This window comes from Sorghum bicolor, chromosome 7 (genome assembly GCF_000003195.3).
Source record: "Sorghum bicolor cultivar BTx623 chromosome 7, Sorghum_bicolor_NCBIv3, whole genome shotgun sequence".
Classification (NCBI taxonomy): Eukaryota; Viridiplantae; Streptophyta; class Magnoliopsida; order Poales; family Poaceae; genus Sorghum; species Sorghum bicolor.
The window spans coordinates 58,799,641-58,871,729 of NC_012876.2; the positions used below are offsets into that span (position 1 = coordinate 58,799,641).

General features: G+C 44.9%; 3 protein-coding genes and 1 pseudogene across 3 annotated transcripts; all 4 read right to left on the bottom strand.

Moving 5' to 3' along the window:
• On the bottom strand, window positions 39,155-40,658 carry LOC8083530 (alpha carbonic anhydrase 7). The gene is made up of 4 exons (XM_002445577.2): window positions 40,496-40,658; window positions 39,750-40,348; window positions 39,568-39,621; window positions 39,155-39,425 (listed from the first exon to the last, which is right to left on the bottom strand). Exons 1-4 carry the CDS (start codon window positions 40,593-40,595, stop codon window positions 39,336-39,338), a joined length of 843 nt encoding a protein of 280 aa, XP_002445622.1. The 5' UTR covers window positions 40,596-40,658; the 3' UTR covers window positions 39,155-39,335.
• Window positions 44,405-46,675, bottom strand: LOC8080664 (annotated as a pseudogene).
• LOC8080665 (alpha carbonic anhydrase 7) lies at window positions 50,684-52,685 on the bottom strand. Its single transcript, XM_002445579.2, has 5 exons — window positions 52,299-52,685; window positions 52,061-52,167; window positions 51,638-51,908; window positions 51,333-51,386; window positions 50,684-51,082 (listed from the first exon to the last, which is right to left on the bottom strand). Exons 1-5 carry the CDS (start codon window positions 52,620-52,622, stop codon window positions 50,996-50,998), a joined length of 843 nt encoding a protein of 280 aa, XP_002445624.1. The 5' UTR covers window positions 52,623-52,685; the 3' UTR covers window positions 50,684-50,995.
• LOC8083531 (alpha carbonic anhydrase 7) lies at window positions 63,124-64,781 on the bottom strand. The gene is made up of 3 exons (XM_002445580.2): window positions 64,007-64,781; window positions 63,657-63,710; window positions 63,124-63,341 (listed from the first exon to the last, which is right to left on the bottom strand). The coding sequence occupies exons 1-3, from the start codon at window positions 64,709-64,711 to the stop codon at window positions 63,255-63,257; spliced, it is 846 nt and encodes a 281-aa protein (XP_002445625.1). The 5' UTR covers window positions 64,712-64,781; the 3' UTR covers window positions 63,124-63,254.

The window sequence follows — 72,089 nt, forward strand, 5'->3', positions numbered from 1 at the left end:
TCACAATAGATAGAGAAACTCTTACTCAGATCTGGCAATACCAACACAGGTGCAGTAGTCAATCTCTTCTTAAACTCCTCAAAACTAGCTTGACACTTATCAGACCATACAAACTTAGCATTCTTCTCCAACAAAGCAGTCATAGGCTTTGCAAGTTTTGAGAACCCTTCAATGAATCTACGATAGTAACCAGCTAGACCAAGAAAACTGCGAATTTCGCTTACATCTGTAGGTGGTTTCCAATTCAACACATCTTTCACCTTACTAGGATCCACTGCAATACCACCATTAGAGACAACATGACCAAGAAAAGAAACTTCCTCCAACCAAAACTCGCATTTACTACGCTTAGCATACAACTTATGTTCTCTAAGTTTTTGTAAGACCAATCTCAGATGTTCAGCATGTTCTTCCTTGGTTTTAGAGAATACCAGAATGTCATCAATAAAGACCACCACAAACTTATCAAGATACTCCATAAATACTTTATTCATCATGTACATAAAGTAAGCTGGTGCATTGGTCAAACCAAAAGACATAACCGTATACTCATATAACCCATACCTTGTTGTGAAAGCTGTCTTTGGTATATCTGAATTCCGAATCTTCAATTGATGATAACCAGAACGCAAATCAATCTTAGAGAACACACAAGCACCTCTTAGTTGATCAAACAAGTCATCAATCCTAGGCAATGGGTATTTGTTCTTGATAGTAACCTCATTAAGTGACCGATAATCAACACACATCCGCTGACTACCATCCTTCTTATCAACAAAGATAACTGGTGCACCCCATGGTGATGAACTAGGACGAATGAACCCTTTATCTTGCAATTCCTTAATTTGTTTCTTAAGTTCTTCTAGTTCATTAACCCCCATTCTATATGGTCTTTTAGCTATGGGTGCAGTACCAGGTAGTAATTCAATAATAAATTCAATGTCTCGGTCAGGTGGCATACCTGGCAATTCATCTGGAAAGACATCCGGAAACTCATCCACTACCAAATTCTGAGGATCAACATCTACATTCAGTTGGTTCACCTTGGCTGTGAGTGGTGCTTGCACTGTTACATAAACACTGATTCGTTCTCCCTTTGGTGTTGTCAGAGCCACTACTCTCTCTTTGCAATTAATATTTGTTTCATGTTGCTTCATCCAATCCAAACCCAAGATCACATCTATGCCTGAAGTTCTCATAACCATGGGACTGATAGAAAAATCTACCCCCCTTAAAGAAAGACTTGCTGAGGGGCAACATAAAGAAACTAGTATAGTCCCACCCGGTGAATTAACTAGCATAGGAGTTTTCATTGCAACTAGTGGAAGGCTATGAACTCTAACAAATGCTTGTGATATGAATGTATGCGAAGCTCCAGAATCAAATAAAACTGTAGCAGGGATAGAGTTGATGCTGAACGTACCCATCATGATCTCTGGTCCCTCCTGAACTGTCTCTGTAGCCACATTATTTACTGTTGCCGCATAAGCAGCAGACTTCTGGTTGTTGTTCGGCTTGTTGAGCTTCTCCGGGCAATCATATGACATGTGTCCCTCTTTCCCACAACGGAAACACCTGGTAGAAGTGTTAGAAGCACTTCTTTTTGTGGAGTTGGCATTTGAGTTCCCTGAGCGAAGTGTCTGCTGACCATGCTGCTGTTGATTGTAGTTACGTTGTGGGAATGGAGGACGTTGGTTCCCACTCTGTGACTGATTCTGGAAACGCTGTGGTTGCTGGTTGCGGTTCCACCGACTAACTGATCCCTGGAACCTCTGCCGATGGCCTTGATGAGCACTGAAACGCTGACGGTTGTTGATCCCAGATCCTTGTGCCAACATCCTTCTCTTCTTATCCTGACTCTTACGCATATTATCAAGCACAATGGCACGATTCACAAGTGCCTGGAAGGTAGGATAGGTGTTTCCAGCCAGCTGCAACCTGAGTTCATAGTACAAGCCTTTCATGAACAAGCGCTGCTTATCAGCATCTTCCCTGACTTCATTCGGGGCATAGCGAGCCAACTGTTCAAACGTTTCATGATATTCTGCCACTGTCATGGAGCCCATCCGGAGTGATCTGAATTCTTCCTGTTTGAGCTCCATCATTCCCTCATTTATGTGTCGAGCTCTAAAGTCCCTACAGAATTCCAGCCATGTGACAGGAGGAGCATTGTTGGGACGAGCAGCTTGATACGACTCCCACCATGTCTGAGCTGCACCTTGAAGCTGTCCAGAAGCATACAACACCTTCTCCAAGTCATTGCACTGTGCTATGTTTAGCTGCCTCTCCACAGCACGTAACCAATCATCTGCCTCCATGGGATCAGCTGAGTGTGTAAATACCGGAGGTCTTCCCTTCATAAACTCTCCACGCTTGTCCCTCACATGAACAGGTGGTGGTGTTGGTGGAGGTTGTTGCTGCAGGTGCTGCATGAAAACGTGCATCATCTGATTTTGGGTTTGCATGAGTTCCTCCACGGTGATTGGGGCATTGCCACCATTGCCATTGCCACGGCCTCTGCCTCTGCCTCTTCCCCTTGCTGCCATCTGCATTCCAAGGTATATAAACACATCTTAGTAATGTCCAACATGACAATTACAAGAGTTAACCGAATCTGAAATTTTCTGGGTAATATCCAACATCAGCAGGTCAGAAAATCAGTAATATCTCGAGTTCCAGAATTCAAAAGGATACATGCTGTACACCGTTGGAAAGATAAAGAAATTGTCTACAACTTTCATTTAGATCATATTACCAGATTCCAACGTGAGGTTAACCAAAAACTGGGTACAACCGAAACTGTTCCAGAATTCCAGACTGCGCAGAAACCTCAACTTTAAACAGTCATAACTCACAGCTCATAATAGATAATATGGTCATTCTTGCGGCATTGGAAATATATGAAAGTCTACTTTTTCCCAGAAAAATTTGATGAACATTGCACGAGCAGAATTTGATTTATTCCAGAATCATTGCAGACTGCTCCAGAAAACAGCAAAAGACAGAAACAGGATATGACCCCAACCCACTATTTATTCATGTTCTTACTTAAGGTTCTTAACTAGGGAACTTGTGGACATGCCCACAAAGTCCCAGCACTCATTACAAAAATCCAAATCACACATATTCATAATAACAAATCAGCAAGCACACCAAGTTCACGCCACAATAGCAAAAGACTCGTAAACTACTAACGTTCCTATTACATATGGGTTCTTTTCTATTCCTCGGGTGCAGCATCCTTCAAGATGGGTTCAACATGCAGCCTCTTATGAAGTTTGGAGCGGCCTAACTCCGCTCGAAGGTCATCCGCTTCCCTTTGCTCTTTCTCCAACAGCTTCCTCTCACGGTGTAGTTCATTCTCCAACTCTATCACCTTGAGTGTCAGCTCATAAGTCAACTCCACTTGTGCTTGAAGCTTTGGTTGTGAAGCATCTGCAACTTCTATGGCCCAAGTCATCTTCTCTGGTACAAAGCGAGGATAGTGGTATGTTGCATTATACTGAACATCCTCAAAACGTCTACCACGGTAAAAGACCAAGGCCTGGTAAGCTGCATCTGCCATGCTCTCTCTCATCGTGTCCCGGCTGATTCGAGCGATGTGTTTTGATTCCACCTTTCGAATCCCCTTGGTGGCATCCAGTGTCTTGACTATCAGCTCTGCAACCCAAAGTGATCTCCTCAGCGGGTGTTTGTGCTCAGTGCAGTTATACTCCAGTGTGGCTTGCAAATCCGGGTAATGGTGTTTCAATGTTAACACCAAATTCTCATGGAAGAAGGCCTTGGCATCTGCTTCTGGAATCCACAGCTCAGTAGTCCATCCCATCCTTGCATTAGCAGACTGTGGTGGAGGTAGATCTTGCATCTCCTCATCCTCAGGCCCTTCCTCCTGAGCTTCCACCCTTGATTCCTCATCTTCCAGCTCAGGAACTCCATCCACACGTTGTCCTCCTAGGTTGAACATGGCACGGTACTCCTCAGCAGCCATGCGTGCAGCACTGCGGGTACGAGGCGGCATCTACAAAAAGTTTTTAGACATAGATCAGATGGATGCAATAATTTCACAATAGAGCAAGATAGAGAAGCATAAACTTTTAGCAAATAACAAGACCATAGTGGGAAGCATGAAGTAAGTAAAATAAGGACCTAAATTTTTGACCCTTTGCTAACTAGGTTTGCGTCCTACAGTCAACAAAGCTTTGATATCAATTTGTCACACCCATATTTTAAGAACAAAATAGGATGCATAAAAGACTCACATGTGCCCCAGAAATAGTCGCACACATAAGTAGACAAATCTCAAATGTACCATTGCAGTGTTTATTACATAGCGAAACATAATAATTCACATAGTCTCATACAAAAATGATAGCAATAAGAAAACAACGCTCTCGACGGAAGCTTCACACAGGGACACTGTTGACTGGTTGACTCCAGACCTAGTACTCATAGCGATAATCCTCATTCCAGTCATCTTCATTATCATATCCTGAGGTGTTGGGAAGTTGCAAGAGTGAGCACATATCGTACTCAACAAGTATAACCAGGGGTTCATGAGGCTCAAATAGCTGACACTGGTTTGACTGCATTTAGCTTTTATATGTAGATAGCATATTTAATCATTGGCTAGCAAATATCAAGGTAGCATAATTAATCCCATAACCACATGATCAATGTATACAAGAATTAAGAATAACACATGTAAACAACATAATAAACCATCATTTATTATCATTAGTCATATTCATTAGTGTCCATCTATTCCGTCAGTTTTCCGGGCCGCCCGTATCCGTGGGCACGGCTAGTATACCAGATTTAACACTCTGCAGAGGTTGTACATCTTTACCCATGAGTCGTGATTTACCCTTTCGCCCGAGGCCCGTCGACCTCTTAGCTCACTTCCAAGGAAAACCGGCAGGGTTCACTATGAAGTCTTTCAAAGGTTCGTCTAACAAGTTAGGGCCGCAAGGTTTCCTTTGCGCGCAGATATAGATACCCCCCTTCCGAATGGCACAATGACGCGCAGCCTATACACATAAGGACAGGGGCTCGCACTATACCCAAAACGGTTCAGCCCCTCCGCCCTTTCGGGTAACCTCTAACAAGCTAGAAAAGCTTACTCATACTTGACTAAAGCCAGAGCCATATAGCCCTCATGGTTGTACGAGTTGTCCCAGCTTTTGCCAAGGGATAAGTCCTTATGGAGGGTCAAGATCAATCTAGCAAAAGCCAGAGTTCTTTCCACCCTTTATATTCAAGTTGCTAGAAAGCTTATTTTATTGTTTATTGTATATTCAAATATTCATGTTACAAGATCATGGATTAATAATCAAGCACTAGCAAGAACTACCCAAATGCATATCCAAATAGGTAACAAGGAATTCAAGATAACAATCATCTATGATTTTGCTAAGGTCATCAAGGTGGACACATGCATATGATAAATATTGTATTAATTGTATATAGGTAACAAGGATAGTCCCAAGTTATACTTGCCTTGCTCAAAGCTCTCCTGAGCTTGCTGGTCCTCAAAAGCTTGGTCTTGGTCACCAACGTACGGCTCACCGTCTAATCCTAATCATCAATCAACAACACGCATTCCAATGTAGACAATCATACACGAAGCAAACAAGATATAATTAGAGCAATACACCAAACAATAGTAAAACAAATGTAAAAGTTTATCAAAATATTCTACGCAGCGCTACGATCACACAAACGTAAAGTTCACGAAAATCGGATACCAGCCGTCCGTTTGCGAATCGACGATCGTGATTACGGTTTTGGCTCGGGAAGGAAGCTTCCCCTGCTCGCGACACGGCTGGGAAGAAGAAGGAAGGTGGGATAGGGGAGACTGACGCGCGGGGCCCGGTTGGCGGTGAGAGAGGAGAGGGAGCGCACCTGCCTGGGCCGTTTGGGCCGCTGCGGTGCGGTGGGGGGAAAGGGAAGCGGGCCGGGGGAAAGGGATTAGGCCCAGGGGGTTGGCTGGGTTTTCTTTTTTTTATTTTTTTTTTATTTTATTTTCCAAAGCATTTTCACAAGTGAATTTGAATCAAATACATTCAAACCAAAAAGCCAAAAGCACAGAATTAAATATGCTCCAGCATGAATGCATAACATGTTTCTGAACTTATGATGAGTTTTAATTTTCACAAAATTATTTGTTTGCTAGATTCAAATGCCCACAAAAACACTTAATTAAATTGAATTAAATCCCATAAACTGAAAATCAGTATTTCGGGTGTTACAACTATGGCGGTGCCCTTTGCGGCGGAGCCCGAGGAAATTTTTTATTTCTAATCCTTTTTTTGAACAAATTCTAAATTTGACAGTGAAAATATATTTTAAAAAAATCTAACCCTTTTGGCTGCGCCACAAGCCAAGGCGCGACATATGTACACTGTCGCGCCATGCATGCTGGCGCGGCATGCAGGGGTGATGACATGGCTTCCCGGCCGGTCAGCCCGCCACAGGTCAAGGCGCGGCACTGCCGCGCCACGACATATGGCGCGTCAAGGGCAGACCAAGCAGACAACGTCACTTTCAAAGCCCAAAGGACTGCATGAACGAGAGAGATGGACTGTTGGCTTTGGTTTTTGTTTCTGACGAGTCAATTTTTAAAAAAATTTTGACTAAATATATACAAAAGTATAGTAATATTTATCATTTGTAATATGTATCATTAAATTGAGCATGAAATATACTTTTATAATATACTTATTCATAAATATGAATATTAATATTAATTTATATATTTTTAGTCACTTGTCAGAAAACAAGATGTAAATTTATTTGTGGTCCGAGGGTGTACCTATTAAGGCTTTGTTTATTTCCAAAATATTTTGCAAAATACATATTGTACCACTTTTGTTTGTATTTGACGAATTGTCCAATTATAGATTAACTAGGCTCAAAAAGATTCGTCTTGCAAATTACAGGTGAACTGTGTAGTTAGTTTTTATTTTCGTCTATATTTAATGCTTCATGCATGCGTCTAAAGATTCGATGGGAAATCCAAAAAATTTGAAAAAGTTTTTAGTTCTAAAAAAATTTGTAAAATTTTTCAAATTTTCTATCACACTTGCGTCACATACATAGAGTATTAAATATAGATAAGAAATAACTAATTGCACAATACATCTGTAATCGAGACGAATATTTTGAGTCTAGTTAGTTCATGATTGGACAATATTTATCAAATACAAACAAAAATGTTACAGTAGCTAAATCCAAAAATTTTCACAAACTAAACAAGGTCGAATCTATGTCAGCACGTAAATTGAACCAGACATTGGCTCACGAACTAAACAAGGCCTAGTTAAAATAGATGATCCTGCCCGAGCGCGTCGTGCGCTATGGCGCGGCACTGCCGCGCCAGCATGCATGGCGCGACAGTACCTGCCACGTCAACCGAGCTGGCCTGGTAGAGAGCCACGTCATCATCCCTGTCGCACCAGCATGCATGGCGCGGTACTATACATATACTGCGCCATAGCTTGTGGCGTGGTTAAAAGAGTTAGATTTAAAAAATATATATTTTTAGTGTTAAATTTAGAATTTGTTTGAAAAAAAGGTTAGAAATAAAAAATCGCTCGAGGGGAAGCAGCACGATGGCGAAGCCTCCCCACGCCGGTGGCTCTAGGCTCCTTCCCGCACGGAGGTGGTGATGACGGCGAGAAGAGCCCCTAGTTAGTACTTCTCCATCATGACTGTCCTTTCTTTCTTTAGGGTTAGGGTTTCGATCTGATTGGATCGGGTCCCTCTCTTCTGTGTTCTTTAGAATTTGGATTTGAGGATTTCTTTCAAATCAAATTCGTTCATTTCTATTCAATTTCTTTCCCAGCCTATATCATTTGGATTGTCTAGGGTGTAATTAGTGGTGTTTTGTTTCTCTATTTGATATAAAGGACATAGAAGATGTTACCGATGACCGTAGACGATGGAGGGTGCTGGCGGCGGAGTTCCCGTCGCTGGCAGTGTCTTCCTTTCAATTGGATTAGGGTTAGGTGCGGACTGGTGGCACTATAGTGGTCAACCTCATCACTTGTGCCCCAGCCCTCACCACTTTTTATTTGGCACTGTGCAGTGAGGCCCACCGACCAGGAGTTGGTTGAGCGTCCCTGATTAGGACGCTAACTGCAAAGTATACGGTGACTACATGTCATTCAACACAACATTCAATACCAATTTGTATGGCATGCCATTCTTGCCGAGTAGCACCAGTAGACCTGGGTTTGACTCCCTATGGGAGCGAATTTAAATCGTTCTGCATTATCAAAAAATGAAAAAATAGGCTGGGGTTTCCCTTGCTAACTTCGGTCTAAAAAATCGGTGTCAATAAACATGCCAAGACAATACTCTTTGGTTGTGTGCTTCTAAAGGATCAAACTATTGGCACATTTGAGTAGCTATTCTATACATTGTTAACAACATGATAACACAATACTCTTTGGTTGTGCACTTTTAAAGGATCAAACTATTGGCACATTTGACTAACTATTCGATACATTGTTGACTGCAAATGATGAAAAGATGCTAAGTACAATAATAACCGACCAAGATCAGTCCATTGCGAGCACCATCCGGTGGTTGGCTACAGAGGTACAAAAACGGTAATAATCCCTTTCAACTTTCCACACTCCCACATTTATTATCATCATTTTATACCTAGGTTATGGAAAATAAACTTAAAAAGGTGACTACCTAAACACTGGATGAGTTTTGAGTAAACTTGCATATTCTTTTTATTTTGCTTTAGCGTTTTGATAATCCTTCTTTTCATTATAATGTTGTATATATTTAATAACCTTTATTATTTGTCGATGAACTGTGCATGTTTTATCGTAAATGCAGGTGGTACAACATATTAAAACTTGGGTTTCGAATACAGAGAGTAGATTGGAGAGAGCTTGATAGTAGAGAGGAGACATTATAGTTTTGAAACAAGCAAATGAATTGGGGGTGTTGAGAGAGTCCGTTGCAGTCATGCCCTTGTGCACTTATATATAGGAAATGACTACCTAGAAGTGGCCCCTTGGAGGTGTTGGATTTTACATGATACTACTCTAGCCAATAGTTAGACCTATTTCAAGGGGTCTTGGCCCATACACACGAGACTAAACTAGCACCTATTTTGGCCCATATATATGGGCTCCCCAAACATAGCCCCTTAGTTATTAGGTCACAATCGTTATAACAAGATCTAATAGATGCTCAAACTAGAAGAGGCACAAATACAACTCTAAACCAGTTATGAGGATCACCCTTCACAACTAACATGTGTGCCTCACTAAAAACTCTATCCCAAAATCCAATGAAAAAATAGGCATGGAGAAAAGAGCATGCACACTACTCTAGTCTATACATGTGCTAACTCTTGAAGCTTATAACTCCAAGTGCCTTGATGTATTTCCTCAATATCTTTGTCTTCAGGTTTTGGTTCCTTTGGAAGCTTCTATGATATGTTTTGTTGGCTTCACTCACTGTCCAAGTCTTCACGTCCAAGACCTTGTTAGAGCATAGGTCTTCATCTTTAGGACCTTCTGAGCGTGCAACACTACTAAACAAACTTAACTGAGGCAGACCTTTTGGATTAACCGAGGCAGGTTTTGCAACCGCCTCGGACAGAAGGTCATGGTTAATCGTGGCTTAACTGAGGTGGTTGTCCTAACTGCCTCGATTAATCGATTAACTGTGGCGGGCGACATAAGACAATCGCCTTAGTTAATACATATTAACCAAGGTGGTTGGATAAACACGCCCGCCTCAGTTAAACTTTTAATTGAGATAGTTGTAATAATGTACTCGCCTTGTTTAATGTTTTCTAGATTAAAAAAAATGTTTTTTAAATTTGAATCTAAATCTGAATTTCACAAATGAAAATACACGTAAAGCAGATATTAGATGACAAACATATATTACATTCATTGTTCAATGAACCAACATTAAGTTATTACATTAGTGATGTCTTCACATCATTGTCTCACTAGCACTTCATTACATGAAAATCTTCATCTCTAGGACCTTCTTGCATGAGTACTCTCTTCAGGAACAGGTGTAGTCATCATAGTTGAAGTAGTAGTAGTCATGGTCAAAAGGTTGCCATAAAGCCTGTAGATCTGCCCTCATGAGCGCCTAGTAAAAGGCTTCATCCCCCGATTGGGTGGTCCTCATATAGCTCCTCATGGCTGACACTCGTGATCGTACCCTCTGCTGCGCTTGGTGTAGTTAATGTATAGTCATAGTAGTAGAAGTAGATGTCAAGACCGAAGTTGTCAGTGAACCCCTTGAGTCAAAGTGGTTGACAATGGTGTAGTAGACCTCGGTGCTGAAGGAGTTAACTAGCCCCTCAAGCTCTGTGATGGAGGCAAGTCATTGTAGTGACCCTTGAAGCTGTTGACAAAGGCTCTCGAGACGCTATACTGGTCGAAAGTCAACACCGTTAAATCACAAACGTTCATTGAAAATAAAATGGCCGATCAATTTCCGACCATCATTTCTTTCTCTTTTTTGGATAGCACATGCATTCCTTTCTCTTTTTGGACAACGCAGATATTTCTTATTTTTGAGTCATTCACTTCACTTTCTCTTTTGGGACATTTCATTCTCCTTTCACTTATCTTGCTACATCACACGCGCTGCAGTATTTTTTTTTCTTTTTTTTAAAGAACCATGCGCACATAAATTAGAAAACTGAATTAGAAAGCAAAACTTCCACAAATAACTTAAAAGTGGTAACTTAGTAGTTCTTTGAAATTCTATTTTAGATTTCATCATCCTTAACTTAGATAACTGAATTAGATAATGTAATTTCAACAAATAACTTAACATTGCTAACTTATTAGTCCCACACATTCTCTTTTAGGGTTCAAGTATTTTTTTTTTCTCTTTTCCAAAAATTAATTATTCAGGACATGAGAAGAGGGTTTATAAAGGGTGGGGGATGAAATAAAAATAACTTTTACAACTTACACTACAGAGTAAATTCAATAATATGATGATGAAACCTTGCAAAACCAAGATAAATAATAGCTTTTATAACTTCTGCAACGATAATCTCAACATCTCTGTAACTATGACATTAAGCATATCTATTTCTTCAATTGAAAGATCTGCAAAATATTTATATTGTAATATTTAAAAATAATAAATATGAAACATAAGTTAGATGCACTACTGTTAATAGTAAATTAGATGTATAAGTTATATTTAAACTTATAAGTTATACAACTTGACAAATGACTTAGATGTAAAGCTAAGTTATATTCAAAACTTAAAAACAGAAATTAGTATCACAACATATTAGTAAAAATATGCTATAAGTTATTCTTATAAGTTATAACCTATAAATTATAAATGATACCATAATACACATAAAATACTAATAAAATACTTTTTTTGAAATATATGCAAATGGAGTCTAGTTTTGTTCATATCTTATCACACAAAACACAACGGTACAGATGGAAAGAAAAATAGATACACCATTTAGAAGTCGTTATAACATTTTGAAATAAATATTTTACTTTTTAATCCTGACATCGGCGCTGATGTTAGCGCAAGGGAGGGAGTGAACTCTATGATTCGCATGCACGATGTGAAAGTGAAAAGCATGAGATCATTTGCTCGAAACGAAAACAGTAAATCACCGTAGAAGTGGATTCGGGTGGTCCGCACGCATAGGAAAGAAAAGGCTGCACAGGAACAAGGGCTTGGTGCCCACGGCCCACTTCTCCTAGATGAGTTAATTAACTAATATTAATTAAGAGTAAAGTCCATCTCCGATCCTTAAACTTTCTAGGCTGTGTCATCCCGGTCCATATACTTTTAAAGTATGTCATTACTATGCCTAAACACAGTTTGGGTCTCAAATTAGCCCATTACGGGTCCATTACGGGCATCTAACCCGCGAGGCTGACGAAGGCGCTGGCTAATGCGGCCTCGCAGTTATGCAAATAGGCCCCCATCTCCCTTCATCGTTTCAGTTCTCCTCCTTCCCCTTCTTGTGAGTCTTCTCGTCTTCCTCGCGACGTTCGCCGTCTTTCTCGCGACGTTCGTCTCGCGGTGGTTGGCGATTGCCTGGGATCAGAGTTTAGCCCGCAAAACGCGAAGAGGCCCACGACTCCCAGTCGACGGAGGCAGACAAGTTGGGCAGGGTGGCGGTTTACCATGGCTGCGCAATTGCGGCACAAAGGGCAACCTGCGCCGGTTTACTGTGAGTTCCTCATCTCTAATCCCATCTCCCCCTGCAATATTATCCATGTTTGAGGAGTGCGTGCATCAGTAGGGTGTGCTTTATTGGGGTTTTTTGGCCAGGTAATTTTAGTTAGGGTTTTGATCGATTATTTCTGTGTTCAATTTTTCTCGGCAATGTAGGTGACAGTGCGGATCAGTTCAGTGTAGAGGTTCACCATGGGGGCCTTTTTATTGGTCATGGTACTCTCAAAACATACTTCGATGAGAAGGTGGACTTTTTGATTATTTAGAGGCAGATACTTGGTCCCTTCTTTGGTTTGATGACTCTGTGGAGCAATTAGGCTACAAAAAGGATGAAAGATTGAAGTTTTACTGGTTGTTACCTGGGCTGCCCTTCCCAAATGGCCTTAGAATCCTCCTAGAAGACCAAGACACCAATGCCATGGCTGATGTTGTGAGCAAGGTCAAGAACTTTGTAGTGTATTTCGACCATGATGGTATTGCTGATGGGGTTGATTGGGATGATATTGTAGCTAATCTAGTAGCTAAACTTCCTAAAGTGCTGAGCCCACATAAAGTGCAGTATGTGCCTAAGGAGGTTGGTGAGAAGCTCCCAGTTTTCTATACTGATTTGGAGAAGACGAAAGTGCATCAATTCAAAACCACTAAAGGTGAATCAAGTGGTCCTGGAGACAGCAGTGAAGAATCTGATGGTTTCATTGACAGCGATAATGAAATGGAAGATGGGGACGAAGACATTTTGGAGACATTGGCTGATGCTGATGAGGATGAACCCCATGTAGGAGAGGTAATTGTGAAGGACAGTAGGAAAGCTAAAGGCAGCAGGTTAAAGCCTTATGCTGTGGTTAGGCCAGATTTAATGTCAGAAGAGGAAGACACTGATGATGAGGGCCTTGATTTACCAGACTCTGATGCTGAGGGAGAAGGTGGTCATAGGTTCAAGTCATTCACAGATGAGGACATGACAAATCCTACATTTTCAGTTGGACTTGTGTTCCCTTCGGTTGAGAAGCTTAGAGAAGCTATCAATGAGTATAGTGTCAGGCACAGAGTGGAGATAAAGATGCCAAGGAATGACAGGATTAGGGTCAAATCTCACTGTGCTAAAGGATGTCCATGGAACCTTTATGCTTCATTTGATAGTAGGATGAAATCATTTGTAGTCAAAACCTACTATGGAGGTCACACATGTCAAAAAGAGTGGAAAGTCACGAAGTGTACTGCCAGATGGATTGCTGGTAAGTACTTGGAATCATTTAGGGCTAATGACAAGATGAGCATCACCAGCCTAAGCAGAACAATTCAGAAAGATTGGAACCTAAGTCCTTCTAGAAGTAAGGTGGCCAGAGCAAGAAGGGTGATTATGAGGCAGATTCATGGAGATGTAGTTCAATTCTTAGTGGGATTATGGTCAAGAGTTGAGGAGGAGCAACCCTGGGTCATCTTTTTTCTTGAACTTGGTTGATAGTAGGTTCAGCACATGTTATATGAGTATTGATGCTTGCAAAAGGGGATTCATTTCAGGTTGTAGGCCCATAATTTGCTTAGATGGTTGCTTCATCAAGACCAAATATGGGGGGGGCAACTCCTTACTGCAGTGGGCATGGATCCCAATGACTGCATTTTCCCTATAGCAATGGCTGTGGTGGAAGTTGAGTCACTTGCCACGTGGAAGTGGTTCTTGGAGACTCTCAAGTCTGATCTGAACATTGACAACACCTATCCCTGGACAATAATGACAGACAAGCAAAAAGTAAGTGTGGTCTAATGTTTTCTTATATTTTAAAATGCATTTTTGGTTGCTGAATACCGTGTGGTTTCTAATATTTGTGCCTTTTTTGTTCAGGGCTTAATACCAGCTGTGAAGCAGGTGTTCCCAGTGTCTGAACACAGATTCTGTGTAAGGCATCTGTACTCAAATTTCCAAGAGAAGTTCAAAGGTGAAGTCTTGAAGAACCAACTGTGGACATGTGCAAGGTCTTCCTCAGAGGATTCGTGGAAAAGAAATATGGAGAAGATGAAGGCCTTGGATGCTGATGCTTATGACTGGTTATCAAAGATGGCACCCAACACTTGGGTAAGAGCCTACTTCTCCACTTTTCCCAAATGTGACATCTTATTGAACAACAACTGTGAGGTGTTCAATAACTATATATTGGAAGCTAGAGAGTTACCAATTTTGTCTATGTTTGAGAAGATCATGTGCCAGTTGATGACAAGGCATTATAGCAAGAGAAAGGAACTAGAAAAATGAGATGACAAGTTATTTTTTCCCAAAAATCAGAAAGAAGTTGGCCAGAAATACTCAGATTGCTAATGTATGCTATGCAATGCCATCTAGGGTTGGAGTGTTTCAGGTGTTTGTAACATCCCAGATTTTTACGTAAACCAAAAATACGAGATTTTTTAAATTTTTTCCTGTGATCGTGTGAAGCATATAGTTTTTAGGTCTAATTCGATCCTAACCCGCTAACAAATCGTGGCATACATGTAGATTTGTTTGTAGGCGAGTGTTTTTGTTCGTGAGTCGAAGTGGAGTTGAGTCTTATTTAGGGTTGGAGTGCGCAAATTCGTAGCAACTTCTTTTAGTCCTTCGTGATCTCTCTCATCTCCTTGGCTCCTCTTTTAAAACCTTTAAATCTCTTGTTCAATCTCTCTCGTATTACTCCGAATTTGTTTCAATATCTAACAGGATAAATCCCAAATCCTTTGACATATTTGGGAAAGCATTCTCTCTCTTGGGCTGAATCTCTCTCCGTTTCTTCACGCGGCCCAGCTAGCTCTCCTCCTCCCTCTCCTTGCTCTGGCCCATTCTTTCTCCCTCTCATTCTGGCCCGCGCAGCAGCCAAGGCCCAGTCTGCTCCCCAGCCAGGTCGGCCCGCCTCGCTCCCCCTGTCCACCCGGCCTGGCCTCTTGGCCCATCCGCCTCGCTCGGCCCAAGGCCCAGCAGAGCCGCGCCCCTCCCCTGCCCTAAGCCGCGCGCGCTCCCGACCCCAGGCCACCGCCGCCACCGCCAGGATGGGGAGCACCCCTGCGCCCGCGCCCTCCTGCTCCCTGCCGCGCCCGCGCCTGCCCATCCACCTCAGCGTTCGTGCCGATGCGCGCCACGTGTCCCAACGTGGGCACGGACGCCCTACCCCGAAGCCCTAGCGCCCACGCTATAAGAGCCCGAGCCGCCACCCTCCTCTTCTTCCTCCAAGCCGCCGCCACTGTTGCTCTCCTCCCTCACCGCTGCGGCAGCTCGCCTCGCCCTGGTGCGCTCCGTCGAGCCCCACCGTCGCCACGCCGACCTCGCCCTCGCCTCGGCCTCGACCCGACGCTCCGTCCCGCGCCACCGAGCCCCGGCCAAACCCCGCCCGAGATCACGACCTCGACGCCGAGCAGCAGCAGGACCGCGGCCACGACCTCGCCCCGTGCACCCGTCGCTGTCGAGCCGGCCATGGAGAGCCACGGCGTCGTCCTCGCGCCGGAGCCCTCAACCGCATCCGCGGCGGTGTCGACCGCGAGCTCCCGTGCCGCCGTGGAGCTTACCTCGTCGAGCCGTCACGCCGTGCTCGAGCCCCATCGCCCCCACGTCGTCCTCGCCAAGTCGAGCAGCCGCGCCACCGCCAAGCTCGCCGTGGTCACCACGTCAGCGCCGGCCATGGTGATCGCGACCCCGACCACGACGTCGTGCTCAGTGTACCACGGTGACCGCGAACTTCTCCTTTTGCTAGCCACCGTTCATCTCTGCACGTGCAGCACAGCCTCAGCAACAGCAGCACCCCATCTTCGGCAACTTCCACTGCCGCTGGTGAGATAACAGTAGGCAAGCTTTGTTCTTCTCCTCATTGTGGTTGACCTTGTCGCTGTCCTTGCTGAGACCGGCCTTCGTGCCGTGTTTTACTGCTGTCACAGGGAGACCACGGACCCGCTGCGCCTTCCACAGAGCCGCAACACCGAGCATACCTCGTTGCCGACCAAGACCGTGCCTTTTCCATTGCTGCAGCACCAACCGAACACGATAGATGCACCCCGGCCAATGACGAAGCCGCGCGACCAAGCATGACCACCACTTCGCTGCATCCGAAGAACAACAGCTGCTACCGAAGCCCGTCAACTGCAAGGTCGAACCTTTTGAATCTCTGTCGACAAAAACCTTTACCTTGTTATCATCTATCCTTGTGCATACTTGTCGATCCATGATTTATCTATATCCATGCCTGTGCCGTGCCTTTGCGCCGGTCTAATTATTTATTTATCTATCTCTGCCTATCTCTCGTGCTATGGAAATGTGCTACTCCGAGTTGTCGTTGTGTCTTTGTGTTGTTAGTGGACGAGTCGTGGTTCCTTGTGTGATTGTCGTCGTCTGTGGACCGTGCCTTCGAGCCGGTTGAGAGAGTGATACGTTTGAGTGTTGCGATCGCGAGTTCGTCTCGCCATGGTCATAGTGCCAAGCATGTCCCTTCTCTCGTGTTGTCGCTGTTCTTTCTTTTGTTATTTGCCTGAGAACCGAGCCTTCGAGCCGGTCGGGGAAATGGTAGTGTGTTTGATCATCTCGATCGTGGGTTTGTCCCGCCGTGATCTTGATGCCGAACATAAGCTGTTTCCCCGTGTTTAATTGACTCTCTAGTGCCATGATCGTTAGCGACCCTATTCGACCCACAGGCGTGGTCACCATGAACTTGTCGTCGGTGCACCTCCTACCCGCACCTGGCGAGCCACTCGTGACCTAGTTTAGTGGGAGACTAGCGGACGAAAATCGTGGGACTTATGAAAGCCAACTCGTTAGGGGGAGCTCATGGCTGCGAGTCGCCTCGCCATAGCCATCGGGTCTTACCTTGTTTTTCGCGTGTTTATCCTAACCACCTTGTATGATTGCACCACCTAGACCATAGCATTCCCTCGGACCTAGCCGTGACAACCGCATTGCTACGGGCCTTAGGAATAGCCTTGTGCTGAATTTGTTACACAGTCGCGGTGCCCTACAAGTGGGTTCGGATCGTGGGGTCGTATCTCTTTCATCCAACCGTCGTTCATTCCATGATGAGTTGGTCGAGACTGTGGACTCCATTCCTCTTCTCTCTTGTTCTGAATCCCCGTAGATCCAGTAATATGTGGATTGAGCCCTTTTGTTTGTTTGGTGTTTTGATTCCATTTCTACGATTCCCAGTGTTGCTATGGCGAGTGGATCAAAGGAAGATGAATCCCGTGTCCTTTCCCGCCTTTTTGGTTCTTCGTGTTTAAACTCTTGTACGCTTGTACCTATTCGACCGTAGCATTCCTTGGTTCTCGTGGTGATAACCGCACCGCTAAGAACCCTGGTGATGTCTTAGTGCATTTAGTGCACCTAGGTTGTGGTACCCTACAAGTAGTTTGAGCACTCGTGTTCTTGCGTGTCACTCTTTCAGATTCCCCGTCTCTTACCATGGCGAGTGGATTGGAAGGAGTAGACCACTTTCCCTTTCTTCTCTCTTTGTTCCACCCTCTCTTGGCTCTCGCCAACTACCATGGTGTATGGGTTAAGAGAGACCAGAACTTCTCGTGCTCGTAGTCTTTTCGATTCCCGTCGATCTCTATGACACTCGGATCGAAAGACCGTAAGCTGTGGTGTTTGCTTAGGATGAGTTAGAGTCTAAGCAATTTATTAAAGCCGTACAGGTTGACTCAGTTGACCCGGGAAGTACCGGATATGCTAAGACTCTGACTTGTACTTAGTGAACAGCCATTCCTATTTCTTTTAGCCCATGGATCGGACATCCGCCGAGAGAGCTAAGCCGTTATCCTTTCGGTGCTCTTTTAGTGTAGTTGTTCTTCAGTGTTTTGTCATCTCTTTTCGTAGTCTTTCGAGGTCTAGTGGTTTGATTGTTTCGCCTTGTTTGTCGCTTTTGAGGTAGTTTCTTCGGTTAGCGTTGATCCGATCAGGACCCGTTGGAGGGAGTACATGCAGAAAGGAGGATCTCGGATGAGAACAACTACAAGTGCACTGTGGATCTTGGAAATGACATTCAACAGGTGCCACGTCCCACCCAACCTCATAGAATCCTATTAGACATGCAATATTATAGATGCTAGTGCTTTACTTTTATGCAAATGAACTATGATAGGTTGCATGGTAGAAATGCTTGTGAGCCATTGCCTTGTTGCAACCTATAACCCTCGCACACCCGCTGTTAGGTTAGACGCTTGCATACTACTTGCTACTGCTTCTACTACGCATTATATCTGTGATGTGATGCATTGTGGAGGATTGGATGTGAGTGGATAAGGCACGTGGTGCCGATAACTGGATAAGAAATGGATAATGGATTTGGGGAGATCTTGGCGTGCGTCTTGGGTGTGTGGTGAGGGTCGAGTCAACCGAGCAGGATCTACGACGAGTCTTGGGACAAGTCTTGCCGGGGAAACGCTACCTGGGCGTTCTCCACGAGAGATACCTATGGCGGGTACATGTGACAGGGAGAGGTCCTGGAGTGGAGTGTCTTCGTGGGACGAAGCACCGGGATGGGAGGTGCTGTATAGCACGGGGTAGCCGGATGTCCCGTCGAGCGGGGCATCGGTTGGCCCCTCGTGAAGATGTCCTGTTCGGTTACCCTAAGGACTGACAGGTTCTGAGAACCAGTTCGTAGGAAGCCTTACACGCCACTCGCCTTATTATGGTGCGGGACGGATGTACGACCAGCTAGTGCGGTGCCACTACTACTAGGTTGATAGCGGATAGTGTAGGGAGGTACGGGCATGAGGACCCACACCCTCCTAAGACAGCGTAGTGACCTTTGGGGGCCCGGTACTACGCCTCACAGTCTCAGCATGCCGGTGGTACTCCGGTGTGGCCCCAGTCCTGAGTGGTAGGGTGGCATCGCATTTAGTTGGAAGGCAGCCCGGTATCAGCCTAGACGAGCCGGTTCGTCGATGATGGTGATCTTGTGGTTAGTGTAAACCTCTGCAGAGTTTGGTTGATCGATCGATACATATGTTGTCTTCTCAGCTATGGACCTTTCCTATGTTCCGCTTCGCTTAACTAGTGAGAGGAGTCCTTTCTACCTTCCCCTGGGTTTGTGTTGGATCCGGCGTTGGCCGTTGAGGCAAGGCACGAGCGGGAGTCGTACTTGCCGCCTAGAGAGTGAGAGTGTGGTGAGATGTGTGTGATGGGATGGATGGATGGATGTGTGGTTGAGATGGATTAAAACTTGATGAGTTATTATTATTAAATATTGATGAACTTGCATAGGAAAAACTACAGCCATATATAGGCCTCTTGATCTACCCTTTTGCATTCCACTTGCCACAAAGCTTACACAAAAGCATAGGGTGGGAGCCAGTGGCCAGTACAAATCGTACTGAAAATTGTTTAGCAGGTTTTGAACGTGGTCCATGACGATAACTATGGAGAATAGAAGGATTAGGTGGTCTCGTTCCTGCGCTCAAGTTTGGTTCGGAGATGAAGGCTACGCCCGCTGATAAACTACGCTGACTCTGATGATTGCCTGTGAAGGAGGAGCCTTCACCGATGACGCGCTATATCGACTCTGATAAAGACCCGTGTGTGTTTCCGCTAGAAAAAAAACGATGTAATAGGCTTGTTGACCAAGAGTTGTAAAGCAAATGTGTTGTAATCTTGTTTCTCACGATGTATGACTACGATAACAGCTGATATATGATAATGCGATGGTTCAATTTTTGAATTATCACATTATAATTCGAATCTGTGGATTTTTCCCTTTGTGGAAAAATCTAGGTCGTTTTAGTTGGTATCAGAGCCATACTTGACCCTAGGGAGACCTTTAGGACCAAACACTAGTTTAGAAGCCAAACATTCTATCTTTTGTAGAGTTATAGATGCTAACACTTGTTTTCCCCTTCGCCTTGAATTCTGCTGCTAACTGACCTCCCTGTGTCATAAAGTTGACCGTTGGAATCTTTCCCCCATTATCGCCCACGCTAGATCGGTAGTCGTGTGACACTTTGAAGGTCTATGAGTCGCCTCAAGTCAACACTATGCATTAGGAGTTGTAATGCTGTTTGAGTGCTTGGATCTTATGTTGTTGCGTTTCTTTGGCTTCTTGTTGTTTGAGTGTAGATCATAAAACCTGTTTTATGCGAGAAAGACTCTGGATCCTGTCCAACATAGCCGGCTAAACCCAAGACCGTCCCGAGACTAGATAAGTAACCCTGGCTAACAGAGTTGAAAAAGAGTGTGAAGCTGATACATCTTGTTTTACCCAACCATTTCAAACTTGTTTTCAGTTTCCAACTAAACCTATCTTCAAAATTGCCCCTCCTTTTGGTTGAAAAAGTTTCCCTCTTTTACAAAAAACATCTTGGTTTCAAAAGGAAAAGTGTTTCAAAACTCTCTCCATAATTTTCCTTTTCAAAATGAAAGCAATTTTAACTCCATTCTCAACTCAATTTTATTCAAAAACTATTTATGAAACGGTTTAAAACAAGTCATCTTGCAAAAGGTATGACAAAATCGCTTCAGAAAAACAAAAGTTTTGATTTTCACTCAACAAAGTGGTTTTTAAATCAAAGTATCTTTGGCTCAATTTTGTTTTAAAGGCCTTTGATTTCATCTCGAGAGTCAAATTCCTTTCAAAAGTCAACCTTGTGTTAAAGGAAAAAGGAATTGATAGTGATTTATTAAACAAAAATCATTGCGAAAAGATTTTATTTGCATCGTTTCAAGGGAAAAGTTTTAGCAAAAACAAAATGAACTTACAAGTTTTAAAAGAAAATGCTTTGTTGTTAAAGCTTTATCTTTCAAAATGAGAAATGATTTCTAGTCATTTTCGAAACTAGTTTGTTTGACTCTAATAAAAAAGAGAAGCAATACCTTGTTTTAAAGAAAATAATAATAATAAAATAAAAGAGCTTCAAAATCTCATGATTTGAAATCTTTTACGACAAAATCTTTAAAAAGATTTGGTTATCAAAAAAAAAACTTGCATCGATTTAAACCTTTTTCAAAAGCTCTCTTCAATTCGAAGTCTCAAAAAAAGAGGACTTTGTAAAACTACTTTCACTCCTTTTACGAAACCTGTTTTCTGAAAAGCCCTCCTTTCAAAAGCCTCTTTCAAAAAGTGATGCTTGAAAAACAGCTGGTGAAAGCCAACAATCCTAGCCAAACCTAAGTCAGCCATACCCTTTATTGATCGGATGCCAGTCCTTGGATGAGTATCAAGCAAGCGAAGAAGAAGGTTTGAGCACGATGATCCAGGCCAACTAACAATAGTCTCAACTTGAGAGCCAGATGTTCATAAACCCCGTGTGATTCTTGGATACCCATCGCCTCAGTGTAAGAATTTGGATACCCAACACCCACGACTGAGCCTTGGATACACCTAGAACATGACTCACTCCGTTTTTGGAAAAGGTTATTGGAGCGATCATACTGAAAGTGAAACAACTCAGAAGTAAGAAAAGCTTTGGGAACGACACCCTCGTTTCTTCACCGACCGAGCAACGCCTAAATCTCGGGGACGAGATTCCTGTAAGGAGGGTGGACTGTAACATCCCAGATTTTTACGTAAACCAAAAATACGAGATTTTTTAAAATTTTTCCTGTGATCGTGTAAAGCATATAGTTTTTAGGTCTAATTCGATCCTAACCCGCTAACAAATCGTGGCATACATGTAGATTTGTTTGTAGGCGAGTGTTTTTGTTCGTGAGTCGAAGTGGAGTTGAGTCTTATTTAGGGTTGGAGTGCGCAAATTCGTAGCAACTTCTTTTAGTCCTTCGTGATCTCTCTCATCTCCTTGGCTCCTCTTTTAAAACCTTTAAATCTCCTTTTCAATCTCTCTTGTATTACTCCGAATTTGTTTCAATATCTAACATGATAAATCCCAAATCCTTTGTCATATTTGGGAAAGCATTCTCTCTCTTGGGCTGAATCTCCCTCCGTTTCTTCACGCGGCCCAGCTAGCTCTCCTCCTCCCTCTCCTTGCTCTGGCCCATTCTTTCTCCCTCTCATTCTGGCCCGCGCAGCAGCCAAGGCCCAGTCTGCTCCCCAGCCAGGTCGGCCCGCCTCGCTCCCCCTGTCCACCTGGCCTGGCCTCTTGGCCCATCCGCCTCGCTCGGCCCAAGGCCCAGCAGAGCCGCGCCCCTCCCCTGCCCTAAGCCGCGCGCGCTCCCGACCCCAGGCCGCCGCCGCCACCGCCACGATGGGGAGCACCCTCGCGCCCGCGCCTGCCCATCCACCTCGGCGTTCATGCCGATGCGCGCCACGTGTCCCAACGTGGGCACGGACGCCGGAGATGGTCGCCCTACCCCGAAGCCCTAGCGCCCACGCTATAAGAGCCCGAGCCGCCGCCCTCCTCTTCTTCCTCCAAGCCGCCGCCACTGTTGCTCTCCTCCCTCACCGCTGCGGCAGCTCGCCTCGCCCTGGTGCGCTCCGTCGAGCCCCACCGTCGCCACGCCGACCTCGCCCTCGCCTCGGCCTCGACCCGAAGCTCCGTCCCGCGCCACCGAGCCCCGGCCAAACCCCGCCCGAGATCACGACCTCGACGCCGAGCAGCAGCAGGACCGCGGCCACGACCTCGCCCCGTGCACCCGTCGCTGTCGAGCCGGCCATGGAGAGCCACGGCGTCGTCCTCGCGCCGGAGCCCTCATCCGCGTCCGCGGCGGTGTCGACCGCGAGCTCCCGTGCCGCCGTGGAGCTTACCTCGTCGAGCCGTCACGCCGTGCTCGAGCCCCATCGCCCCCACGTCGTCCTCGCCAAGTCGAGCAGCCGCGCCACCACCAAGCTCGCCGTGGTCACCACGTCAGCGCCGGCCATGGTGATCGCGACCCCGACCACGACGTCGTGCTCAGCGTACCACGGTGACCGCGAACTTCTCCTTTTGCTAGCCACCGTTCATCTCTGCACGTGCAGCACAGCCTCAGCAACAGCAGCACCCCATCTTCGGCAACTTCCACTGCCGCTGGTGAGATAACAGTAGGCAAGCTTTGTTCTTCTCCTCATTGTGGTTGACCTTGTCGCTGTCCTTGCTGAGACCGGCCTTCGTGCCGTGTTTTACTGCTGTCACAGGGAGACCACGGACCCGCTGCGCCTTCCACAGAGCCGCAACACCGAGCATACCTCGTTGCCGACCAAGACCGTGCCTTTTCCATTGCTGCAGCACCAACCGAACACGATAGATGCACCCCGGCCAATGACGAAGCCGGGCGACCAAGCATGACCACCACTTCGCTGCATCCGAAGAACAACAGCTGCTACCGAAGCCCGTCAACTGCAAGGTCGAATCTTTTGAATCTCTATCGACAAAAACCTTTACCTTGTTATCATCTATCCTTGTGCATACTTGTCGATCCATGATTTATCTATATCCATGCCTGTGTCGTGCCTTTGCGCCGGTCTAATTATTTATTTATCTATCTCTGCCTATTTCTCGTGCTATGGAAATGTGCTACTCCGAGTTGTCGTTGTGTCTTTGTGTTGTTAGTGGACGAGTCGTGGTTCCTTGTGTGTTTGTCGTCGTCTGTGGACCGTGCCTTCGAGCCGGTTGAGAGAGTGATACGTTTGAGTGTTGCGATCGCAAGTTCGTCTCGCCATGGTCGTAGTGCCAAGCATGTCCCTTCTCTCGTGTTGTCGCTGTTCTTTCTTTTGTTATTTGCCTGAGAACCGAGCCTTCGAGCCGATCGGGGAAATGGTAGTGTGTTTGATCATCTCGATCGTGGGTTTGTCCCGCCGTGATCTTGAAGCCGAACATAAACTGTTTCCCCATGTTTAATTGACTCTCTAGTGCCATGATCGTTAGCGACCCTATTCGACCCACAGGCGTGGTCACCATGAACTTGTCGTCAGTCCCGCCTTTTTGGTTCTTCGTGTTTAAACTCTTGTACGCTTGTACCTATTCGACCGTAGCATTCCTTGGTTCTCGTGGTGATAACCACACCGCTAAGAACCCTGGTGATGTCTTAGTGCATTTAGTGCACCTAGGTTGTGGTACCCTACAAGTAGTTTGAGCACTCGTGTTCTTGCGTGTCACTCTTTCAGATTCCCCGTCTCTTACCATGGCGAGTGGATTGGAAGGAGTAGACCACTTTCCCTTTCTTCTCTCTTTGTTCCAACCTCTCTTGGCTCTCGCCAACTACCATGGTGTATGGGTTAAGAGAGACCGGAACTTCTCGTGCTCGTAGTCTTTTCGATTCCCGTCGATCTCTATGACACTCGGATCGAAAGACCGTAAGCTATGGTGTTTGCTTAGGATGAGTTAGAGTCTAAGCAATTTATTAAAGCCGTACAGGTTGACTCAGTTGACCCGGGAAGTACCGGCTATGCTAAGACTCTGACTTGTACTTAGTGAACAGCCATTCCTATTTCTTTTAGCCCATGGATCGGACATCCGCCGAGAGAGCTAAGTCGTTATCCTTTCGGTGCTCTTTTAGTGTAGTTGTTCTTCAGTGTTTTGTCGTCTCTTTTCGTAGTCTTTCGAGGTCTAGTGGTTTGATTGTTTCGCCTTGTTTGTCGCTTTCGAGGTAGTTTCTTCGGTTAGCGTTGATCGGATCAGGACCCGTTGGAGGGAGTACATGCAGAAAGGAGGATCTCGGATGAGAACAACTACAAGTGCACTGTGGATCTTGGAAATGACATTCAACAGGTGCCACGTCCCACCCAACCTCGTAGAATCCTATTAGACATGTAATATTATAGATGCTAGTGCTTTACTTTTATGCAAATGAACTATGATAGGTTGCATGGTAGAAATGCTTGTGAGCCATTGCCTTGTTGCAACCTATAACCCTCGCACACCCGCTGTTAGGTTAGACGCTTGCATACTACTTGCTACTGCTTCTACTACGCATTATATCTGTGATGTGATGCATTGTGGAGGATTGGATGTGAGTGGATAAGGCACGTGGTGCCGATAACTGGATAAGAAATGGATAATGGATTTGGGGAGATCTTGGCGTGCGTCTTGGGTGTGTGGTGAGGGTCGAGTCAACCGAGTAGGATCTACGACGAGTCTTGGGACAAGTCTTGCCGGAGAAACGCTACCTGGGCGTTCTCCACGAGAGATACCTGTGGCGGGTACATGTGACAGGGAGAGGTCCCGGAGTGGAGTGTCTTCGTGGGACGAAGCACCGGGATGGGAGGTGCTGTTTCGCACGGGGTAGCCGGATGTCCCGTCGAGCGGGGCATCGGTTGGCCCCTCGTGAAGATGTCCTGTTCGGTTACCCTAAGGACTGACAGGTTCTGAGAACCGGTTCGTAGGAAGCCTTACACGCCACTCGCCTTATTATGGTGCGGGATGGATGTACGACCAGCTAGTGCGGTGCCACTACTACTAGGTTGATAGCGGATAGTGTAGGGAGGTACGGGCATGAGGACCCACACCCTCCTAAGACAGCGTAGTGACCTTTGGGGGCCCGGTACTACGCCTCACAGTCTTAGCATGCCGGTGGTACTCCGGTGTGGCCCCAGTCCTGAGTGGTAGGGTGGCATCGCATTTAGTTGGAAGGCAGCCCGGTATCAGCCTAGACGAGCCGGTTCGTCGATGATGGTGATCTTGTGGTTAGTGTAAACCTCTGCAGAGTTTGGTTGATCGATCGATACATATGCTGTCTTCTCAGCTATGGACCTTTTCTATGTTCCGCTTCGCTTGACTAGTGAGAGGAGTCCTTTCTACCTTCCCCTGGGTTTGTGTTGGATCCGGCGTTGGCCGTTGAGGCAAGGCACGAGCGGGAGTCGTACTTGCCGCCTAGAGAGTGAGAGTGTGGTGAGATGTTTGTGATGGGATGGATGGATGGATGGATGTGTGGTTGAGATGGATTAAAACTTGATGAATTATTATTATTAAATATTGATGAACTTGCATAGGAAAAACTACAGCCATATATAGGCCTCTTGATCTACCCTTTTGCATTCCACTTGCCACAAAGCTTACACAAAAGCATAGGGTGGGAGCCAGTGGCCAGTACAAATCGTACTGAAAATTGTTTAGCAGGTTTTGAACGTGGTCCATGACGATAACTACGGAGAATAGAAGGATTAGGTGGTCTCGTTCCTGCGCTCAAGTTTGGTTCGGAGATGAAGGCTACGCCCGCTGAGAAACTACGCCGACTCTGATGATTGCCTGTGAAGGAGGAGCCTTCACCGATGACGCGCTATATCGACTCTGATAAAGACCCGTGTGTGTTTCCGCTAGAAAAAAAAACGATGTAATAGGCTTGTTGACCAAGAGTTGTAAAGCAAATGTGTTGTAATCTTGTTTCTCACGATGTATGACTACGATAACAGCTGATATATGATAATGCGATGGTTCAATTTTTGAATTATCACATTATAATTCGAATCTGTGGATTTTTCCCTTTGTGGAAAAATCTAGATCGTTTCAGTGTTAGTCAAAGATTATCAGCACATTGTGGACCTAACAGCCAAAACATGTGACTACAGGAGGTGGCAACTAACTGGCATTCCTTGTTGCCATGCAGTTAGCTGTCTAAGGCATGAGAATATAGCACCTGAGTCTGTTCTACCAAACTGCTACTCACTAGATGCTTATAAAAGTGCATATGCATATAGCATTTGGCCTTGCAGAGATAAGTCAGAGTGGGAGAAAATGGTTGCACCACAGGTCCTGCCACCAGTTTATGAGAAAAGGGTTGGTAGACCTCCAAAGGCTAGGAAGAAGCAGGCTCATGAGGAACCAGGCAAAAATGGGCCAAGGTTATCGAGGCATGGTGTGACAATGCACTGCAGCCATTGCTCAGAAGGTGGTCATAATAGTGCTGGATGTAGACTCAAAAGAATGGGCTTCAGTGCAGGAGAAGCAAAAGCTTTAGTTGCCACAACACAAGCCACACTTGAGAGAGAGGCAGAAGAACAAGCAATGAGAGCAGCTGCTGATCAAATACCTACTGAGCAAGTCATTGAAAATGAGACACCAGACCCACTTAACATGTCAGCAACTCAACCACCATCAATTATAGACATGACACAAGCTAGCACCACAGTGCTTTCTCAAATGCTTGGAGAGGTCAGATTTCTAACTCATACATTCATTTCTCTCTTATTCCTGACATGAGTACTTCAGTGACTTTATTTTCTACGCAGGAAACTCTTGAGAGCTCACTGTCACAACCACTACCGGATCCCAGGCCTTTGCCGAGTGCTTGAAGCGCTCGGCAAAGGAGCAATGGCGCTCGGCAAAACAGTTTGCCGAGAGCTGCGCTCGGCAAACAACCGCCGGCAAACAAACGGACGGCAAAGGGATGTTTGCCGATAGTCCCGCTCGGCAAAGAGTTTGCCGAGCTCTCGTACCAGCCCGCTCGGCAAAGGACGGCTCTCGGCAAAGTTTAGTCCAGTAACGGTCGAAACGACCGTTAACGGTTGTCCGTACAGTACCTTTGCCGAGAGCTGCGCTCGGCAAAGAATTTAGTAAACAAAAAATTAAAAAATCCGGACAAGTGTTTAGTGAAGGTAATCACCTTTGCCGAGAGCTCCTCTCGGCAAACCTTTTTAATTTGATTTTTTCATATTTTAAAACAAATGCCGAGAGTTCTTTGCCGAGAGTACAGCTCTCGGCAAAGGCGTTTGCCGAGCGCTCTGCCTGCCTGGCTCTCGGCAAATAGCAGGCCTTTGCCGAGCGCTGGCCTGTCCTGGCTCTCGGCAAACATCCAGAGAGGTTTTTGTTATTTTTATTTTTTTGTTTCCAGCTCTTATTCACAGATATATATAACAGATATTCACAGATATATATAACAGATATACAGATAACACACATATATATATATATAACATGTCTCATAAACATCCATCATTCACAAGTTCACAAACATCCATCATTCACAAGTTCACAAACATCTCACACACATCCATCAAACATTCATCACAATCATCCATCAACAATAAATGTCTCAGTGCTGCCAAGTGTCCCACCCCGACCCTCCTGGAGGCTGCTGCGACGGCGGCGGACGTGGTGCATACCAGGATCCACCTGACGGCGGCTGAAGCGGCGGAAGTGACGCTCCTAAGGGCGGCACCTCATTCGAACCCGCCGATTGAACCTGCACAAATGAGAATAAACATTGTTATGTTTAGTGAAGTCGAAAAATTCTAGAACTAGTCACAAATATGTAATGTAAGCCTAGACACATAAAAATTTCGGCAGCACCTCCCCTGTACCTGGAGATTTCCAAAACCTGCAAAAAGACTCGGCACGATGGCCGGCCACCACATTCAACAGCACGATGGCCGAGACACATATATCAATGGCACGAAGGCCTTCCATCACATATGAACGACACGATGGTCGACATATACACTAAAGAAGTTTTTTAGAGAAGTTGAACTCACGTATGGTTGTTGTGCATATGGTGGAGGAGCGAACAACTCTGGTGGCGCTGGACGACCCATCGTGAGGCCAAGGCTTGCCACGTACTGAGCCAAGGCGTCGTACCTCTGTGCCTGGTACTCCCGCTCCTGCCTGGCCTGTTCTTCCATCCTGGCCTTGTCAACTTGGAGCGCTTCCACCTGGGCCTAATATTTTTCACCGTATTGTTACAATCAATTTCAAGTAATGCAAAAACTAATGAATGACAAATAAAATAGAAATAACCTGTAGTGTGGCAACACGATGCGTCGAAGTGTCCACCCTTGGGCGTACGGGCACGCTCTCGCTCCTGCTGTTTGCCCGGACCTGTGCGAGAGTGGGAGTAGTCGCTGGGTCTAGCGTGCTGTTACCGATGATGTACCGCCCACGCTTCTTGCCTCCTCCCACCCTCATGACGAGGTCACCGTCAAGGTCCGCGGTGTGGGGATCGAACGCCTCTCCATGGACCGTCCTTGCCGCCTCGGTGTACTGACTGACGATCTCAGGGATACTGGAGTTGGAGTACGACTCAGCTGGGTCGTTGTCCGGGTTCCAGTCAATGTTTGCCGTCGCCTTGTCCTTGTGGGACAGAACCCATGCCTTGAGCCGTCCACATGGCTGGTTTTGATGTGAAGCCGACTGCAAGAAAAAACAATAAGATAGGTTAATAATAGGAAGGAAAGAATAAGCGTCTGAGATAATAAATGAAGATACACCAAGCCACGTACCCATCTACTCGCGTATTCGTCGATGTTAAGGTTGCCCTGGTGGTGGGATGCACCTGGCATCAACAGACGTCGGTCTCTAAGGGCGTTGTGATTATTCGCCCACTGTTCACTTACCCATTTGTCGACCATCCTCTCCCAGGCCACCATTTTATTGGCGCACCAGCTAGGAGGCACCTGCATGACATGAAATATATTGACAGATATAAATACAATTGAAGCCTACCCAATCTTAGAAGAAATCAACACTGATGTATTTTTACCTTCAGGTACTGCTCTCTGGTCAGATGCATAAGTCTAGCATCTTCTTTCTTTACCTTCCGAACCTCGAAGATGGCACAGTAGTCGATGATCGCCTGGATCCTGGCCTCGTAGTGCATGTCTGTGATGCGCTTCTTACATGACTTGGCCAACACCACCAATGCCCTGTTCTCGTAGGCATCCTCTATTCTGAAGTAGTCCTGGATATAAAAAAGATATATCAGTACACTGGATCAAGAAAGCCTAACGAATGCAATGTAGTGAGCAAAGTAGTGCGAGAAATACTTACATAAAACTCATTCATAATCCGCTCCGCCACATTTTCATACCGGTGGCCCCTCTCGTCCTCTCTATCTTCTGCAGCGAGGTAGTGCTCATACAGGGTGGCCGGCACGTCTTGATCGTTGTAGCGAACCATTCCTGGGAAGTGTTCCCTGCAAAGAAGGCCCAGGATGCCATTGGGCAACCTTCTGTGAGCACCTGGGACCACGACCTTCCATGACCTGCAAAGGTGATTAAGAAGAAAGTATTAGTTTCATTGTGAGACTATCATACATAGTAGCAAAAGAAATGTAAAAGTTGCATACGCTTGCCCAACGGGTCGAGCGACCGGGCGTAGAGCCGGCGGGGGCCGATCAGGTAGGCTCGCCGGACCTCGTTGGTACACACCCGAGGAGGATCCGGAACCTCCTGCAGTGTCCTCCTGCTGTTCGTCGTCCTCGTCCGCCTCGGCCTCCCCTTGCAGAGCCCGGGCCTCCTCGTCGTCTGCCGGCTCCTGCGTGTGCGCGTCCTCCTGGTGGGTCTGCGCGTGCTCATCCACCTGGTCCACCTGGTGAGCGTCCTCGTCCACCTGGTCCTCCGGCCTCTCCGAGGGGTCTGGTGGAGGCGGTGGCGCCCTCGACCGCCTCCCACCGCCTGTCCTCCTCCTCGTCGTCCCCTGAGGCGGTGCCGATGTGCCAGCTGCCTGTGAACCGCTCCTCGTGTTGTAGAATTCGCTGAGCGCCCGCAAACCTCTACGGCCCGGGCCCGACATCTTCACACAATCACCTGCAAGACAAACAATAAGATAGGATTAGCGAGATCATTAAAAAAGAAATTATAGTAAAGAGATGCAAAAAAACTAAAGCATAATTACAAAAGTAAAGAAATTATAGTATTACATGTATTAGAAATAATCATCCCCATCGGGATTATCTGGATCATAGCTCTCATCATCACTATCAGCTAGGTCGAGATGTTCAACACTTTCCAAAGACGCAACGATGTCACCACTACCATTGCCACTACTTAGTTGTTCAAGTAACTCCAAGTCTTTCGCATTTTCCACCACATCCCCGTCATCCTCATCAACATGGATTTCATTATCTACTTCCATTTCCATAGCTCCAGTTAAGTCAATCTCAAAAGTCCCCTCTAGACCCTCTACTTGATAGAACTCTCCATCATAAGTGCTTGTGTCAAAGTTATAGTCTTCGGCATTTGGGGTAGGTGCTTTACCATGCGGCGATACCTTGTGCACAATATCCCAACCCTGAAGAAGAGGGTCCCTTTGGCACGCGTATGAGAGATAATACACTTGTGTGGCCTGTTGAGCCACAATATAGACATCCTTTCCACCATAGACCGAATCCTGTCGAATTTCTACTAGACCTAAGGAAGGATTTCGTCTCGTTTCTTGAGGATCTAACCAATGACATTTGAATACGACAAGATTAAGAGGTTTGCGACCACGAAACCTTAGTTCGTATATTTCTTCAATTTTGCCATAAAACTCGACCCCATCAAGGCCGCCGGTAAAAACTCCGGAATTAGTGGTCTTTCGATTGGGCCGGCTCTGCTCGTGTCTTGTTGTATGAAATCGGTATCCATTCACATCATAACAAGAAAATGACTTGACCCTATGTTCAAAGCCATTGGAAACCTGTCTCAACTCTGGATTCATAGTCAAATCGGTTTGGCTCTGCAAGGTTAAGGATAGATCGTTAAAGTGGAATGCACAAAGAATTTGGAATGTTAAACTTAGTACGTGCTAAATTGCATAGTACCTTTTGTTTGAACCAAGAAATAAAATCGAGGACTCCATTTCCCCCAGCCTCATGAAGAATGGTGTCACGTTCTTGCGGGGTAGGTTCCCTTGATAGATGCCAGTTCTCATTAATAAACTCCCTGTAAAAACCAAGGAGGTTGGATGCAGAATGTTGACGACATATTAACAAGTTCGTGCAAGAAGCCACTTACTGCATGTATGGCTCCATTTCGGTCAGATTGGTCAAGACATATATCATGATTGTGCGCCACTCTTCATTTTTCAACAACAATGGTGTCCCATAACTTGCACTTCCAAATTGCCCTTGGAAAAGACTGAGTTTTGAATCATTTTCACTAGCATTGTAACGAGGGGGTCGATTATGCACACTAGGAAGCTTGTCACCATAGTATGCTTGTGTGAAGTTAGTAACCTCCTCTATAACGAATGCCTCTGCTATGGAAGCCTCGATTTTGCATTTGTTTCTGCATTTCTTCCGAAGAACCTTTAGACATCTCTCGATTGGATAGCACCAACGGGCCCACACGGGCCCCCACATTCGTGCCTCATACGGGAGGTGCAAAATCAAATGCTGCATCGGATTAAAGAAGCTGGGTGGAAAGATCTTCTCTAACTTACAGAGCAACACAGGTGCCATTTTTTCCAATTCTGCAATCACGCTACGAGATAACTCCTTGGCACAAAGCTGGCGGAAAAAATAGCTCAACTCAGATAGCGTCTTCCACAAGTGCTCAGGGGCATAGCCGCGGAGCATTGCCGGAAGAAGACACTCAATCCATATGTGATAGTCATGACTCTTCAGGCCGTTGATCCGTAAAGTAGATAAGTTGACTCCCCTCCTCAAATTCGCTGCATAACCATCGGGAAACATTATTCTTTTGGTCCATTCTAATACTTCTCTCTTTTCTTCCTGTTTCAGTCTGTAATCGGCCTTAGGCCTTGTCCATCTTTTGCCGCCCTTAGGTTGCATGTGTAGCTTCGGTCTATCACATATCGTTGCCAAGTCCACTCTCGCCTTTACATTGTCCTTCGTCTTATCAGGAATGTCCATGATCGTTGCCCAAAGCGCCTCGGCAACATTCTTCTCGGTGTGCATTACATCAATGTTGTGTGGAAGAAGAAGATCTTTATAATAGGGGAGCATCATCAATGGTGACTTATGAGTCCACATATGCTCCACACCATATCCCAAGAACCTACCATCATTCGCATTGATCTGGAGAGCATCTATCTGATCATAAACCTCAGCACTAGTCATCATCTCTGGTGCGGGGTCTGTAACCTCGACACCTTTAGTAAAGTTCTTAATGTCTCGTCTAAATGGATGGTTGGGCGGGAGAAACTGTCGATGTTTGTCGAACGCAGAATATTTGCCGCCCTTCGGCAGCCAATTGAACTGCGTACCTGTCTTGCACAAGGGGCATGGAAACTTTCCGTGAACACACCAACCGCTGAATATCCCATATGCCAGGAAGTCGTGCATGGAGTATTGATACCAAACATGCATGTTGAAGTTTGTCTTTGTAGCTCGATCGTATGTCCATACACCATGGTCCCAAGCATGGACAAGTTCATCAAACAAAGGCTCCATGAACACACCCATGTTATTCCCTGGGTGTTCTGGAATTATCAATGATAAGAACACATTCTGTCGTTGGAAGGAGACCCCAGGGGGGAGATTGAGGGGGATAACAAACACAGGCCAACAAGTGTATGGGACAGCAGCCATTCCGTAAGGATTGAAACCATCTGTTGCCAGTGCAACACGCACATTACGTGCCTCTGCAGCTTTGTCACGATGAATGTTATCAAAGTGATGCCATGCTTCACCATCAGATGGATGCACCATCTTGTCAGCATGGTATCTTTTCCCATTCTTGTGCCATGTCATTTGCTTCGCGGACTCCTCAGTCATGAATAGCCGTTGGATCCTCGGTATGAATGGAAGGTACCGTAGGATTTTCGTGGGATACGAACTCTGCCTCTTCTCACCCTCACCAGAGTCTACCTCTAGATACCTAGAGGATTTACACTTTGGACAATACTGTGCATCTTTGTGTGCTTTTCTAAAGAGGACGCAGCCATTCGCGCAAACATGTATTTGCTCATACGGCATCTTAAGTGCACGGAGAACCTTCTGCGATTCGTACATGTTCTGTGGCAGAAGGTGACCAGCCGGAAGGATGGAGCCAATAACTGTCAACATTTCATCAAAGTTCTCTCGACTGAGGTTTAACTGTGACTTCAAGGCCATTAAGCGTGAAATGCCATCAAGCTTTGAAACCTGTGTGTGTTCATGAAGGGGTTTCCCTGCCGCAGACAACATATGGTAATACGCCTTTGCGCTTTCCTCTGGATCTTCCTCCACTCCCTCTCCCTCCTGACGTCCTTCAGCGAAGTGTGCTGCGTGATAGTCATCTAACCAAGCTGCTACCCCGGCATCAGCATCAGCAGTAAAATCCTCGATACGTGGTCTCACCACCTCCTCTCTCTCACGATCGTCTTCACCATGGTGGGTCCATCGGGTATAGTTTTTCGTAAATCCATTCCTAGCTAGATGTGAAGTCATCACCTCCTTTGTTTGCCTTTTTCTGTTCTTACAATTGGTGCATGGACAAAAGATGGCACGTGCCCCTGAAGCCCGATCAAATGCTTGCTTGATGAAAGCCTCGGTCTTGTCGACCCATTCTCTAGTAATCTCACGAGAACTCCGACGGCCCGAATACATCCACTCACGGTCATCCATCCTCTAACATATACATGACCAAGTAATAAATATAACTATAGACTTGCATTTACACGTCCTTCCTACCATCTAATAGGTAAGGATAGGTCCTAATCCCACCCAAGGATGTGTAGATGATGTTAGTTTCCATGATCTGCACCGATCTAGGACAAAATTTCGGCAGCACCTCCCCGCTGTTCTCCAAATACACGTCCGGATAAGGAGAATGTGTATCCAGAGAACAATAGAGAGGTGCTGCCGAAATTCTGTCCTAAATCGATGCAGACCATGGAAACTAACATCATCTACACATCCTCGGGCTGTCCAAAAAAACGTGGACAATTCGAAACAGATACGGCTATTGATATGCAAAGATCTGCATATTTCTAACCGTATCTATTTCGAACGGGAGACGCCTAACTAGGTTACGTGAAGATAAATGGCCAAGACAAGTAAAGAGTGGTTATACCTTAGGTGGCGGTGACGTCAGGCTAGCGGGGCCGTGACGGGTCGGTGCAGTGGCGAGCCGAACTGGTGCGGGCAGCGAGGAGGACGAGGTACTCCGGCTACCCTCCGACAGATTCCTCTGAAAATCAAAAAGATACACGACCATCAAAATTCAAAATTTCAGCAGCACCTCCCCTATAGGGTGAGGTTTCAAAAACCTGCAAGAAACAAACGGCACGATGGCCGGCGAGCATAAATATATAAATGGCATGATGGCTGGCAACCACAGATACAAAACCAACACCACCACCGCCATCATCAACTAAACCCTAACAGTCATCTTTTTCTATATAGTAATGTAACACACTCCTACTTGTGTGTACTTCTAAAAACATGTACTGGGAGTTCATGTGTATGCAAGCACGATCAATTCTACTAAATAATTATTTACAAATTCACGGATACTACGGAAAAGGACACCATTACCTGAAGGCGCGTAGAGGCGGCCGCGCGCAGAGGCGGGCCCGCGAGGGTGGCGCGAGCGTGCGAGCGCACGGGGAGGCGGCGGCGCGTGCGGCGGCGCGCAGAGGCGGGCCCGCGAGGGCGGCGCGAGCGTGCGAGCGCACGGGGGTGGGGGCGAGCAGCCGGGCGCGGAGGCGGAGCCGGAGGGCGAGGGGCGGCGGCCGGGCGCGGAGGCGAAGGGGCGGCGGCGCATGCGGCGGCGCGAGCGTGCGAGCGCACGGGGGTGGGGGCGACCGGCCGGGCGCGGAGGCGGAGGGGCGGCGGGCGGGCTGCGCGCGGCGTGCGCTTTCCCGGCGGCGAGGGCAGCGGGCGGGCGCGTGCGTAGCGTGCGGTGCGTGTGTGCGTGTGCGTGACTGAGCCGGAACCTAAGTATGCCTTCTTTGCCGAGCGCCTGATCTATTTGCCGAGCGCAATAGGAGCAAGCGCTCGGCAAAGAGTGCCGTATTTTTTTCACGGACGCGCGCCGTAGTTTTTTTTTTAAAAAAAAAAACTTCCTTTACCGAGAGCTACGCAGGTAGGCTCTCGGCAAAGGCCTTTGCCGAGCGTTGTTCTCGGCAAACCATTGATTTTTTTAAAAAATGCAATTTTATTTTGTTTCCCTAACTGCGCCTAAAAATCTAACTTTGCCGAGAGCTGACCAGGCAGGCTCTCGGCAAAGGCCTTTGCCGAGCGCTGCGCTCGGCAAACCTCAATTCCTGTAAAAAAAAAAGAAATCGCCGCCGAGAGCAAGACCAACAGCTCTCGGCATAGGGTCCTTTGCCGAGAGCATCCTAAGTAAGCTCTCGGCAAACCATTTCAAAAAGATATGAAATTTTGCCGTATTAGAGCTTATATACTCTCTAATGACTATAAAAAAAGTTTGGAACTGCATAACTAATTAGTTTGTAATAGTGTTTTAAAATTCTTATGAATCTATGGAGCTAAGATTCATCAAGAACCAGGGCCGTCTCAATAATTTTAAGGGCCCTTGGGCAAGTAAGATAGTAAGAGTTTAGTAATCTAATTTTTTAATACGGCGATTAAAACATAAGCACTAATAATAATAATTAACTTGCAACATAGGTTTAAGGAAGTCAGGCCTGTCTCTCATTGTGTGCGAACGAGTGGCGTCGCGTGTCGTGGCTTCACAATATCTCGCCACACAAAGCGATATCACCATATTTGGCAATTGGGAGGCGAAACGGTCAACTAATCTGAATTGATCGGCGATCATGATAAAGTTCCATTTCAGTATTCCAAATATATATTATAAATACTATATATAGACATATATTTATGGGCCCCTCAGTAGAATGGACCCCCGGCCGTCGCACCTGTTGCCCTCCCCTCTAAGACGGCCTTGTCAAGAACATGCAAAGGAAACAAAGAACCTAGTGTCTCCCCGTGCAAGGCTGGCTTCACCGGCAGGCGAGGAGGAGGGGTAGGCTGGGGGACAGTTTACATAGCTCTACTACATGAAATGACAGTTTATATAGCTCTACTACATGAAATGACAATCCATCCTTCTTTTCCTCTCTTGTCTGCACGCCACCAGTGAAGTTTCAGCTGCATGAAATGACGGTTTACATACCTCTACTACATGAAATGACGATGTCTTCTTGTCTTCCTCTCTTGTCTGCACGCCACCAATGAAGTTTGAGTTACATGAAATGACGGTTCAAATAGCTCTACTACATGAAATGACAATCCTCCCTTCTCTTCCTCTCTTGTCTGAACGCCACCAATGAAGTTTGAGTTACATGAAATGACGGTTCACATAGCTCTACTACATGAAAGGACGGTTTACATAGCTCTACTACATGAAATGACACCCATAATGTTAGAATTCTCTTTTGCTGGATCCAGCTTCTCCGCTCTAATAATGTTGCACTTTTGAAGCCGATCACTGGTATTTTGATTGTGATGAAATTCATGAATGGTGATGGTGTACAGGAAGGAGGCCAACTTTGGGTACGCGTTCATCAACTTCACCACATCGGCAGCGGCCAAGGAGCTCTACTGCTCGCTGCAGAACTGCGTCTCGAAAGTACACGGCTCCAAGAAGGTGATCAAGATCGACCAGACCACTGCTGGCTAGCTGCCGCTGGGTGCTGGCGGTGGAGTCAAACGACGATGCATGCGGTTATGCGACGGAGTTGGGAGTATGGACGTTGTTGTTTGTGGTGTAGCATCGGACAGTGAGTCTGAAGTCTGTCAGTGTGCCTTCCCCTTCTTCCTCTCCCCGTGCAAGGCTGGCTGCACCGCCACCAGTGAAGTTTCAGCTGCATGAAATGACGGTTTACATACCTCTACTGCATGAAATGACGATGTCTTCTTGTTCCTCTCTTGTCTTTAGGCTACCGGTGAAATTTGAGTTACATGAAATGACGGTTCAAATAGCTCTACTACATGAAATGACAATCCTTCCTTCTCTTCCTCTCTTTTCTGCACGCCAAGAATGAAGTTTGAGTTACATGAAATATTCTGAGTTTAGTTAGTCTATGTTTGCACAAAGTTTGTCAAATAATTAGAGAGAGGAACACAAAGTTTGAGTACAACAGATAGCATGTGTAGAGATAAAAAACTTTGGAGCATATTAAAACAAATAATTTGAGAGAGCAAAGGAGAAGAGGAACACATATGCACAGCAATTTTGCCGAGAGGAGGCACTCGGCAACACGTTTGCCGAGCGTGGCGCTCGGCAAAGCAGTTTGCCGAGAGCCTTAACGGAGGGGCTCTCGGCAAACACGTCACACCGTCAGCCCAAGTTACGGCGGCAGGATCTTTGCCGAGAGTACATGTTCGCCGAGAGCGCGGCTCACGGCAAAGTCGCTGTTTGCCGTCGGCCTTTGTTGGCCGAGAGTTGCTCTCGGCAAACCGTCCAAGTTCGCCGAGAGGTTTTATTTGCCGACGTTCTGGCCCACGGCCAATCAAGATTTTGCCGACGGCCTGTCTTTGCCGAGAGTAGCGCTCGGCAAACATTACCTTTGCCGAGAGCCCGCGCTTTTGCTCTCGGCAAACACTGAGGCTCTCGGCAAAGGCCTGTTTTCCGGTAGTGAACCTCAAGGGCCTCTACCAGATCCAACCTTTATCCTATCTAACCAGCCAGTGCAAAGGCCAAGTCCACTAAATACAAGTACTGTTGCAGGCCGGGCTGCATTAGCCAAGAAGAGGAAGGCATCCACAGGTGCGAAGACATCTTCCAAGAAGACAAAGGCATCTACCTCCAGATCTTCCAAAAGATCATCACAAGTGCAAGAGGAAGGACATCCTGATAATGTGTAGTCAGTGCTAGAGTGGGGCAGTATTGTTCACTAGATGTTTTCGTCTGTATGCACTGTGTCTGCAACTTCTTTGTTCTATGCACTATGTTAAGAAATTACCTCTCTTGCACTATGTGTCAGATGTTAAGCACTGGGTTAAGAAGACATTTATCTCTATGAAATGTGTTTTTTTGCTGCCAATCTTTGTGTCAAATAGTTTCCTGTTTTATTGTTTTGATGTTCATCTAAACTATTGCTGGAGAATCAGTGAAATATTGTCGTGTTACAGTGGTGTTGAGTGATCTGCTTTTCTTTCTTGGCAATAGCAACGGGTCCTCTATTCTTTTTTTGATCGGGTGTCCTCTATTCTTGGAATGTTCAGAGTCTACTCGTTTTGTTCTTTTTTTGATCGGGTATCCTGACAATAGCAGAGTGTTGTTTGAAACAAAATAAAGAGTAGGTGGGTTGGGGGGTGTTTCTGCTTATATACACAGGCACATGACGCTGGCAAGACCTGTAGTGGGCTAATTTGAGACCCAAACTGTGTTTAGGCACAGTAATGACATACTTTAAAAGTATATGGACTGGGATGACACAGCCTACAAAGTTTAAGGACCGGAGATGGACTTTACTCATTAAATAAAAACTTTAAAAAATTAATGGCTCAATTTCATTTAGATATTACCTCGTAGTAAGTGGACGAAGTAGTGGACCATTTATTTATTAATTAATTACTCGATTATTCCATAACATAAGTACATAGAAACATAGAGAATTACAAGATACATATATCGTCGTCTGCTATAATAAGGTATTGAAATGTGATATGTTATCTCTGTTGATCAGCCGATGCATCACTAGTGATAATGATGATGGGGCTTAGGGCGGAAGATGCTGATGTCCCTGTTGTTCACCTCCTGAAGCGGCCTCGCGTTCATCGTATTTCCCTGCAGGTAATAAGAACACGCAAGAAAGGGACTTCAATAAGCTTACAATTTACAAAAACCAAAACCAGCGTCCGTGTTCATGCTGACTTTTGGTCAGAGGCGTGTGGAAATTTTTAGTTATAATATGGAGTTGGACTCTTACGTCTTGCAGCGCATCCCTGAGAAGCTTCACCTGGTCCTTTGCCACGGGGCTAATCTGCACACAAAGCATGCACATGAACTTGTTCAGCTTATTAGCTCGAGGAAACGCCAGCAACAGCTAGCTAGCTTCACTCGCCAACGCGTGAAGCAACGAACAACAAGAGCCTGAAGAGCATACTATACCTTTCTGACGACGGTCCAGACGACCCCCTCGGTGCAGGGCGGCGTGGTGAGCGAGCCCATGTAGCGGTAGTAGGCGCTGCCGCTGCCGCGGGCACCGTTGGGGTCTACAACCCCGATGTCCTTCGGCTGGTCCTTCGTGTTCTCGATGCTCCTGATGAAGGGCTCTAGCATCTGCAGGAATGGGTCCCTGATGGGGCCGATCTCGTAGAGGACGCCGATCACCGCTGTCTTGTTCGCCAAGGTCTGGTGCACCAGGTGCAGCTCCATGTCGTACCTGCGGCCGTCGATGGTGTGCTCGCTGGGGGTGTGCCAGTGCAACTGCCTGAGGTGGTACGTCGTGCCGTTGATCACCAGGCTCCCGGCGTCGCCCTTGAAACTCACCATGACGTCGTGGCCGCTGTTGACGATGGTGGCCTCAGCGGGTCGGTAGAAGGTTTTCAGGTAGCCCAGGGATTGCACCAGCTTGGCAAGCTCGTGGGAGAGGTCGATGGGGGACTGCATCCGCCCCACGCTGCAGTTCGCCCACTGCGGCTTGATCTTGCCCCAGTTTTCCGGACCGTTAGGCGCGCCCGGGATGTAGCTGAACCCCTCTTCATGCTCTGCAACCAACAAAATGCATGCATCCATATATGCTCCCTCCAGTCAGACAGACGTACATGGACAGGTAGGTGCAGAACGTGCACCGGTGCACCCATGGATATGATGGCAAGACACGGCATGCATACGATCGAACAAAGAACAATAACCTGTTTCTGCCTGCGCTCTGGCGCCCGGCACGGCGGCGGAGAGCAGGAGCACCACGGCGGCGAGGAGCGTCCCGACGGCGGCGTGGCGAGCTGGACCCATGCTAGCTGCTGTCCTTTGTGCGCCGCTTGTTTCTGTGTGATCGTTGTGGGTTTGGGATGGGTAGCAGGGACGCCGGCATGGTAGGGTATATATACACACGAGCAAGGTGGCGGGTAGGGAGAAGCTGAACTCTTTTCCTTCAGGAATCAGGACGGAGAGGCCGGTGATGATCTCGTCAAACAAACCTGCTGCCGTAGCCGAGGACGAGCACGTACATATACCCACGCTGCATGAGGTCTACGTACGTTCCTGGAGGCTCAGGCTGGAGTCTACGCATTGCTATCCGCATCTAAGCAACAAGTAACCGCGATACAAAGTGGCTGGGGATATACCAGCTTACAATGAAACGATAGAAAACTGAAAGCGCCGTGCACAACACCAACTTCATCGAGCAAACTATAAGGGGGCTGTTTGAATGAACTAGGACTAAACACTAGTCCTATTAGCTTCTATAAGTAAACTAGTGAACTAACTACTAGTCCATGACTAGTGGACTAAGAATTCGTCTGTCTATTTGGCTACTCTGGGACTAAAATTAGTTAACTAGTTGTTAGTTCTATGGATCCAAACATGGCCTAAAACAACCTGAACACAGCAGACTCACAGACTTGCTTCAAGAAAGCAGGGGCAGATCCACAGGGGGGCTGGGTGGGCTGCAGCACCCCCTATGAGCATGATTTTGTACCTTAATCACTGTTACTTAGCCTAAAAAACATAACTAATCTCTACCTTTAGCACTAAATCTTCATTGTTTAGCCCCCCCCCCCCCCCCCCCCCACCCCCCACCCCCCCGCCCTCCTGTCCTTATCCTAGTTCTGCCCCTGCAAGAAAGCAAAACGAACAAGCTAAAATTTAACCGGTCCACTTGACCAAAAGAGACAAGAAAGGCTAAGCTAAGACTAAGACGACTGAAGTTCTCTGCTGTAACTCCACCGGCTTGAAAGTCTTCAGGTTCAAAGAAAAAAGCAAGAAAAAAGATGTATCGCCCACAGGATAGATCCACACACTAGCTGACCGCATCCATTGTCTCGGCCTCTCCGGGTACGGCCGTTGCACACAGAGTCATCGTAGAGATGCGCATGCATGCATGGCCTAGCAACTAGCATTGTTTGATTGTGGTCGATCCATTGGAGCATGCACGGCATTCGGTAGCTTGTCAATGCATGCAACTACGTACTTGTGCTCCATCCACGCGGCTCCAATGTTGGACGGAGCAACGGCCGGCCGCGTTCTACACATGTCTGGCCCCTTTCTCAGTTGGTGCTTCGTGTTCTCATGAGGTTTCCCCGTTTCCTGTTTAGGTACAAACTGTGCTGTTAGAATTTAGGACCTCTCTAGTCTCTTTTACCTGCTAGCTGATGTGTAAGTGTTCAGTTCTGTTAGTTATCAACCTGTTCTCAGATCTAGAATTTTACATTGTGCACAAGTATTTAAAACTTTTGCAGATGCATGCATGCAACTAATCAAAAATTAATTATCTTTATGATCTATATCTAGTTATTTCGTGCCACAATACTTAGATACACTCTACTCTCTATCTGCTTGTCATAAATCTGCATCATTTGCATTGCTCCTCTATATGTGTTTTAATTTCATCATTTGCATTGCACCTCTATAGGTTTTGAATATGTATTTTGTTGAACCCTAGAATTTGTATATATCTGCTCTTTTGCATCGTTGGGGACATAATAAATCTATATATATTGGGTTAATATTTGATCTTATTAATTGTTAAATAGCCACCTGATCAAGCTCCGGTATATGGTCAGTGCCATACATGAAACAGATAGGTGGGCATGCCTGTGCTTAGTAATAATGGAAATAGAAGAGAGAATTAAATTCGAAGTGTCCCATGAAAGAACAATAGAGAGACTACTTTCGTGACTAGGCATTTTACAATTAACTTGATATGGTGACTTTACTTTCATGTCATCTTAACTCAACAGATTCAAATTGTTTTACTGAATATGGTGACTTTACTTTCACGTCTTTGTGTTTTGAGATGTTCTTGAATTTTGGCAGTCATACATGTATTAACTAGAACTGGATCTGATCCTATGTTTTGTGCTAATAGAGTGTGAGTGAATAAGTATCTGAAGGACAACAATTGTTTTTAGTTTGATCCATGCATCCATATATGGGTTGACTGCTCTGCGCTGCCGTGAACTGCTAGTTGGAGGTTGTGGGTGAAAACCCTTCCTCTGGTGGACTGGCATCGTCGTCGGAGCCTTATGGCACAGTTACTTTCTTGAAGGTGTTGTCAGGAAATTCGTTGTTGTTTCTATGGTTTAATACCAGAAGGGATGCTCCATTTTGATAGGGTTTTTGGTGGAAAAAAAAAAGCTTTGCTTAAAGCAAGGCGAATCCATCTGGTCAATTACATCAGGTTTTGTTCATATCTACCAGTCATGTGGATTGGTCGGTGGAGGACACATGTCGGTTTAGAGACGTGTGAGACGTTTCTGTGAACTATTGGTCACTTCCTTTTGTAGGAGGATAATAGAATTTTATGAACTTAGACCATATTGCTTTTAGTGCTAGAAAATAAAAGCAACCGCGTCAGTCTCTTAGGAGCATAGGTTGAATGGTGGTTTTGAGTTCTAGCTAGAGTATGAGATTATTCCATGTTATTTATGCTAGATCTGATCCTTCTCTTTTTCTCCATTTCATTTGTAATTGTTATTATGTACCGTCTTGTTAGCGAGACCGAAACTTTATTTTAAATAAAGCTTCTTTTTTTTTAAAAAAAAGACAACAAAGACAGGAGAGTAGATTCTAATTCAGTTCTAACGACGGATCTTTTATTTTTTTTACTTTTCAACAAGCTACCTCTAGGCGGTGCAAAAACCGTACTATATGTACCAGGGAGGAGTTGAACTCTTTCCGTCAGCAAGAGCCAGGAGAGGCCGGTGAACGCGTCAAAAATAGAAAAAAAAAATGAAGAGAGAAAAATGTTGCCACAGTCGAGGACGAGCAAGGTACACACGCCGCAGGAAGTAAACGTTCCCGCCGTCTACGCATTGCTGCATTGCATGCATGCGTAATGCGTATTATGGTCGCAGTGAGGTATATATACGTACGGAGATGGAGGCCCGTGTTGCACGAAGTCCTTGTAGAGATGATGCACATGCATGCACGGCACGTTTCTCCTGACTTAATTGATTTGTACGATCCATAGTGGCCGATCCATGCATCTGGTAACTTGTCAACTTGAACTGCTGTTCGTGCTCCGAACCATTCCCAGCATGCAAGGCACATGTTGGAATATTGCTGCATTGGATCACCCGCGGTCATTCCTGACCCTTCAACTATAAGCTCTACGCTGGTGGTGACGATTTTTATATAGGCGTTTCACTTAAAGAACATCAGTGAGAAGAAATATAACCAACGAAAAACTTAGAACATGAGAGCGATTGTATTAGAGAGGGATCCTACCAGTGGGTGTATCGTGGCTTCCAATGAATGGTGGGAAGAGTAAAATGCGGTGAGCACATAATTGACAACTACTTTTATCTCATATGCAAGTTGTTATGTTAATTTTGAGAGAATTTCTCTACAAATATCTAATTATTATTTCTATGTACTTTTTAGGCTACTATGTCAGATTGTATTATAACCTTCAGGGACAATCCACTAGATAATAATAAGGACCAGCAGTGGATCATGTTTGATGCAATTAGTGTTACAAATGAGACTTCATAATATGTGAGAGACGAGGTTATGCTACTGATGCTCTTCCAATAGGTCAAAGTGAGGATGCTACTGATGCTATTAGTGAGGAAGGTGGCACACCAAAGGTCACACCCACTTCATATGAACGGTTCAAAAAATAGCAGCTCCTTATTCACCTAAGGAGAAGAAGAAGACTTTTAGAGATGGATGCATGAAGCTCCTTATTCTTTTGTATTTTTATAGTATACCTATTTGTATCATAATTTTTTATTCACTCTATAGTTTTGGTCAAAATTTTGTTTAGAATAGGATAATTTTGGTCAAACTTAATATGTTTTGACTCTCTAAGAAAATTAAAATAACTTATAATTTAGGACAGTGTGAGTACATATGTCTTAAGTCTGCTATAATAAAGTATGAAAATGTGGCATATACCATCACTACCGGAATCCGCATATTTGCCGAGTGTTAAATGTTTTGCCAAGTGTTTTTTTTCGGTCACTCGGCAAAGAAGCTCTTTGCCGAGTGTCACACTCAGCAAAGACCTTCTTTTGACACTCGGCAAAGACCCTTTTACCGGCTAAAATTTTGTCATGTGGTCTTTGCCGAGTATATTTGAGCCTTTGCCGAGTGCCACAGACACTCGGCAAAGCATGGGTATCCGTATGCATATGCGGAGCTAGCATGGTGGCACCATGAGCCATGGACGGACCACCATAGAATTTGGAATAATATTAAACTACACTATAAGTGTTCTGTATTACAATAAAAATTACATTTAGAATATTATTATTTAGCTTATTATATTTAGATGAACCACCCTTACATTGAATCCTAGCTACGCCACTGATATATAGTATATTTGTTGATCAGTAGATGCATTATACTAGTAATAATCATAGGGCTTTGGGGCGGAAGATGCTGATGTCTCTGTTGTTCACCTCCTGGAGCGGCCTCGCGTTCATCGTATTGCCCTGCAGGTAATTAAGAACACCCAACAACAACGAACTTTAATTAATCAGCTTACAAAAACCAAAACCAGCGTCCGTTCATACTGGCTTTTGGTGAGAAATGGACTCTTACGTCTTGCAGCGCATCCCTGAGAAGCTTCACCTGGTACTCGTCCACGTGGCTAATCTGCACACAAAGCACGCAGCTGACAGCTTAACTTGAGGAAACGCCAGTAACAGCTAGCTAGCTTCCCTCGCCAACGCCACCGTACCCAGGCCCAGGCCGGCGCTGAAGCAAAAAGCAGAGCATACCTCCTTGAAGACAGTCCAGACGACCTCCTCGGTGCAGGGCGGCGTGGTGAGCGAACCCATGCAGCGGTAGTACGTAGTAGACGCTGCCGCGGGCACCGTTGGGGGTCTAGAACCCCGACGTCCTTCGGCTGGTCCTTCGTGTTCTTGATGTGCTTGATATAGGGCTCCAGCTTGTGCAGGAACGGGTCCTTGATGGGGCCGATCTCGTACAGGACGCCGATCACCGCCGTCTTGTTCGCCACGGTCTGGTGCACCAGGTGCAGCTCCAGGTCGTACCTGATGGGTGCGATCGAGCGCGTGTCTCGGAGCCATTACATTAGAGGGGGTATTTGGTTGAATGTGTTAAAGTTTAACACACGTATGATATTATTTTTGTTTTATTTAGTAATTATTGTCTAGTCATGGGTTAATTTGACTTAAAAGATTCGCCTCACAAATTACTCTTTTAGTTTCGTAAATAATCTATATTTAGTATTCTATATATGTGTCCAAATATTCGATATGATGAGATCAAGTTAAAATTTAACTCCCAAAACCAAACATTGGCGACCCAAAGTCGTCAGTATGTTCTAGCTATAGTAGTGCTAATAGATGGACGGAGTATGTGCTAGCTAGTAGTGCTGCCGGCTGGTTAGCTGCTTATCTATGCTAGCCGCCAGCCGGCCGGTGCGGTGTCTTGATCGATCTCAGCAAGTCATGTATACCATGACGTAGTGGCCGCCGCTGTTGACGATGGTGGCCTCGGCGGGGCGCTAGGAGGTGACGAGGTGTTGAGGTAGCCCAGGGATTGCACCAGCTGGGCACGCTCGTCGGAGAGGTCGATGGGGGACTGCATCCGCCCCACGCTGCAGTTGGCCCACTCCGCCTTGATCTTGCCCCAGTTTTCCGGACCGTTATCCGCGCCCGGGAGGTAGCTGAAATCCTCATCCTCTGCAACCAACAAATGCATATATCCTCCCTCCATTCAGATCTGATACGTACATGGACAGGTGCATGCTGCACGAAATATGCTACCTCACGGCATGCATGCATACGGTCGAACAACTCGCCTGTTTCTCCCTGCGCTCTGGCGCCCGGGACGGCGGCGGAGAGCAGGAGCGCCGCGGCGAGGAGAGCCCCCACGGCAGTGTGGCGACCGGGACCCATGCTAGTAGCTGTCCTTTGTGCGCCGCTTGTTTCTGTGGTCGTTGTTGATTAATTTGGGATGGGTAGGGAGGCCGGCATGGTATGGTAGTATATTATGTTAGTAATACACACGAGCGAGGCGGGCAGGGGAGCTGATGAACTCTTTTTCATTTCTTCAGGACGGAGAGGCCGGTTGGTGATCAGTGCATTCGGTAACTTGTCATTGTTGTCAATGCATGCAACTTGTGCTCCACTCCATTGACGGCTCCAATGTTGGACGGAGAAATAACGCGCGCGGACATGATTTCAGAGGTTTCCCGTTTCTTGTTTAGAAACTGCGCTAGCTGTCAGGATTTAGGACCTCTGTTTTTACCTGCTAGCTGCTATGTATGTAAGAGCAACTCTAACATATATGTTATCTAGACTATTTCTATTTTTTTAAAGCAGAAATTAAAATCCAACAGATATGCTATCCGGTTTGCTAAAATAACAAGTTTGCTATTTCTAAACTTTTATTTTTTTTATTTTACATGATGATTAAATTTTGTAATTTAGAATATAATTTTATCTCACTAGCGAGGCGGGCAGCGCAGCTGAGGCGTGCCGAATCGTGCGAGCGGCAGATGGCCAGCGTCGAGCTCGAGCACGGAGCACCGGCGTGGCGTGGGGTGGGGTGGCGCAGCTGAGGTCGGGTTGTCAGTCGTGCGAGCGGCCCTTACCATTCACCGCCGGCTTCGGCACACAAGTGCTCCTTCGGACGGCTTCCTGGGCTGTAATGACGGCAAGCTTCTGATTCAGCCCGGGCAGCCCATCAGTCGTGACATGGTCTTTTTTTATTTTTCCGCAAAGTTGGAGTCGGTCCATCGCTCGCACATGGCGCCGCGCAAGACAGGACTGAACTTTTGATAGTTGCCGAACCACCTTCTTCCTTTGGACTGTAACACTGTTATTGATTTATTGTAAAAGAAAAACACTCCTGAATGATTTGTCAACTGCCCATGATTCCTCGAGCATCCCGTCGTGGTGGCATGAGAGACAGGGACACGAGAGAAATCAGAGATAGGTTAATAAATTTTAAGAGCTCCTGCACTTAATTAATACTCCTTCAGTCCATAAAATCAATTTCTAGAGTTTTCCTAAGTCAAATTTTTTAAATTTTAACTAAATTTTTTAAAAAAAAATGCTAAGGTTTATGGTATCATATTAGTATTATTAGATTTATCATAAAATATATTTTTATATGATGTGCATTTTATATCATACATGTTGTTACTTTTTTCTATAAAGTTAGTTAAATTTTAAAAAAATAAATCACTACATGTATTTTAGGAATTGATTCTTTCATGAATGGAGTAGCTATATTGATTGATTGATTGATAACTAAGATAGTGGAGCGGGCTGTTGGAGTTCATTCGCACTGCACAGAACGAGAACTCCAGCTGGAGGAAATCTTAGAGGCATCCTCATATCTTGGTTCTTAACAAAGAAAAGACAATGCCAGTTGGATCTTCTTGGACGTCATTTAGATTTGTACTAGTAGTACTGAACAATAATGTTTACAGTATTCAGGCCCTTAAAAAAAACCTATTCCGTATATTCAGTAAAAAACCTAAACAATCCAAGGAACACTTTCGGAGTGATGGAACAACAGCAGTCCAAAACTTGAGCTAGCGAAGCAGTTAAGAGAGTCACCAATACGACCAAAATTCTTGAACCGTGCAAAAGTTCAGACGCCCGAATGATTTTCAAGATCATACATTCATACTCCTACTATACTGATGGGAGGGAAGCTTCTGCAAGCTACGAAGTAGTAGGAGTATTTCTTTCCGCGGGTCTACAGAAGTCCATTGGGTTGGGATGATGCTCATCAGAGAGAAATTTTGTTTCTTTTTTTAAAAAAAGAAAAAAAGTATCGTCCGTGGACGTCTTTGGCAGCTCCATACGCGACGTATCACCCGGTCGTGCCGGCCGAGGCCTTGTCAATCTCGACGACTCCTCTCTTTTTAATTCCTTTAATGAATCTTCAATCGTCGAAAACAAAAACCGTTTCCGAGGAATTTTCAAGCGCGCTCCTTTTAAAACCATGTCGTGGATCCGAATTTCAATTCCGACTGCTGTCGACTACAACTAGTTTGCCGCCAAGAACACAGACCGTTCCACGGTTTCAGTTCAGTACACCTCCGCTGATTCGTGGACGGACCTTGGGAAAATGGGCCGTCAACCGCATACGTATCTACATCTACCAGGGATGTACGTTATGTTACCGGAACGCGGGAGCGGCGACCGCCTGACTGAGCAAGCACCGCCGGGGAGGTTGTTTCACACAGCAGCACGGACAATTCTGCCGCATCTGAATCTGCCGTTCCACACCCACACGTCGTGGAGAGACTTGTGCGTTTGCCGAGTCCCTCCCTGAGGACCCTGACGGTGGCCTCTAGTAGTCGTCTTCCTCGCGTCACCGGAGCACCACAAGTCCGAACATGATCAGTGAGAAGTCAACGGGGGGAGGTCGGTCGGCACCTAGAGCCGAGCATGTCAGCACGGCGGAGCAGCCTCTCAGTCATCAGCCAAGTCCTGCTGCTGTTGCGGGCCAGGTGTGAGTGTGACCGCTTCCAAGGAGGTTGTTCACACGCCTTGTTTAGTTCTGATTTTTTTGGGTTTTTAGTAATGTAGTATTTTGTTTTATTTGACAATTATTGTTCAATCATAGATTAACTAGGCTTAAAAAATTCATCTTATGATTTATAGATAAACTGTGCAGTTAGTTTTTGTTTTCGTCTATATTTAATGTTTCATGCATGTGTCGCAAGATTCAATGTGATAAGGAATCTTAACAAGTTTTTGTTTTTTTGGGTGAACTAAACAAGGCCTGAGTTAAAATTTTTGGTTTTGACTATTCTAAATTACAAACGAACTATACAATTGATTATTATTATTATTTATATTTAATATTTCATACACGTGCCACAAGACTCGATATGACGAGGAATCTTAAAAACTTTGCAAATTTTTTCACGAAGTAAACAACACCTCAGGTAACCGCTTCCAAAGAGTAAGGGGGTGTTTGGTTATGGGTGATAAAATTTAATATGCACTATAGTATTTTTGTTGTATTTGACAATTAATGTCCAATTATGGACTAACAAGACTTAAAAGATTCGTCTCGCAAATTATTCTCTAGCTGTTATTTTAGTTTTGCAAATAGTATATATTTAGTACTTCATACATATGTCCGAACATTCAATGCGATGAGTGATAAAAAAAAGAACTTAGAACCAAACAGGGCCTAAACCTCTTGGCTGGTTTAGTATCCAAATTTTTTTTAATATTTTCTGTAACATTGAATCTTTCGACGCATACATAAAGCATTAAATATAAATATAAATAAAAACTAATTACATAATTTGTCTGTAATTTGTGAGATGAATCTTTTTAGCCTAGTTACTCCGTAATTAAACACGAATTAAACAAGGCCCTTGCTCTTTAACTCAGATTCAGAAGAGACCCGCCGTCCGGCGTGATAAGCCGTTTGCAATGCATTGGCGGCATCAACCGCGACTGCATTTTCTACCACCCACCACCACCAACCACGTATTTGTCGTCCCTCTCGCCAACGGTAACTCACACGCATTTGCCGTTCATACAACAGAAAAGCAGAGCTGAGCTACACGAGATTGCCCGATTTTCCAAAAACTGGACTTGAGTATTGAGTAGTACTGTTGTACTGGTCCAAGGCACATGGCGCGAGGTCTGCGTGGTCGTCGTCTTGTTCGTCAGGTCCGTGCTCACTGCTCGTAGCTGTAGTACTTGGCTTTGTTATAGTAGATTGCTTGTATCACTCATCTCTGCATCCTACATGTTTCTGAAACATTTTTCTTCACTTGCAGGGAGAAGACAAATCCAGCTGGCTGAATGGTCTCAAACATAAACTGTGTGACTCGTCATGTTTTTAACAAAGACTGTGTCAGTTAGACAGTCATGTTTGTGGTCCCAACTACTCAACAATAATCAAATCGAGTCCCACATGCGCATCAGCAACCTTTCTTCTTCTTTTTTTCTGCAAAAGTGCACACCACTACACCAGAAGGGCAGAAGGTGATGCTTAGTTTATTTAGTCCTACTCTTCATCAGAGTATAACAGAGAGGTAGAAAGAATTACAATACAAAACTGTAATCATATACAGTATACATCTCCCCCTCAACACTGAACCATCCAACAAATTGAATGCAATTCATCTCATATGTATATTATTCTGAAGGTCTGTCTGAACCACGGGTGTTCAGCTCATGCATCATCACTGATACTGTGCTAACTACGCTGCTGGATCATGGAGCCTATAACTAGTAGTGCTTATGGGGCTTTGGGCGGAAGATGCTGATGTCTCTGTCGTTCACGTCCTGAACCGGCCTCGCGTTCTTCTCCATGCCCTGAAAAAAAGCAGGTAAACACAAGCGAGACAAAAATTTGGTCAGACTGATAAAAAACAAAACAAAAACCAGATTTCTTGGCGCCTTCTAGAATCTATAGGCTCTGTTCGCTTAAGCTTGTCTGTCGAATCTGTTAGTCATTCAGCAGTGTTTTTCTCTTCTAACAAGTCAGCAAACAGAGCATATAGATACATGCTAACACGCTGCTGGTCAAACTTTTGGAAATTAGGTAGCGGCAATGTGGACTTACGTCGTGCACGGCTTCCCTGAGAAGCTCCATCTGGTGCTTGGACACGGTGCGGACCTGCATAAACGAAACACTCAAAAACCTCGGGAAAATGCTAGTATAAAAATCCAACCGAAATCGATCACCAACCCACATGCCGACCAACATCTTGACTTTGTTTAAAACACGGTTGGTCGTTGGATCGGTCAGCGCCAATCACGATCGAGTAAATGTCATGATGGGTGATCTCCGGAGTAAACGAAATTGAAGCTAAAAGTTTGGAATTTGACGAGAAATTTATTGCAAAGCCAAAGCCAAAGCCTATATACCCTCTTGACGACGGTCCAGATGACCCCCTCGGTGCAGGGCGGCGTGGTGAGGGAGCCCATGTAGCGGTAGTAGACGCTGGCCCTCCCCCGCGCGCGCCGCGGGTCCACCACGCCGACGGGCTCCTCCCTGTCCTTCCTGTCGGCGATCCGGTGGATGAACGGCTCCAGCGCCTGCAGGAACGGGTCCTCGCCGCCGATCTCGTAGAGGATGCCGATCACCGCCGTCTTGTTCGCCAAGGTCTGGTGCACCAGGTGCAGCTCCATGTCGTACCTGCGAGCACGGGCGCACGCGACGAACCAACATCTCAGAGCCGTTACTAGTAAGTAATTAAGCAATTAGGGAATGAGTAATTAAGCGGTTCACGTCAAGGCTTTATTATTAGCTCCTCAACGGCGAGAGACGAGGATGACGATGACTCTGACCTGCGGCCGTCGACGGTGTGCTCTGTCGGCGAGTGCCAGTGCATCTGCCTGAGGTAGTACGCCGTGCCGTGGATCACCAGGCTGCCGGCGTCGCCATTGAACCTCACCTGCAATCAACCAATCAATCAATCAATCAATCAGCTGGCCTGGCACAGCCATGCATCATCAATGATGATCCAATTCCAATCACCACCACCACACCAGCGAAGGCGTAGCTGTCAGAGGTCAGAACACATACCATGATGTCGTGGCCGCGGTTGACGATGGAAGCGTCGGCGGGGCGGTAGGAGTGGGTGAGGTAGCCGAGGGAGCGCACCAGCGAGACGCGCTCGTGGGAGAGGTCGATGGGAGACTGCATCCGCCCGGCGCTGCAGTTGGCCCACTCCGCCTTGATGCCGCCCCAGTGCGCCGGCCCGTTCTCGTCGCCGACCACGTAGCTGAACTCCTCCTCGTGCTCGGTTTCCTCCTGGCCTCTCGCGGCCGGGACGGCGGCGGAGAGCACCAGGGCCGCCGCGAGGAGCGCCGTGAGAACGCCGCGGAGGTGCCGACCTGCTGGACCCATGCTCTTCTGACTGTAGCCTCTCTCTGTGTGCCGAGCTGCTGCTTGGTCTTTTGGCCGTTGAGCTGATTTGGGAAGAAGAAGAGCTCCCCGCACAGAATATATATAAGAGAGAGAGAGAGAGAGAGAGAGGGCGCTGTGGGCCAGGGAGGCAGCGTGGACTAGTCTGCTGGCCAGACTAGAACCAGGAGCCAGGACTTCCCGTTCCATTTTAGAGTCACCGCGTCATAGTCTTTTTTTGCAGAGTCCAAATTACAGAATATAGCAGGATAAATTTTGGGCCGTCTATATATAATAAAATCTTGACATGATGGACTACATGGTCCGTAATTTCAGTCATGTTTGGATTGGACAAATATTTTATGGTACAAAAATAAAATTATACTTACATCTATGCATGCCGAAATTATTCAAGAAAAACACAACAAAATGTCCATATGCATGGAATGCCGTAGCGACGCCAAGTACAAGTTAAGAGGACTGGCCCCATACATATCCCACACTATTCCCACCTCTATATATATAGTTGTGGAGCTAGGCTCTTTTGTTGGGGTCAGCTGACCGCTATGGTTTTTGGCAAAATCAGTGAGAAATCACCACAGGGAAAATCTCATACTTCAACTTGGAACGAACAACGCGTTTTCAAAGAAACCTGCTGCCTGCCGTGCCATGTGCCACGGCCGAGGCCGAGGATGAGCTCGCCGCAGGCCGCAGCGCAGTTCGTGCCGCCTACGCCATTTCTTCATCGCATCCATGATCTCAGCAGAGAAGATGGATGGCGGCCGTAGCCGTACAGTACATGCCGGCGTTACGCAGAAGAGGGCCGGCAAATTGGATGGATATTTGAGGTCACTCCGTGCGTTTTGGTAACTTGTCAACTCGAAATAAACGCCGTTCGGGCTCCATCGATTGATGGCCTGATGATCGATGGGGCGGAGTCATCGGCATTGCATGGACGGCGTTCTCGGGACTGCATTATGTTCGCGTGGGCGCGTGGCTGCTCCATACATCAACTGGCCGTTTCTTCCCTATCATATATATCAGGTTTTCCAGTAAAGCCATGCACGCACCGTTCTGTTGACTATATATACTACCCTTAATTTTGCGTGGTAAACCTAATTAAACCTTGTTTGGTCACGCGCTATATATACATACATATATATATATATATATATATATATATATATTACGGTGTTGACACACCAGCAAACAACTAGCTAGCGTGTCAAATGCATGCGTCGTGATCCTTACTTAGTTGCGGTTTTCACACGTCGGCAGAAACTACCGTGTGCAACTGCAAATGGTGCTTCCAAACTCTCAAACCTGCTACCGTGTGCACGGGCAAGTACGCCGCGCGCACAAGTAAACGCTAGTAGCTGCTTCCTGCTTCCTGGTTGTGGTTGGTGGCGTCTCCAAATTTCTGTCTCGGGGCGTCACGGAGTACGGAAGCCAAAGACGTTCTACCTTGCACTTTCTGCAGCATTGCTTTTAGACCATTTTTCTCTGCTCATGCATGCCACGTGGACACATGATGTTGTGCACAGGCGTTCTATCATCTCTGAATCGATCAAACAGCCAAATTTGTACTGGACAGATCTGTGATCCTTCAACTGGGCCCTGTGATATACTTGACGGCGTGAGATATACCGGACAGATCTGTGATCTTGAGTCTTTTCGTTTGTTTTATAAGTTGTTTTTTTCTTCTATCAGCAGTGTTTTTCTCTCACAATAAATCAACAAACAGTAATTACGTCAGTTGTTTGTAAATTTCCATCCGCTCATCTCTTGTGCCATTCGTTAATTTCCATTCTTGTCCATCCGAACGATCCTTTTGGCACTCTTGTCCATCCGCTCATCTCTTGTGCCATTCATTAATTTCCACACGCATTTTAAATAAAGCTTGTTTTTTTTTAAAAAAAAGACAAATAGTATGTTTTAAATAAAACTCGTCTCTTAATACCAACAATAGTATGTTTTCTATATATATTTCCTTGTAATGACAAATGTAGACAATTTAGATACAAGTTTATTAACATATATTATTCTTAATAAAAAAGATGTGTGCATAATTTAGATGCAAAATGGGGTTACTTTAGATTATTTTTTAGAATAGCATAAGTCAATGATTTGGATGAAAATTATGGGATTGTTTTAGGTTAGTTTTTCTTATGGGCACTCACAAATTTGGAGATACTCCCTCCGTTCCAAATTATAAATCATTCTAAGAATCTTGGAGAGTTAAAGCATTTTCAAGTTTGACCAAAAATATAGAGAGAAATATAAAGATTTATGTCATAAAATAGGTACACTATGAAAATATAACTAACAAAGAATCTAATGATACTTGGTTGGTACCAAAAATATTATTATTTTGCTATATAAATTTGGTCAAACTTGAAAAACTTTGACTCTCCAAGATTTTTGGAATGACTTATAATCAGAGACGGAGGGAGTAATTGCTATTATAGGACTCCAAACATGTGGCTTCATGATTTTAGATTTCTACCGTTGGCTTCGTTAAAGTTGGTCTCAAAACATTTGCACTTTATTTTTTTTATAACATTTGCTCCTTTTAATCATATTTAGAGTCTCAAACATATGTATTTTTCGTAATAACCGTATTACGCTTCTGCTAATTAAACGGGGATCCTCCAAGCGAAGGTGTCCATGTAGGGCCCTGGGCCACAAACGTCAAGGCACCTGGTGGCCTAACCCTAGTGGAGCCAGCGCCGCCTACCGTTCGGACGTCACACTCCTCGTCTTTTGTGCCATCCCGGCCTTCTGCTCCCACTCCAATGCCACGTTCCACGCTGTCCTGCACTCCCTCTGTAACGACCGTGTGGACGCCGCACAGGACATGCTCCTGGAGGCCCCTAGCTCGGCGTTCGGACCAACGCCATCTCCTACAACATCATCCTCAAGGGCGTTTGTCACCGGAACAGGTTCTCGGGCACCCACGTGGTGCTCGACGAAATGCTTGCTCGCGATGTGCGCCCCACTGGGTTGATCTCCGACATGCGCAAGCGGAAGATGACGCCCGGTGATCCGAGTTGACGAGGCACATAGGGCGCTGGTCGAGATGCAGCTCAAGGATGGCACCGCGCACCGAGCACGACCACCTATCGCGTCCTCCTCGACGGGTGCTACCAAGCGCGCGACTTCGACCTAGGTCTGCAGGGTTTCAACGTGACGCTGGCGACCCTCTAGCTCCCACGTTCAGGTGGCTGGTGAGGGGGCTCCACGAGGACAGCAAGGCCGAGGAAGCCTGCTTCGTCTTGGAGCAGATGGGGTAGAGGGGGATGCACCTGGATGCACAAGGGTGGCAGTCTTTTGCTGCATGCGTTTGCTGCAGCAGCGCAACTGAGATGAACCTTATCGATCACTTGGTGGTGTGGTCACCATCTTGATACTCAATTCAACCGACATTGACCTGCTGTATTTGATTTTGGTAATCCTCAGGAGGCGGCCACTAAATGTATCAAAAAAAAACCATGGTTTTATGAGATGAACTTGTTTCTGTTAAATTCATGGTTTTATCCATTGCTTCAATCATCATTTCCCCATTTTTGTTACATATTGCACTCTATATGGTGGTTGGGCATGGGCATGGCCAGGCGGCGGCCAACCAGCCCAAGCCACGGCCAGGAGGCGGCCAGCCAAGCCCTAGCCAGCAGGCTGCCGTCGGCCAGCCAGGCTAGGCAGCGGGCAGCAGCCCCTGCAGACATGTATATCTTGAGGACAAAAGGGTCAAGTCTTGGCAACTACAGGTATTTGATATAAGAAATATGATTAAAAGCACAAAATATCATGTATAACAAAGTATCAATATTTAGAGTCCTATTTTAGCAAAACCGATGTTAAAAATTCTATAATAGCGAAGCCACATGTTTAGAGTCCTTTAATAACAATTATCTCGTTAATTTGGATGCATTTAAGGAATTACAGTGTATTCTTTTCATGATAAGGGTGAGTAATTTTACTACGTAGAATAGAATAGATCCATATGACTATTATTATCAAAGATTATTAGAGTTTATTGGATTGATCATTAGATGCCTTTTATCTATATGAGATTTTTTTTGGATCCATCTTGTTTCTAATGTGTCTCCTAATAATTAACATGGAATCTAAAAAGAAAGTATAACTCCAAAACTTTGGAAAATAACTTCTGATTCATAACTTTTTTTAGCAAAACAAGAAAAAACCCCTCTCCGACAGTTTGGTATCCAAATTCCCTATTTTTTTTTCAACTTGGCATATCTTCCTGTCTAGTGCGCAAATATATACGCTGGCTCCGTGCTTGGCATTAGTCTTTCTCTTCATGCTTAGCAGTACTCTTCGTTCGCTTAGCGAGGCTCTTCGTTCGCTTAGCGGGCTTCTTCCAGGGGCGAAGCTAAGCTTTGTCGTTGGGGTCAGCCGACCCCAATAAATCAGTGAAAACACAGTGATAATTACTGTTTTGTACTGTTCTTTAATGGCAAAGACCCCGGTGTACATTAGTACTGACCCCAACACCACTTTCTCCTGGCTTCGCCCCTGGCTTCTTCGTTTCGTTAGCGGGTTTTTGGGTTTTTGAAAACGAAATTTACCAAACTGTTAGTGATGAGATTTTTTTTCCTTTCTCATATTATTTTGAAAGTTGGCAACAACAAGATTTAGAAAACGAATTTTACTAAATGGTTGGAGATGCTCTGCATGGTTCATGCATCTCATTTTGCTTATGGGGAGGGAGAGGGAGAGAGAGAGATTATAAATGTATACAGTATATTATAATGGTACACACGCAAAACATAAAACATTTGTCGTTGCCATCGCGCGCACATCATGATTATATAGCTCAATCAATATTGTCAATTACTGGTCAGGACGTTTGAGGATGTCATCTTTTCGTGTTATGCTTTGCAATAACATTATCGCAGTTGGTTACTCCCTTCATTCCCTTTTATAAGACATAGTTTGACTTGCATAATCTCCTACTACCTCCATCCTAAATTATAAGTCATTCATTTTTCTGAAAAGTCAAAGAATCTTAACTTTAACTAAATTTCTATATAATAATAATATTTATGATACCAAATAAGTATCATTAAGTTCTTCATTAATTATATTTTTATATATTTGATGTCATAAATCTTTATAATTTTTTCTATAATTTTGGTCAAATATGAGATATTTTGACTCTCTAGAAAAGTTGAAATGACTTATAATTTGAGACGGAGGGAATAAACTGCAATTTGGCTATTTATTTATTTTATGTTATATTGTTTATACTTATAAACTTATGATAATCGGATGGTAAAGATTTAATTCCAAAACTAACCGTACTAAGTTAAGTTCGGTGAGAGATTTTAAAATTAAAATATTGATATATGTGTACTATCTCATCTCGTGGCAGGCCGGATGAGTGTATGTATTAATCTAAAACTTTGTTTGGGTCAACTATTAGTCATGACTAAAAAATAGCCAGCTACTTATCCTTATCCATACTACGTAATCGTTACTGTACCATGATCATGCAATTTGTAATATGCCGTCCGGTGAACTGAATTTAAGATGTGCGGAGTCAACTCGCATTGTCACGCACCGCAATGAAGCTTGCCTGGTGGGCGGTGCCCAAATGGTACATACTTTCACGGTGGCGTCAATACACCCACCAAAATTAAAAAGAACATACTACTTCCACGAGCAATAATCACAGATTCAGTGTCACTTTTGCACTAATTTCTAGTCTAATTTTTGCCGGCTGGTGCTCGATCAAAACAGCGTATATCGCTTTTGATTGAACTGACAGGATCTGCGCATCCATACCATACCCCTTCTTCTGGATAAAAAAAAGATGGAGAAGATCATTTCAAGCACAAAGGCATTCGTACGGATGAACGACCGAGCACCAGCAGCGGTTCAAGCTAAAGTTGGACATGTTACCCAATTTGCCGGCTCCACTGCATCCACCAGAAAATGCCCTGACGATCAAGCGCATGCAAGCAGCCACGCACAGCGTCTCGAGATCGACAACTCGGCGTAACGCCGCCTTCCGTTATTTTCGTATAGACTCTGCGACGATGCTGAGAAATGCATAGCCGCCGCCATTATCAGGCCATTGTTTACTCTGCAAAGTGCGTCCTCTAGCCCGTAGCAGGTGGGTTTCTTTGTTTTCGTTCTACCCCGGCCACGTCGAGGTGATCGGGCCACCCTGCACCGAGGGGGTCATCTGGACCATCGTCAATAAGGTACGCTTTGGCGCCTTGGCCTTTGTTTGTTTACTTCATTATAATTCACATGCATCACTCATCATTTGTGTGTATTATTAACACACACACTTGCGTTGGTTGGTTAGTCGCGTCACGATCATATGATGAACATATACATTCTTCTCTGTCGTGCACGGTGCCCATACTGTCGTCGGCTTGGCTTGGGTTGGTGAGCAAATTTAAGTACAGGTTCCATCTGTTTTCAAGCGTTTTTTCTTTGGCTCTTTTCTGCAGGTTCGCAGCGTCTCCAAGTGCCAGCTGGAGCTTCTCAGGGAAGCCGGAAGCCGTGAACGACGTAAGTCTATCGGTCTCGCTAACTGCTTGTTAATTTCCACACGCTTGCAATGAGATTGCTCGTACTTTGCCTCTGTTTTTCTACTGCAATGGAAAGTAAATATGTCGCTACCACTGTACGTCCCCGTCCCCGTTGTTAAATCTCGTCTTTGCGTGTTTTACTTGCTGCAGGACATGGAGAACAACGCGAGACCACTTCCGGAGGTGAACAGGCGACACATCAGCATCTTCCGTCCTAAGCCCGATGATAAGCATTATTAGGGCCCGTTTCCAGCCTCATATTACTGATGTGTAAATATGAGCTCAACATGGGGACACCAGTAGGACATGTTTGCTTTGTGACATGATTCAGTCCGAGTGAAATTAAATTTACAAAGTCCATAGCTTGTACGGTTGATATTCTATTTGTAGTTCTTTCTATTCAAGTTCTTTGTTATATGAGTAAATAAAAATACTTCTTCATGTCCACTTTCATGGGCGTCAGGCGTGTTCATAAATTTTTGTTGTGTTTATGTCCATGTTGATGTGGGAAACAATTTGAGTTGAATACTAATCTGCCATTAAATGAAAAACACAATAGCAATTGGTCACTTATCTGTCCTTTGCATCTAGGCCAAATTTTGATAATATTGCAAGGAATGATGGACCCAAGAGCATGCAGGTTGAATTAGGTCAAATAAAAACTAAACAAGGTTTCTTTGCTAACTCACTCAACATAGACAAAACCATTCTACCACCGCTGCTCTCTCTCTCTCTCTCTCTTGTTTGTCATGTCGGGGGTGATGCTGACCCCAAGCTCAGGTGGCTCATGCAAGCCAAGGCGGTCAATGCCATGGATAGTGTTTGCCATGGTAACAATTCTACATGGATTCCTTTTGAGTCTCTTTGTGTATTGTTCCTTGGTGATTTTTTTACTTGTGCTTGTAGGTCATCAAAAGTAAGGGGATAGTGTGCTAAATGGGGCTTGCCGCCCTTGCGATTCTTCTCATGCCAACTGACCTTATTATTTACCTTTTAGTGTTTTTTGATAACTTAATGAGATTTTGTCTAACTGGTATCTCTTCTTGGCTCTTATGGTTCTTCTCGTCCCAACTGACTTTGATCATAACTTTTACATGGATTTTTATCACTTGGATGAAATTAATTTTTGGATTTTGTCTTTCAAATCATTTCTATCTGCATGGATGTTGCCAACACGCTTATCAAGTGGGAGAATTTGAAACCAACAATACCTTAAGGGAGAGATAGTGAAAGGTTACCTTAAGGGGGAGAATGTGAAAAGAAAGTTGATAAGGACATTGGTTTGCTTGTGATGAGTGATTGCCAAATGATGAAACAATGTACTTGTGTTTATGTCTTTCTCATTATTTGGGAACCGAGATTTTTTATTATAACTTTCATGGTCCTTTCTCATATCAAGTGGCACTTTGTTTGCTTTTTTACTTAACTTTTCGCCACTTGAATGACAATTTTTTCTTTCAAAAGTTCTTCTATGAGCTTTGATGATGGTCAATGCATTCTAAAGGAGAGATTGGAAGATAAAGTTTTTTTTTTCTAACTAACATTAAAATTAAGAGGAAACATTAGCCCTAGTGATCATATTGTCACTTCTCTTGGTGAGATCGAGTTACGACGTGTACGACTTCCCTAAGAAGCTCCAGCTGGTACTTGGAATGTGTGTGGAAATTAAAATGCGTAGTAAACATACTCTTGTATATATGCTTCCAAATTATCCAAATTTCCATTATTAAATGGAAACTCTAACTCAATATATACAGGGATGTGTGTCACCATGCAGATCACATATACATGTATGTAAGAAATGATGAGCATGTCAATTTCTATATCAAACACATTGTTGAAGCAAAAGTTTGAACTAAAAAACATGTGAAACACACAGAGGCACAAATCTGAATAGTGATGGAAAATGTTTACAAAGTAACTGGTAACTAATAACAAATGAATCACAACTGGGAAAACACAAGACTCTTCTGTATAAGTATTATGTTATAAAATGAATAGATGATAGGGAGTTAGTTTTAACTAAATATATGTCAAACACACATGGCTCAAAGTGACATGCAAAGGAGAAAAAACTATAACATGAAGTATCTAACTACATGAGTATTGTGTGGTAGAATATGAGCAAATGGGAGAGAAGATAAGCAATTTTGATTAATTGTGGCCATAAATTTATCCAAGGATTCCTAACACTCTTGTCTCTTAGAAAAAAAACTAGCCCATAAATATCACATGTTGATGGACTAGTTATTACAAATATCAAGGTCCCAAATTACTAATCCCCATGAGATGCGCTAGGAAAAGAAAATAAATTCAATAAGTTCTCATAGAACTTAGAAACATATGACCATCTATTCGGTAGAATCTTATCATGTTGACAACAAATTCAGTTGTATTATGTTTTATAAAATGTTACACACCTTGGCCATTACTATAAAACAATCTAAAGTAATCCCCCTAGTATCTTGATCTAAGTTATTATTTGCAGCTACCTTTACGAAAAATAACTCCCTAATTTTCATCTAAATTACACACAAACACCAATATAAAAACCAATATAAAGTATCCCATTAATTTTTTTGCATGTCTATTAACCACCTTTGCAGTCATTAAAAATAAACCAAAGTAAACCCCATAAATCTAATTTATTTACATATGTCTGCACAAATAAAAACCAAAGTATTTCTACATATGATTTTATATTACTCGCTTATTTCATTTGTTAATTGAGAAAAAAACTAATTCAAGGTATATATTCATGTTGTGGGTGTTGTGAGTTCATAACTGCGGTGAGCATCGTGGTTTTTTTGTCGGAAGTTGATGTGTGGGTCTTCAGTAGCTCGGACACTTAAAAACACAAGAGGGACGTGATCTATCCTGGTTCAGGCTTCTAAGCCCTATGTCCAGCAGTGTACTGTTCTTCGTGTTAAGGAGTACCCAAATCGGAGATTACAATAGTGGAGATCAAGGGTTTGAAAGAGGATTGCTCGACTAATGCTCATCGGTGTTCTTCCTCAGCGAGTAAGAAACCAACCTTCTCTTCAAGAGGTTCTTATGGGAATCGTCCACCTTCTACGGGATTCGTCCCTCCCATTATATTATAAGGAGGGGCCGAGTACAAGTCAGTTTGAGTTCTAGTCTATGGTCTATGTGCACCGAGGTGCAGGAATCCTCTTGCACGACATGGATGGATCTTGCCTTGTCGTGTAGGGAGGTGTCAACAAAGCTGCGCCTGCCTCTTGATGCTGCTACCACCACTCTGCGCTTGATCATCACTTGGGATGAGATAGAACCATAAGAGCCTCGAAGAGATACAATTAGATAAAATCTCACTCAAGTTGTCAAAAACCACTAAAAGATAAGGTCACTTGGCATGAGAGAATCACAAGGGCCAAACCTCATTTGGCCAACTATCTCCTTGCTTTTGATGACATACAAGCACAAGTAAAAAGAACCACCAAGGTATACATAAAGAGAAACAAAAGGAATTCGTGTACAATTTTAGCATGTCACCCACTGTCCATGCCATTGATCGCCTTGGCTTGCATGTGCCACCGGAGCTTGGGGTCAGCATCACCGCCGCCATGACAGACAAGAGAAAGATCAGTGGGTAGAATGGTTTTGTCTATGTTGAGCGAGTTAGCAAAGGAACCTAGTTTAGTTTTTAGTTGACCTATAATTCAACCTGCGCTCTCTTGGGTCCATCATTCACTGCAATATGTATATAAAATTTGGCCTGATGCGAAGGACATATAAGTGACTGATCACTATTGCGTTTGCCATGTAATGGCATTTTCGTATTCAACTCAAAATGTTTGCCACATCAACATGGACAATTTTATGAATATACCTGACGCCCATGAAATTGGACATGAATAAGCGTTTTTATTTACTCATATAACAAAGGAACTTAAACAAAAAGAATTACAAATGGAATATCTGTCATAAGCTATCGAATATATATGTATGTAAACTACATCCAGACCGAATCATTTCACAATTGTGTCCTAACTGGTGTCTTCATGCCGAGCCCATATGTAGATCACTAATATGAGGCTTCAAATGTGTCCTAATAATGCTTATCGGGCTTAGGACGGAAGATGCTGATGTGTCTGTTGTTCGCCTCCTGAAGCGGCCTCGCATTGTTCTCCATGTCCTTTTTAAGAAAGGGGAAGCAGGTAAAAACACGCAAAGGATTTCGTCAGGCTGAGAAAAACCAAAATCAGCGTACATACTAGTACATTCATATTGCCTTAGATTCTAGCCATGTTTGAGTTTGAACAACGGGAACGTCCAAAAAGTACGGGGAGTATGTGGCCCAAGGTATATGCACCTCCTGCTGTACACGCATTCCATGTACATCTAACGGTGCAAGCACATGACGACACATTTACTTAAGGAGAAAAATTATTTTCCCCAAAGCAATCTTATCATGTGTGGGAAAATTAACAAGTTGGCGAGATCGACTTACGTCGTGCACGGCTTCCCTGAGAAGCTCCAGCTGGTACTTGGACACGCTGCGAACCTGCAGAAAAGAGCCAAAAAAACGCTTGAAAAACGGATGGAACCAGTACTAAAAAAATGTCCTCACCAAAACCCAATTAAGCCAAGCCGACAGAAAAGAATGTATATATATATATATATATATATATATAAATATATATATATATTTATATACATCATAAGATCGTGACTCGACCAACAAACCAATGCAAGTGTGTGTCAATAATACGTACAGGGGTTGTTGATCAAATGATTAGTGATGCATGTGAACGAAGTGAACAAACTTAACGACAAAGGCCAATGCAAAGCGTCGTATACCCTCTTGACGATGGTCCAGATGACCCCCTCGGTGCAGGGCGGCGCGGTGAGCGAGCCCATGTAGCGGTAGTAGACGCTGGCCGTGCCGCGCGCGCGCCGCGGGTCGACCACGCCGACGCGCTCCTCCCTGTCTCGCACGTCGGCGATCCGCCTGATGAAGGGCTCCAGGTGGCGGAGGAACGCGTCCTCGTGGCGGCCGACCTCGTAGAGGATGGCGATCACCGCGGCCTTCTTGTCGGCGCTCTCGTGCACCAGGTGCAGCTCCATGTCGTACCTGCGGCCGTCCACGGTGTGCTCGGCGGGCGAGTGCCAGTGCAGCTGCTTCAGGTAGTACGCCGTGCCGTTGATCACAAGGCTCCCGGCGTCGCCCTCGAACCTCACCATGATGTCGTGGCCGCGGTTGACGATGGATGCCTCGGCGGGGCGGTAGGAGTGGTGGAGGTAGCCGAGGGAGCGCACCAGCGAGACGCGCTCGTGGGAGAGGTCGATGGGCGACTGCAATCGCCCCGTGCCGCACGCCGCCCACTCCTCTTTGATGCGTCCCCAGTGCTCCGGCCCGTGCTCGTCGCCGGGGATGTAGCTGAACTCCTCCTCATGCTCGGTTTCCTGCGCTCTGGCAGCCGGCACGGCGGCGGAGAGCAGGACGGCGGCAGCTAGGAGCGCTGCGACGCCGAGGTGGAGGTGGTGGCGGCGAGCTGGAGACATGGCTGCGGGCTGTGCTGCGCGGTGGGCTGGATGGCGGGCGTTGTTATCTTTGGTCGTTGTGCTAGGTGATCTGGTACAGGAGGGGGTGCGGCATGGGGTGCTTATATAGTAGGTAACTACGGGAGTCATGAGTCCAAGGAATGAGGCCGAAGTCAGACTGGATCTCGTCAACACAGGTAGCCGCTTGCCTGGCACGGCGGCGGCCCGATCATGTCGACCGGGCCGGGGCAGGGAAGACAGCAGAAACCCACCTGCCATGGGCGAGGACGAGAGCAAGTACGTAACGCAGTACATGTCTATGCCGCCGGGCACCGGAGAAATAAACAATGGCCTGATGACGGCGTCTAGCTATATGCATTTCTCAGCTAGCGCTTCGTGCCTTCGTTGCAGAGTACACCGAGTCGTCTCGAGACGCTCTGAAGCATATCTGTACACGTCTGGTCGATCCGTGGAGCCGGCAAATTGGGTACCTTGTGCAACTTGAACTGCTGCTCGTGCTCGGTCCATCCCTACGCATGCCATGCCTTGTCCTTGAACTGATCGTATTCATGCATCAGATCCTGTCAGTTCGATCACAAGTGATTACGCTGTTTTGATCGAGTACCAGCCGGCAAAATTAAACTATAGCAAGTGAAAAAGTGACACTGAATCTGTGATTGGTGGTCGTGTATTAACGCCCTCAAAGTTGTATGTTACACATATATTCTTCCAATAAAACTTCGGTAAAATTCCGGCCGTTCTTCGAGGGAGGGGAAAAAAAGGGTGGCTGTATAACTATTCCTTATTTTTTTCTCCTCTAAATCTCTAATAAAAATTCGGCAAAACCTTTGACGCCTTTCTAAAAAATTTTTTTCAGTGCAGCCAAGTTTCCATGGTTGGAGATTGTGTAACAAGCAAGTTCATTTTTGAATGATTACACGGAAGACACGCGCAATCAACACCATGCCAGCATACCACCAAACTACGACTAGAGACTAGAGAGGCACACATACGTTATCAAAGAAACACGCACATACATCCGATGCATTGGCCATTTGGTCACCAAGCAAGTTTCATTGCGGTGCTGGACAAGTTGACTCCGCACATCTTAACACTGTACAGAGAGATACTATACTAGCGGTTCGCAACCCCTTTGTACAGGCGGATTGACGAACCGCCAGTGGCTATAGGCCTGTGGAAATAAAAGTTTCCACTGGCGGTTAACTGAGAACCGCCTGTAGAAACCGATTTCTACATGCGGTTCAGTTATGAGATCCGCCTGTGGAAATCAATTTCTACAGGCGGCTCTTTTATGTAAACCGCCTGTAGAAATTGGATTCTCCGCCTGTGGTAAGATTTTCCAATTTAACCCTATTTTTCAGCAAATCCTATTTTTAATATTATATATATATATATATTATATACATTAATATTGAAACTATGTTAGGCTACAAGATTCAACCAATGCAACATGCAATATATTTATATATACCATTACTTTGTACATAAAATTATATTAATTACAAACATCACACATCAAAGTTTTTTGTTTACAGACATATGAGGTTTCACATCTGAAACCTCTGCTCTAATAACCCGATCGAGATAGCTTTAGCCTACTAATATCTCTTAGCGCTCTAAACTCAGGCTTTGCTAGGACGCTGGTCGGGTCGTGATATTTCCCTTCGGTGGGAATGGCTTCTCTCAAGAGAAAAGTGCAGAGGTCCTCAACTATGTTATATAGAACAGCTTGAGTCACGCTCTTCACCTTTTCCAACTCATGTTGCTGCAGAGGAAGTTAGAAACATCATAAATTTATAGTTCATATAACACATGCTTAGCAACAAAAAATGACACAAATAATATAAACGACTATTAGAGCAATACCTTAGAAGGGTTAGTTACATATCTTCCGGTCTCTCTCATGAACTCGCACACGTAGAATCCACAGTGGACCGATCCGACTGGTTGCTTATGGCACTGATGTATGACAAAAAAGTAGATACTTATTAGTTGCAACATCGTCATATGCATATTATATTTATAAAAGACAGCTTGTGATATTTTGGTACGTACCGGCCATTTATAAAATAATCTCAATGGCTGCTCCGGTTCTGATGAATCACACCTTCCACCTTTGATCTTATAATACCTATAGGCCCTATAGTATCGAATACACAATCCTCAAGTTATTCTGAAACTCTTGTAAAAATAGGTATGAATATTTAATGTACTCAGCTTACCGTTCCAAATGTGTAATGAATTTTGCATAACTTGAAGGATCATATAGTCTGCAGAGTCTAGGACTAGCACACGTCCTAGACTAGGATTAATGAGGAGGCAGATCCAGTGGTCCCTGAGAGAATCGAATTTATGATGCAAGTGCCCATTGAAATTACTAATACGACGATGAATACAAATTGACACTTACCGAAAGTTGTATGGGGCAACAACACATTCTCGATCTTGATACTTGAGCAGTGCCAAGGCTATGTAGAGGTCATATTTACATTCATAATCTAGTCGACTTTCATCTATTATCTTCTTACGCTCAGCGGGGTCCAAACCTTCTAAGGAGTCGTGTTTGTCTCCGATTCTGAAGTTGTGCTGCTCCTCGCATATCTTCATCGGGCTCAGATACGCAACCCTTTTACTGGCAGACCTATCCGGATCTGAACCGTACCGCATCTCTTGTTGTTCAAAATTCATTCTGCAATGAGCACTTGTACGTTAGATTTTGAAAATTGATGCAACTCATGAATAATAACACAAGATAGTACGAGTGACACTTACAATGCAAACACGGTTACCAGCTGCACGTCTAGTCTCTGCAGGTTCATCATTAGCCACATGTCCTCGAAGGTAACGATTGCCTTTGTACGCTCACTGTTGAATGCTATTGGTGGTATAATCACATTGATCGTGTCAATGCCTACAGAAACTGCTCTCATATACCAGTCATGCATCCTTTTTATACCAGCTGGGATCTTTTTGAGTTTGTCCCAACTAAGTAGTGGTCTGCCTGGCTCATATTTAGTAGGGACAAATTTGTAATCATCCTTCGTTGGTGGCCTGATATTGACAATACGTGTTTCACAGCTTTTTGACCCCTCCTTCTCATGCTCTGCTAAGTCAACAAGTTTTGAAGTGCGGCTCCTTGCAATTCCGGACAAAAATAGGGCCGTACCAGCGGCCTTCTTCTTTGGCTCGTACGGGGAAACCAATTTGGGGACCGAGAATTTTATTTTCTTTGGTTGCGGTGGTGTCTTATCGTTATTTTTTGGTGCCGGTGGTGTGGAAGATTGCGGTGTTGAAGCATGGGGTTTAGGTGATGGTGGTGAAGCCTGGGGTTTAGGTGATGGTGGGGGAGTGGGTTTTGATGGTGGCGGGGATGGTGGTTGAGGCATTATTGGTGATGGTGGTGGTGGGGATTGTGGATGCAAGATTGGAGAGGTTGGTGGAGTGGGAAGAGATGTGGGATGGGACGACTCCTGAGTCTGCGGCACTTCTTGGGGTGATGGTTCTGGTACCTGAGACAGCAGGACGTCCCGTCGAGGCCAAAGAATAAAATTCTTGATAGCTTGTCCCAGTTTCTCAATGCCCTCGGGACTGGGAATGTCTAGCATGTCGTTCTCATATCCTTGGACAGCTGTCAACACTTCCACCCTGCAGTAGTCCTTAGGGATCTCACTACCATGGAATTGATGCCCCGGGATCGCAAGTCCTGTGGCTACTTCCCTTGTACGGTTATTGTTAAAACCATACCTTATGACTAGGGAGCAAGGCACAGGACTATCGATCTCATCAACTGGATAGCGGACCATGTCTCCGGTAGAGGCAATACTACTTGGGACGACCGGAGCTTGTTCTGTTGTTGTCGGGGCGACGACTAGCTGCATTTGAGGAGGCTGCTGGCCACTTAATTGGCTAGACATTGCGGTCGCCAATCGTTGCATCAACTCAGGAGGAGGATTGGAGAGGATTTTAGACATCACCTCTTCGACTTCTCTCTTAGCCTCCTCCTTAAAATAATTAGACATTTCTTCCTTGTAGCGATCCCGTTTCCTATACATTGCTTCCCACTCTGGTCCGAAGCCTTCTTTCCATCCTTCTTTTGATGAGATGCCTCGTACACGACCAGGATGCTCTGGGTTACCCAGAGCAACAGTAAGGACATCTTTCTCCCTTTGAGGCTTAAATTCGCCCGCTTGCTGCTTAGCTACCACAGCGAAAATATTCTTCGCTGCCTCTTCGACCATTGGGTCAGAAAATGATAAGCCAGACTTGGCTTCCTTTGCCGATACACGAGCACGAATCCACCTCGAGCCCCTGCGACCAAGTTGGTCAGGGAGCGCTGGCAGACCTTTAGCCCTCTGCGCTTCATCCTCTTGCTCCCATTGGGCAAGCTTGCGCTGATAGCCACCTGTGCCTAGATGATGGTGGCACTTGTTCCTTTTTGCGAGCTTGGATTTAGATTCGCTCAAAGCTTTGAACTCCTCGGTACTTCTCTGCTATAGAAACACCGCCCACTGACCAGCAGTGATTTTATACCTTTTTGTCGGGTCCAACCCTTTCTTTGCCCACTTAGAATTCAACTCGAACTTGTAATTCCTAAATATGATTCCCCACTGCTTCAATGTGTACTCCTTTACTAGGTCTTCTGAACCCTGAGGTAAAACAAACCTTGTAAGTAGCTTGTCCCACATTCTTGTGATTTCATTTTGGTCCACATTTGCCCACTCCCTGACTGTGATGTCAAGATGGTCCCTAACTAAGAATCCAAGTGTGTTACGCCACTTAGGTAAGGCCTCTGGAGGAGCTAGGGGTTGTCCTGTCGGGCTCACAACTGTAATTCTAAATGTGACTTTTGGAAACTGATTCAATCCTCGGTCACCTCGTTTCCTTTTTCTATCATCAGTCTTCTCGGTGGTTGTCTCCGTCGTCGGTTCGGGTGCACCTTCATGTGTGAATTCTTTCTGGGATAGGATCTTTTTCAGCTCATGAAACTGAGATAACACCTCCTGTTCATGTTAAAAGTTAAACACATAAATCATTATTGTACATATACTGAGGGACATAAAAGTTAGAAAGATTTAATTATGGATGAGTAATTCATCACCTCATCTACTTCTGAAATGTAATCAGGGTCACGTTCTAATTCACGACGAGCGTTCCTCTCTATGCGAGGATCTGGAATGTCGCTAGAGGAGGTCTCGTACGAAGGACTTGATTCATGTTCTTTTGCATTCTCTGTGTGGTCCGACCCTTGTGCTTGCTCAGTGTTGTGTGATACTTGCACCTTCTCTGTGTGGTCCGAACCTTTTTCCGGTGCTTGGTCGATGCGGTCAGACCGTGACGCTTGGTTTGGGGTTAGAGAAGTCATCGTGATAATCTATTCAAATAATTACTTAGCATTATAAATAATGTATATACATAGACACTTAAACTAAAAGCAAATATTAATTGTTTATTATTTTTACACATAAATAAATATATGCAATTTACATATATATATATATAATTGCATTATAAATAATTGGATTATAAAAAAGAAATAATAACTACTTAGCTTATGCTATAATGTATATACATAGACACTTAAACTAAAAGCAAATATGAATTGCATTGTAAATAATGTATATACAATTAATAATTTTAAGAAAAATAAAACATCATATACATCAAATAAGAAAAATAAAAAATAATTATTTAGGATATGCATAATGTATATTTATCTAGGACAATTAACAATTAATAATTATTTAGGATAATTAATAATTATTTAGGACAATTAATAATTAATAATACATCATATATATTTATTTAGAACAATTAATAATTATTTAGGACAATTATACATCATATACATCAAATAAGAAAAATAAAAAATAATTATTTAGGATATGCATAATGTATATAAGAAAAATAAAACATCATATACATTTATTTAGGACAATTAATAATTATTTAGGACAATTAATAATTTTAAAAAAATAAAATATTATATACATTTATCTAGGACAATTAATAATTATTTATGACAATTAGTAAGTATTTAGAACAATTAATAATTAATAATACATCATATATATATTTATTTAGAACAATTAATAATTATTTATAATAATTATACATCATATACATCAAATAAGAAAAATAAAAAATAAAAAAAAATAAAACAATGGCCGCTGGTGGGCCGGCCCAGCTGGGCAGGCGGCCCACCGGCCCCTGCCCCTCCCCCTCCCTCTCACCCTCGCCCTCTGCACGGTCGCAAGGCCGCCGCCGCCGCCGCGGGTGACCACCCCGACGCACTAGCCACCTCGACTCCCCCCGCCTCCCAACGCCGCCTCGACTTCCCCACGCCGGCCGCACTCGCCGCATCGCCGCCGGCGAGCCGCGGCCGCCGCGCGCGCTCTCTGCCTCCGACGCCGAGCTCCCGCATCGGCCGCCGCGTGAAGCCGCCTCCGCCGCAGCCGCACGCGCACCCACTCCCATGTCGCAGCCGAGAGCTTACCTCCAAGAGAAGATGCCGGCGAGAAGGAGAAGGAGAAGGTCGCCGGCAATGGGAAATTTGGGCAGCCTGGCGGCGTGTTTGAATAGAGACTGGCGCCTTCGGGGACTTAGAAAATTTCAGGTCTGCGCGCGGAGTATATATAGCCTCGATTTCTACAGGCGGTTGGCATTGACCACCGACTGTAGAAATAGCACTATACAGGCGGTGGTCAATACCACCCGTCTGTACAAAGTTTTTTGCAATTATTATTATTATTATTATTATTATTATTATTATTATTATTATTATTATTATTATTATTATTATTATTATTATTATTATTATTATTATTATTGTTTTCTATATTTTTTGTTACTATTTTTTATTGCATATTGATATTATAATATAATAATATTTTAACATAATTATTTCTATATTCTATATTTGTAACATAATTATATTGTTTATATATTATTTGTATAATGATATTTCACACCTATATATTATTTTTTATATTATTTTAAATTTCAAATGCATATTGCATATTGTATGAAAGGTAGAGCTTGATGAGCTCTAACTTCACTCTATCCAAAACTTTTCATTTGAGGACGTTTAGTGCCTAGTTGGACCTAGTTTGACCTAGTCAAATTTTGAAATTTTACATTTTCACAACTACACACACGTTTTCGAAACCCGATACGTCCCCAACTCGAAAAGTCATGAATACAAAGATTGTTCCACTCATCAAGATATACATTTCATACATAGGACATTTTTGCATTTGACAAAGCGTTTCAAAAGTGTAGTTCTAAATCCACAAGTCTCACATATAGTTTCATAAAGTTTGTGTCACATTCAACACTTTGTGACTAGAGTTTACCAATTCTTTGTCAAATGCCAAAATAT

What these genes read in the sequence shown, in the direction of transcription:
- LOC8083530 (XM_002445577.2), bottom strand. Translation starts at nt 40,595, where the DNA reads ATGGGTCCAGCTCGCCACGCCGCCGTCGGGACGCTCCTCGCCGCCGTG. An exon ending in TCTGGACCGTCGTCAGAAAG is followed by an intron (nt 39,622 to 39,749) that starts GTATAGTATGCT and finishes CTTTGTGTGCAG; the next exon opens with ATTAGCCCCGTGGCAAAGGA. An exon ending in TCAGGGATGCGCTGCAAGAC is followed by an intron (nt 39,426 to 39,567) that starts GTAAGAGTCCAA and finishes TATTACCTGCAG; the next exon opens with GGAAATACGATGAACGCGAG.
- LOC8083531 (XM_002445580.2), bottom strand. Translation starts at nt 64,711, where the DNA reads ATGTCTCCAGCTCGCCGCCACCACCTCCACCTCGGCGTCGCAGCGCTC. An exon ending in TCTGGACCATCGTCAAGAGG is followed by an intron (nt 63,711 to 64,006) that starts GTATACGACGCT and finishes TCTTTTCTGCAG; the next exon opens with GTTCGCAGCGTGTCCAAGTA. An exon ending in TCAGGGAAGCCGTGCACGAC is followed by an intron (nt 63,342 to 63,656) that starts GTAAGTCGATCT and finishes TTTCTTAAAAAG; the next exon opens with GACATGGAGAACAATGCGAG.
- LOC8080665 (XM_002445579.2), bottom strand. Translation starts at nt 52,622, where the DNA reads ATGGGTCCAGCAGGTCGGCACCTCCGCGGCGTTCTCACGGCGCTCCTC. An exon ending in ACCGCGGCCACGACATCATG is followed by an intron (nt 52,168 to 52,298) that starts GTATGTGTTCTG and finishes GGTTGATTGCAG; the next exon opens with GTGAGGTTCAATGGCGACGC. An exon ending in TCTGGACCGTCGTCAAGAGG is followed by an intron (nt 51,387 to 51,637) that starts GTATATAGGCTT and finishes TCGTTTATGCAG; the next exon opens with GTCCGCACCGTGTCCAAGCA.